This window comes from Phaseolus vulgaris, chromosome 1, assembly GCF_051622355.1.
Source record: "Phaseolus vulgaris cultivar YP4 chromosome 1, ASM5162235v1, whole genome shotgun sequence".
Taxonomy (NCBI): domain Eukaryota; kingdom Viridiplantae; phylum Streptophyta; class Magnoliopsida; order Fabales; family Fabaceae; genus Phaseolus; species Phaseolus vulgaris.
The window spans coordinates 37,342,676-37,414,764 of record NC_143498.1 but is presented as its reverse complement, the minus strand read 5'-3'; the positions used below and the strand labels follow the sequence as shown (position 1 = coordinate 37,414,764).

At 32.4% G+C, this 72,089-nt stretch overlaps 2 protein-coding genes across 2 annotated transcripts; both read right to left on the bottom strand.

Moving 5' to 3' along the window:
• Positions 1-27,965: 27,965 nt before the first annotated feature.
• On the bottom strand, positions 27,966-29,819 carry LOC137813955 (transcription factor bHLH106). The gene is made up of 2 exons (XM_068616450.2): positions 29,314-29,819; positions 27,966-28,802 (listed from the first exon to the last, which is right to left on the bottom strand). The coding sequence occupies exons 1-2, from the start codon at positions 29,626-29,628 to the stop codon at positions 28,374-28,376; spliced, it is 744 nt and encodes a 247-aa protein (XP_068472551.1). The 5' UTR covers positions 29,629-29,819; the 3' UTR covers positions 27,966-28,373.
• Positions 29,820-43,074: 13,255 nt separating this feature from the next.
• On the bottom strand, positions 43,075-46,861 carry LOC137813954 (putative auxin efflux carrier component 1b). Its single transcript, XM_068616449.1, has 6 exons — positions 45,098-46,861; positions 44,176-44,446; positions 43,999-44,084; positions 43,755-43,912; positions 43,570-43,646; positions 43,075-43,489 (listed from the first exon to the last, which is right to left on the bottom strand). Exons 1-6 carry the CDS (start codon positions 46,194-46,196, stop codon positions 43,423-43,425), a joined length of 1,758 nt encoding a protein of 585 aa, XP_068472550.1. The 5' UTR covers positions 46,197-46,861; the 3' UTR covers positions 43,075-43,422.
• Positions 46,862-72,089: the final 25,228 nt, after the last annotated feature.

The following is a 72,089-nucleotide window of genomic DNA, read 5'->3' as shown; positions in this document are numbered from 1 at the left end:
TGTAAAGTTCATTCTTAAACCAATGCACAGCTGAATCAATCTGTTTTGAAAAAGAAAAGTGTTTTTTTAAGCCAAGTGAAAAACAATCGGTTGATTTCTCGGTTTAGTCGGTTGTTTTACACCCAACTTGTTTGAGGGTTTTCAAAACTGTTTTTGACTTGGTTGACTAATTGTCAAAACCAATTCAATCGGTTAAAACGAAATTTCAATCGGTTGAGTTTTGAATTTTTAATAGCTTTTCAAAAACCTGTTAAATCTGTTTTCAGTTGATTTGAATCTGTTTTGACTCGTGTTTAACTGCCTAAAATGGCTAGATTGAAGAGTTATAAAACTGGTTACCCTCCATATTTGGAAACACACAGAAAGTGAGATTAAGAAACATTTTGAGGAAGATTCAATTCAAGCTTTGCTAGATTGCCTAAGGCTGAGCAATTGGTTCAAAAAGTGAATTAAGAGCTCTGTGATTTCCTGAATACCAGGTGTAGTCTGTTCCTTCTATACTTTTAATTATTTTTAATATTGTATTCTTGTGAAACTATAAATCTGTAAGGTCAGAGAGTGTTCTGATTTGTGTGAAAAGGCAAAGAAGGTGTGTGTTCTTGTGGGATCAAGATCACCTCTTTGTAGTGTTGTGTAATTGTAATCTGTTGTTGGTTTCTTAGTGAATACCCAATGGTTTTCTGGGGATTGGATGTAGCTCTGGTAAGGACTGAACCAATATAATTGATTGTGTGATCTTTGTAAAATTAGACATGATTATGAACGCATACATTCATGTTCACATATAGATCTTATCACATCATGATTCTCACACATATTCATACAATCAAGAAGGAATAGACACTTACCTTGATCCTTAGTGATCGTACTTTAGCAGTTACTTTATCTCCTTTGTCCCAATCTATCTCTTAGTAATTTCGTTCTTGTCACACACTTTCTTGATGGCTAACAGCGAGACAACTATAATTTGCAGAGACAGAACCCTATTGCTTTTAGTTCCCAATCTTCATGAGATGTAGGTTTTCATTAGCTATCATCATATATATATATTTCTCACATTAACCAATGGGCCTTTAATTCTATTATTATTATTATTAAATCATATTCGGGCCTAAAGCTCAAACTCTAAGTCATGTGAGTCACTTTATAGAAATTAATTTACTTAATTTCTTACATTCTTCCACTTGACTCATATGAGTTATAATACTTTCATGATTTAATAATGACATAAATGCGCATTTAAAAGGCCTTACGTAAATTGGTTCTATCATCCATCAAAATCAAGGATATAGAAATAATAAGAGTCATGGCAGTTACATGTCATTTCAATCAACACATTTCCTTCCATGTAATACTATATCATTATTTCTCCTTAATATGACTTTATAATGAGAAATCCATAATAGGTTCAAACATAATGTCATTTTTCATCAATAACAACATAATTTACATGTATATACATAACGTAGAAAACATAAATTTCAGAAACTTTATTTATCAATGAGCTCAGAGTGTCAAATAAGCATTAATAACAACATTCATCATTCACTAGTAGACATAATGCCCATATTTACAACATGACCATGTTTTAGGTGGTAACCCTTTTGTTAAAGGGTCAGCAATCATAAGATCAGTGCTAATATGTTTTATTGACACTCTGTTTCTGAACTTCTTCTTTAACGACAAAGTATTTCAATTCAATATGTTTAGCACATTTGGAATACTTGTCGTTTTTAGAAAAGAAGACAGTTGCGGAGTTATCATAATAAATTCTTAGTGGCTTGACAATATTGTCAACAATTCCAAATCCTGAAATAAAATTTTGCAACCAATTAGTCTAAACTATGGCCTCAAAGCATGCCACAAATTCAGCCTCCATGGTGGATGCAGCAATGACTGTCTGCTTCGCACTTTTCCATTCGCTCTTCCGGCTAAAAGATACACATAACCAAATGTAGACTTTCGTGTATCCACACAACCAGCAAAATATGAATCTGTATATCCAATCACCTCAAGATGATCAGATCTTTTATAAGTAAGCATGTGATCCTTCGTTCCTTGTAAGTATCTTAAAATTTTCTTTGCAGATTTCCAATGATCTAATTCTGGATTACTCTGGTATCTACCAAGCATACCAACTGCAAAACTAATATCTGGTCGTGTACAAGTTTGAGCATACATTAAACTCCCAACAATAGATGTGTAAGGTATATTCTCCATCTGTTTCTGTTCCCAATCATTCTTTGGACATTGCATGAGACTAAATTTGTCTCCTTTTTGTATTGGAACAAGAGATGTTGAACATTTATCCATTCTAAATCTCTCTAAAACTTTATTAATATATGCTTTCTGAGACAAACCTAACATTCCTTGTGATCTATCACGAAATATTTCAATTCCTATCACATAGTATGTCTCACCCATATAAAAAGTATCCATCAAGTCTAAATAAAATCCAGTGTCGAGGATTAAACGATAAGTCTCGACAACTTCCACTAGAACCTTCTCTCTATTCCCCATGAAGACAAACTTTTCATTTGGCTTTATGGTTCGGGTTGAAAGAAATCCCTGCATCGTATTAGAAACATGAGTTGTGCATCCATAATCAATTCACCAAGAACTATGTGGAACTTTAGTTAAGTTTGATTCAAAACATACATAATAAGCATTATGCTTACCCTTCTTTTCGAACCAAGTCTTACGTTTCAAACAATCCTTTTGGAAATGTACAGATTTCTTACAGAAATAGCATTTGTCATTCTTCTTAATTGTTCACATAATGTATGGAGTGGTTTCCATGATTCCTCAGTATAGTCTCTTCCTGAACTAACATGTTATGCAATTCATGCATATTCCACTTATCTTTCATAGTGTTATAGTTCATCTCGAAAGGACCATACTTAGACGGTAAAGAGTTCAAGATGAATTGTACAAGAAAATTCTCATCCATTGTCATTCCAAGAGACATAAGTCTTGCCGCAATATAAGTCATTTCAATGACATGTTTGTGCATAGTATGAGAACCATCAAATTTCATGGTGGTTAATGTACTCATTAATGTCCCAGCAAGAGACTTATCAGCTGTTTGAGAGCGCACTTCCACAAACTTCATGAATTCTTTTGCATTCTCGGTTTTAGGAAGAGCAGACTTGATATTGATTGCTATGCTCATTCGCATAAACATCAGGCTAAGTTGGTTTGACTTTTCTCAAGCCCTATAATGAGCTTTCTCCTCATGCTACTTTCATCAGTAATAGTAGTAGGTTTCTCGATTCGAATGGCCAAATCAAGATCCCATACACATAGGTGAAATTGGACTTGTTCACTCCAGTCAGAAAAATTTAGACCATTAAAGACTGGAACAGACGTAGCTTGCGAATGTAAGGCTACAGGAACATATACTGCAATCACACATGTTTAACATTAATACTTCGAGTCATAAACTAAACATATAATACAGATTCAGAAAACATTATATGTATATTAACGTTCTCCTTTGGGAGATTCATTAATACACAAAACTTAATGATGCTAATAGTATTAACTTTATTTGGCAAGATATATGCATTAACTGGAAACACTTGTTATCTTTGGATATACAAGCAAAACTAATAACACATACTCACTACCAACAATCATATCCATTAATTATAAGGACAACTAGTCAACCTTTGGGTTATCCAAAAATGTCTTATAATAATAATTTCCATTTACCCATATATAAATAATCTAGCATCCATTTTATAGGTAATTGAAATAAAATTTATCAGTAATCTGGAATTAAATAAAACTTAAATATTTGATCACTTTGGTGATTAACAAATCTATCATACAAATAATTCCAGAAATTATATCATTAATTGAAATAAATGTTGATACAAGAGTGATCAAAGGCTTTGAAGAATCCAATCCAAGTGTTTGATGCAAGGATGAAGTTGTTGTTGTGTTTAAGGCAGGATCTGGGTAGTTTAAATATGTAATCCACTCTTTGTTGAATCTAAAGCTAATGTGTTTTAAAACCTTTTTGAGTTTAAAGTGTTTTTCAAACTAAGTGAGAAACAACCTGTTGTTTTGTCGAAACAACCGATTGTTTTACTCTTAGGTGTTTTTGAAAAGGTTGAAAACTATTTTGGTTGGTTGATTTGCTGTCAAACCAAAACAATCGATTTTTTCGTGGTTTCAATCGATTGTTTCTTTGAAAATCCTAACATAATTATGTTTTGTTAGTTGAGTGTGCTTTAAATGATTTCCAACTGAATACACTCCTCTATTAAATGTTTTGACCAATCTTTGAAGGATATAAATAGTTTGTTTATGTTTTATAACAAACAAGAAAAACATATTTGAGTTTTTCAGTTGTGAAAGATTGCTTTCAAGTTTTGAACATTCAGATCAAGCTTTGGGTTTTCTCAAGAGAGAGTGGAATAGGATTACATCTGTATTGATTTCAGATTGTTCTGTAAACAAGTGTAATTCGTTCTGAATATTCTGTAAATTCTAATGTTGTTGCCAAGGAGTGTTGTGTGCTCTTGAGGTGGTCAAGATCAACATTCTTGGTGTGTGTTGTGCCAAAGTGAGTGTGTTTCTTGAAGGGTTCAAGGTCACTACTTTGGTGGTTTGTGTGTAATCTGTTTTGATTGCTTAGTGGATTGCCCAGTGGCTTCTGGGGACTGGATGTAGCTCTTGGTTTAAGAGTGAACTAGTATAAACTGTTTGTGCATCTCTTTCTTCTCTTAAACTCCTTTAAATTCAGTTGTTATTGCTTTACTGGTATAAACAACCGATTGTTTTATTTGTGCTTTGTTGTTTTGTGCTTAATTTCTTGGCTAACTAAATTTCTGATTTAGTTTCATACAAAGGATTTTGTTCTAGCTGAAAAAGTTTTCAAAAACCCCTCTTAAACAATTCACCCCCCCCCCCCCCCCTCTCGTTTAAGGCCATATATTCTAACAATAAAATCCATCCATAATTTGAAATTAAATAAAACATAAAGATTTGATCACTTTGGTGATTAACAAATCTATCATACAAATAATTCCAAAATTTCAATTTAAAATTTAATACATAAAGCGGAAAAATTAATTTTCCATTCCTCACTTTCAATCAATTAATTAATCTTTAATTTGATGTAAATTGAATTACATTATAATATAACGATATAACATAAGGTGCAGGAATTAATGTGTAAGGTGCAGGGAATTAATATAACAAAATTTGAATTAAAAACTTTAATAAAACCATTAATAAAATAAATTTAACATAATGAGCCGTCTTAAACGGGTCCACGATTTCAACCCTTTTCACATTTCTCATGAAACCTTAATCCAGGAAACTGGACCTCCACGCAATGAACCAGCGACGCCTTAAAGATCAGCGTGACTAGAGTTCTACCAGTGGTGGTGCACGACAGACTAGGATTGCGGCAGCTCTCCCTGTCATAACCATCGCAGCCACCAATGACATGCCTTAAGCCATAAACCACTGCGCGCTAGCTACGAATCACCGCGCGAACAAGGGGTGTTGTATCCCGTTCCGGGAGACGACCACCGGACCATCAAAGGTCACCGTGCGACGCCATTGCTCTCCCTCTCCAACCTCGACGCCACCACACCGCCAAAGGGTGTTGTAACCACAACTCCAACCACGAACCGCCGCGTCTGGGTTTCGATCTTGATCCTTAACGTCGAACCAGGTCGCAGCCAACAACATCATCGCTGCAGGCATTACCAGCGACGGAGATGGACGAGCAGCGGCGGATGGCTTGCGGTTCTGCTAATGGGTTCATAGGGTGTTAACGTCATTAATGGCGTTGGGTGCAGGAAGATTAGGGTTTTATTATTGAGTAATGAAAACTTTGATCCATAAACCCTAATTTTAAAATTAGGGTTCTTCAAGTGGTATTAATTAAATTGGGAAAAAAATTAGGGTTCTTAATATTATGGAAAAAAATTAATGGAGAATCACAAAATGAACAACAAGGCTTTGATACCACATGTAAAATTAGACATGATTATGAACGCATACATTCATGTTCACATATAGATCTTATCACATCATGATTCTCACACATATTCATACAATCAAGAAATAATAGGCACTTACCTTGATCCATGAGTGATCATACTTTAGCAGTTACTTTATCTCCTTTGTCTCAATCTATCTCTTAGCAATTTTGTTCTTGTCACACACTTTCTTGATGGCTAACAGTGAGACAACTATAATTTGCAGAGACAGAACCATATTGCTTTCAGTTCTCAATCTCCATCAGATGTAGGTTTTCATTAGGTATCATCAGATATGTATTTATCACGTTAACCAATGGGCCTTTAATTCTATTATTATTATTAAATCATATTCGGGCCCAAAGCCCAAATTCTAAGTCATGTGAGTCACTTTATAGAAATTAATTTACATAATTTCTTACAATCTTCTTTTTCCCTCACTTATTTAAAATCTTATTGAATTGTGATTTTAACACTACTGCCATAAACAATTGGTTAAAACTTAATTTCAACTGGTTGTTTTTCTGATAGTTGATTTAACAGTTTTGTTTTCTTGGTTGATTTGATTCGTTTATCTGTAAATCAATGTTAATCTTCATTCTTAACATATATTTGTGAAAAACGCCGCTTAAACAATCCCCCCCCCCCTCCTCCTCTTGTTAAGACCATTAATTCTTACAAATTATATATATTAGAAGGCACCTGTCCAATAAATCTCCAAGCAAAGCAAAGTTAAAACCTTGGTAGCTACTTAGATACCAATTTCAAAACTAATTTTTAAATTTTATTAATAATAGAAACCACTTTACATACCAATAATTTTTTTAGTCTCTAAAATAATATCTAAATTTAGTTTTCTCTTTAAGATTAGTTTCTATTTAATGATTTTCTTCTACTATAATGAAATAATATATTAAGTTATATTAGTCTAGAATTATTCTATTACATACATATTATGGTAAACGTTAATTAATGTTGTTAGGAGAATGATGAAAAAAATTTAAATAAAAATATTTTTATTGGGATGTTTAAAAAAAAATGTTTCTTATAATTTTTTAACACATTTTATATGATTTACTTTTTTAAAAAAAATTTAAAGCCTTAGACAATTATTTACAAAATTTTGTATATGAACATATATGAAACTGTTCAAAGAAAATAAATGATAATTAATCCATCTTGACATCTTAATTAACAATTTGCATTCACATATTGAAAATGTTTATATGACTTTGAAAATAGAAAATATAAATTGTTACAATAAATTCTAAGGATGTAGAGTGTGAATTAGGATGCTTACAGAAGACTCAAGGAAACTTTCCTTTTTTTATTAAGAATAGTTAATATACCTCATTTCTTTCATTAAAGATTAAAACCTTGGAAGATAATTCTTGAACAATGAAAGCATCATCATCTATCTTTGTTTTATCACCTGTACTTGTTTTCTTTTATCTCATTTTTATAGATTTTTTTTAGGTCAATGATAGAAAAATATATAAGAACCTGTATGATATATATAAGATTTTTTTTTTATAATATATAAGAATCCTATTCTTCAACTTTTTTTTCTTGAAGGCAAAACCCACTTAATATTGTAAATCAAGATATAAATGGCTAGCTGATGGTGACATGAATACATAGTATTATTCAATATCTAAATGGCTAGATGATGGTGACATGAATAAAAAGTATTTTCGTATGATGATTAAGAGAATGAATAATTTAATTAAAGGACTGAAAATCAATAATATTGCGTGATGTGAGGACCATGTAAGGTTAAAGAGGTAGTTAATGAGTAGTTTTGGCCGTTAAAGTCTTAGAATGTTTGGTTTTGGCCTTAGTCATAAAGGGTTTAGTTTGGATTTTGTATACGGGTTGAAATATCCTTGAAGTATTTCTTATATTTAATTTATTTATTATGATAAAAAAGAGGTAGTTAAGAAATTATAAAAAACAAATTGAGTGAGGTTCTGGGCCTTAAACTAATGTTAGATAATATAAATTTTCCTTCTATTTCTTAGGAAGATAACCAAATTTTAACAAGTAAGTTTTCTAAAGAAGAAATAAAAAGGGTTGTATGGGACTGTGAACAATAAAAGTTTGAGACCTGACGAGATAAATTATAGTCTTATTAAGTTCTCACGAGATATTATTAAATCAGAGATAATGAATGTTGTCAATAATTTTCATAGCACTGTGAAGTGGTCGAGAGTAAGAATGCATTATTTATATCCCTAGTGCCTAAGGTTAAGAATCCACCAGGACTAGTATAGACCTATATGCTAGTGTGTAGTAAATACGAAATTATTTTTAAAACTCTAGTAAATAGACTGAAAATAGTTTTAAGCAAAGACATTATTGATTATAAACAATCCACATTATTCATTGAATAAAGAGGTTTATTGGATTGTTAATGAAGTGTTGGATGAAATGAGGAAGAAAAAAAGTAGTGGAGTTATCTAAAAGTGAAGTTTGAGTAGTGGAGTTATCTAAAAGTGAAGTTTGAGAAAGTGTACGACTTTGTTAATTGAGACTTGTTTAACTGTTGAGTCGTGTTTAGTTTTTCAAATTAAAATATTAATATTTTTCTAATGTAATATAAAGTCAACTTACTATGTTAATTGAATCTATTGTTTAATATTCATTTTTTCATATATTAAAAGGGGGAAATTGGAACTGAAACAAGAAATGTAAAAATACAATGTATTGAAGTTTAGACAGAAAACTATAAACATGCAAAATGTAACTACAATAAAGCGTCTAATATGTGATCATGAATAAGACCGTCTAATGCAGTTTACGCAGAATGAATTATGCAGAAAAGTTATAAACAATCACGCTAGACTATCTAGTATGCAATCACGAACTAGACATGAATTATAGAAAAACTAAATGATAGGAAACATAAATTGCTTGAAAGGAAAATTGCTGGAAAGGTAAATTATAGAAAATTAAAGTGTTAGAAATGTAAATTGCTTGAAATGTAAAGTGAAAAATACATAAATTGAAGAAACATAAAATAGGGTATCACATAAAATGTAAATGACATTGAATTAAAATATAATCGAAACAAAAAAAAAAACTTGTAAACTAGAATTATAAAGTGTAGAAATGTAAGTTACCACAAATTAAAACAAATTGAAAACAAGAAAAGTGAAACTCATAATTGAAACAACAAGAAACAAAAACCATGGTTAGAATCTTCATCTTCAATATGGAATCCTTGTTATTGAAGAAAACAAACGAATCATTTTTCATGTTCTTAGAAAAACTACTTTCAATCGAAAATAGAGTTCTGGAAAAAGATTTTAAAGAAGGAAACACTAACATAGAGCATCAGCTGACATGCTTTAATTTCACTATTATCCATTTCCAAAACCAAATTCAACTTCTAACAACGATGAAAAAACCTAGAACATAAACAGTAGAAGAAACGATAAAGAAAAACGTAGAATAAAATAAAGAACTTTTATTAGAACTAGAAATGTCAACAACAAAAAACGAACAAAAAAAAACTAAACTAATATACTTCACTGTCTAACTCCCTATCTATCTAAAATATACTTTTCTCCCTATTTTTTATCCATGTAATCAATTTTATTTATAAAGTTCCTACATGGGAATGAATTTCAATTTTGGTAGTTAATGATCCCCAACCCACGGTTACATCCCAACTAACTTCTGCAAGTTTCTCTTTTCAAGCACGGTTGTTCTTCTAGAGGTAGTTACTGCTACTGTTGATTATCTATTGCTTGTTTCTAGCAAAATGTTGACTTTCTAGAGCCTATTTTTGCAGTTTCTCATTACTTTAGGTCCTAGTTTCCATGTTTCCCTTCTTCAATATCTTCTTCCACGATTCTTAGGCCAATTACAAGTCCAAATTAGCTCTTCAAAAGGTCAAAACATTACATTGGATAATTCAGGCAAAATAAAAGCTAAAAAAAGTCATTTTTAAGACATTTTTGTAAAAACTATATTTTTTTTGGAGAAAATACAAATCTAATAAAAAATAGAAAATAAGAACAAAAAAAACCTCAAGAAAAAGTAATTAGTCTAGAAAAATACTGAAAAAACTAAGATTTATCATATTTCCTCTATCTACTATAGGATGGATAAAGTAGGGTTCATCCCAAAATGGATTAAGTGGATAAAGGATTATTTGAAATCATCTAAAATTTTAGTATTATTTAATAGAACTCCAACACAAGAGTTCAACCCACGTAAAGGTTTGAGACAAGGGGATCCCTTAACCCCATTTTTATTTTTAACAATGGTAGAAGGGCTAGCAGGTCTAGTTGAGCAGACTGAAAAAAAAAAATTGGGAAGGGACCAAGGTAGGAAAAAGGAAGGTAGAAGTCAATATGCTACAGTGTGCAAATAATACAATTCCTTTTTGTGAGGTTCAAAATCAAAACATTTTGGTGTTAAAGAGCATCATTTGTTGCTTTAAGCTCGTGTTTGGTGTTAAGGTAAACTTCTAGAATCATTGAAACTTTTCGATGCTTCTTGTAGTATAATGACCATCCCTTTTTATATATTTAGGTTTACCAGTCCAAACAAGTCATAGGAGATGTGAGTTTTGGAAGACCATGATAGAAAAAATTAGTAAGAGGTTGACAAAATGGAAAGGAAAAAATATATCTTTTATAGGGAGAAATACTCTAATTAAATATGTCAAAGCCTTACCTCTTTTCTTTTTATCTCTTTTCAAAATGGCATCAAAAGTTATTAGGAATCAAATCAGGAAAATCCAAAGGGATTTTTACTAAGTTGGGGCCATGAAAATAGGACACTACAAGAAAATCATTAAATAGAAACTAATTTTAGAGACAAAAAAATAATTAGTTATTGTATTAACTAAATTAGATACTATTTTAGAGACTAAAAAAGTATTGGTATTTAAAGTAATTTCTAAATTGATATCTAAGTAATTTTTTTTAGTCTCTAAAATAGTATATAATTTAGTCAATATATTAACTAATTATTTTTTGTCTCTAAAATTAGTTTCTATTTAATGATTTTCTTGTAGTGGAAGATCCGCATGGGTCAAATGGGAAAATGTTTGTAAGCCTAACAAAGAGAGGGCCTTAGGTGTAATAGATCTAAAATTGTTCAATTTACTTTTAATAGGAAAATTATGGAAATTAGGAACAAAAAAACAAGGCTTATGGAAGGAAATTCTAGAGTCAAAATACAAGCTACAGAGAAACATAAATACCATAAAAAAATAGCATTCACGAGTCATGGTGGTGGAGGGATATTAAGAAAATACGCAAGCAATGAGAAAAAAGGAAACTAATTTGATAGTAGCATTTCTTGGAAAAACAAGTGTGTGCAATAAGATATTATTCTGGAAATATAGGTGGTTGTGTGGCTTTCCTCTTCTAGACATATTCCATAGGTTATTTGCTAATTGATTGGATGAAGAGGCTACTTTAAGGGGGATGGAATCTGAAAAGAAAATATTTAGGAATGGAATATGAAACGAAGATGATAACGATTTTGAATGAGAGAATTCTCAAGTGATTAAACTGATTCAATAGTTAAAATAATGTGTCCCAGATAGGGATAAGGAAGATGTTTGGGTTTGGAAGGAAGATAAAAGATGAAATCATGTTACAAGAAAAGTTTGCATGAAAATTAAATAAAAGAAAAGTAAACAATTGTTGATTCAATTGAGAAAATTGGGATTGGGGTTCATCCTTCTTACTCTTATATATTTTGAAAAACATAGTAATATTCTATCATTTGATTGATATTGATGCCCACACAAGAGTCGTTTATATCGATTTCTCGCATATAAAATTATTAAGAGAGTCTCTTAAATATCGATTTCTCACATATTTATAAAAATCCTTAGCATTACGATTAGACGTTGATAGCAATTAACATTTTAAATCTATTCCAAGCATTCAAATATGTTAAACATTATCATTTGGGTCCAACTTAGAAGTACTTTCTAATCAAATCTAAGGATCTTGATCGTGGTAAACCAGCATTACAAATAAAATGACAATAGCAATAATTAATCAATAACAAAGTATTACGGTTAAATATCACCTTGATACATAAGAGTTTAAACAAATTACTCTTAATCCCAAAGAATAGAATTAGTCACTCGTGTTGGTCATTACAAGCATGGAAAGTAAGAAAAGAAGATCTAGGATGTTTCTCCTTGACGATTGCCTCCTTTAGGATTTTCTATCTCCTCCTATTCTCCCAATGAATGAATAGGGTTATGACTCACACCTCATAGTTAACCTAGTTGGGCTTTGATTAAGTGACTTATTGCCTAGAAGTTATTGGGCTCTCCTGGGTGAGTTGGACAAAAACAGTTAACGTCACTGGAGTGATCTCGCTTGGACGAGATTGGGCTCGCTTGGACGAGAACTGCTGGGGGCTTTTGGCTTGGGCGAGTGCTGGAGCGGTCTAGCTTTCCCGTTTTAGCTTTGATTATTCTGCTTTTGCCCTTTCATCTCCATTCTTCCCTATATTCTTGAAATTAACACAAATTTGGGAATAAATCGTTCTTATTCAAATTATAATCACACAATATGTAAAAAAAAGTTTCAATTCATAAATTATGGGTTATATTATAGTTATTTTATCAACTAATATCCATAAGTGTCTATATTTTAATATGAAATATTACTCAAATATGACACTTATCAACTCCCCCTACTTAAAATCTTGCTTGACCTCAAGCAAAACAAATGAATATAATTGAATCATATCTGAATTTAAATATAAAAAAAGCTTAATTCACTAAACAACAGACTAAATGAGAAACTTATGTTGCTTCCAAATTCAAATATAGCAAAATATAGATACAAACAACTTCCAAGATCAAACTAAAACCATAAAATGACAATTCATCAAGGAACTTCTTCTCGTATGCTCATAGGTAAGTGTTTCTCTCTATTTTCACTAAATCGTAACAAATCACAGTTACTTTTCATTTCATCTTCATATCACAAACATATTAGAAACACAAATCTTGAGGTCTCTTATAGGGTTATAATGAGGTTGGGCTTCCAAAAAGTATTGATTTTTCACATAACAAAATGCATATTTTAAAGAAGAACATACCTACAATCTAATTATAGTACATATATGTTATCTAATCACCATTTCCTTTTGACTTCACACTTTTCCTCACTTTCTTTTTACTTATTCATGATTTTAACATGAATTTTTCTTTCTCTTTTTTTTTTCTTTCATCAATAGGAATATATTCTTCCTATTTCCAACTATTTGAGCTTTCAACACTTAGAACAAACCATTCCCTTTTCTATATATTTTACAACTATTTTCTCCTATCTTAAACATGCCAATGGGTAGGAAAATATATCCTTTGAAGGTTTAGGATGCAATAATAACAAAAAAATTTGGCTAAAAGGGGATTAAAAATTGAATTCTAATAAGATAAATGTTAGTTATTTGGCTCTGTGTTCCTAATTAACACAATTGCATCAATCATCTTCATGTTCTTTTATGATGTAACATAAAAATAAAAATTAAGCAACCACAACTGCCAATACATTAGTAAAACTCTCAAAATTGTTCAAGGTTCACACACTCACTTGGTTTAACTGGTCTCATTCTTTATTATTTTGTCATTCTCTGTTCTAATCAATCATCCGGTTAAATTTTCATGTATCAAAATTTCAACTACATTTGAATAGGAATTCAATCATGTTTTCTTTTCTAACATGTGTCTAATTCATTTCACTATTTAATACTTAAACACAAACTCCTTTTTTCCACAATTCAAATTTAATATTGCAGTTCTTATTTATTTAAGAAAAATAAAACTAGAAAACTACTCAACAATTAAATTAAAACTGAAATTGATTCAAGAAATATAATTTAAGACATAAAAATAACAAAATAAGCAAAGAAAATTATTCAAGAATACCAATACAAGCCATTTAAAACAAAATAAATAAATAAATAAATAAGCAAATAAACCAAAATAAATAAATAAATAAAAACTTAAAAAACTAAAAAGAAAAGAAAACTAGAAATATAAACCTATATTTTTGCTCAATCCTCTCTTCCTAAAAAGTCATCTAGCTCTGTGTGCTTTGTTTGCTAGATTTTCCCCTTTGAATAATAGAATTTGTCCTCAGGGCAAACTACATAAGATTCAAATTGATCTGGAAGCATGTAGGGATTGGATTGTCCTTGAGGGAAATTTTGATATATATCTTGTCGTAATTTCATTATCCCTCTATAAGTTGCACTCTCCTGCATTTGTATATGCTTTCATGTGCCTTTTTGCTCCAATTGCATCTGCTACGTTTTTTCCACTATCTTATCTTCCCTGGAGGATGATGATGAACCAAGGTGATGGATTGGTGAATGATGAATAGGAACATCACCAACTTGTGGTGTTTGTTCTTTTGTAGCAGTACAACTATTCACAATAAATTTTAGATCAATTAGAGGTATGTTTTTTTACTGATGGGTTTACTTCAGCCCCATGACTTGCACAGAAAGCAGTTATTAAAGTAGGAAATCCCAAAGAACCCTTTGCCTTCTGATTATTATGACTAACTTCTAATCTAACAAATTTATATATTCCATGATAGATAATCTTAGCAATATCAACAAAATAATTCTCTTTCAAGAGGAAATAAAGAAGATGACACCTGGGAATATTTAAGTCTGACACAAGACCAATGGGTACCATGTTGGCCAGCATGAATACCATCCAAACTTGAGATAGGGTCTTCATTTGTTTCCTTAAAATTCTCCATGGTGTCCCAGTTGGGCTTATTTGATAAGAGTGATTGACTAGACAGATATCCCTAGCCACTTCATCATCATTAAAACCATATGTTCTAGCTCTCAGATAGTGATAAGTACAACCATCATCACCTCTCAGTTGCAAAGGATCTCCCAAAAAGGCACTTATAGAATCTCTATCGAAGGGCACCCATCTTCCTCCTACTCTTGATCTCATCTCTTGAGTTCCTTCTCCTCCTATCCAGGTATTGACATAGAACTCATGAACTACTTCAAGATTAAACAAGTGTTATTCTAGGTGGTGGTTGTCCTTCCTCATCCATGTTACTTCTTCTTAAGTTATCTCAATTTGAGGGATAGACGTAGTTGAAGATTCTTTTCTAACTTTTATTCTTCCGAGTTGTCTTCTTCATTTTTAAATTTAATTGGAATTGATCTATAGAAACCCGTCTTCTTAACATCATAAGACAACTCAAGCAAGGATTAACACAAAAATCAAATAATTTTGTTTATTATATATATATATATATAAAAGAAAAACAAAAAATTTAAAATAAAAATATATATATTTTCATTATTTTTGTTTTTTTTTTCTATTGATTCTCATTCCTTTTACGATTAGATAGTAACAACGTGATGATTAATTTTTATCAATTATAGTTTTTATAGAGTAAGTTTATTTCTATTTTATAAATCTTCTCTTTATTCTTTTCTAACAATTTTGTGTGAATGTTGGGAAATTTCACTAGGTTTATGAGATAAAAGATGATATTTTAAGAAGATCAATCTTTAATTTTCATATTTTAGATTGAAAAGCAAGGATGAGGTATTCCACTTGATGGAAGAGGGCCAAGCACAACCTTCCATGAAAGGCAAGAGCCAAGTCAAGAGCGTCTAGACCCCAAGGCAAGAGCGTCTAGACCCAATCTAAGCATCCAAGACCAAGCTAGGAGCGTCTAAGATCAAGCTAGGAGCGTCTAAGATCAAGCTAGGAGCGTCTAAGCCCAAGCTACTAGCGTCTAAGACCAAGCTAGGAGCGTCTAGGACCAAGCTAGGAGCGTCTAGGACAAGAAGACTTGGATCAAGCTATGAATGGGAAAAGGCCTAATAGCACATATTCCGTGAAGGTCCATCAAGTGTAGTTTATCTTTAAATGGGGTGTAAATAGCATAACCATGTGGACAATTGTTTAATTTTCTGCACATTAGAATTAAGGAAGCATTAACCTTGATTAGCTAAAGGTTTCTAGAAACCTTTACTAATAAAGGACCATGTGCACCCATGTGCCATGTGCACCCATGTGCTTCACATTTACATTACATTTAGCTTGCATTTCATGTACACTTAGCTTAGGATTTACGGCCTCCTTAACCTATAAAAGGAGATTCCTAGTTATTGTATTTTGAAGATTAATGTGAGTAAAGTTATGCTGCCAACATTGTGTCATGCTTTGCTTCTACCTAGTTTCTAGGCTCTAATCTTCATCTTCCTCACCTACCATAGGGCTGGCCGAACCTCCCTACTTCCATACACATCATGCACCTTCAAGATCACCATGGCTCCTAGGAGGATCTTGCACATTTACATCCATGGCTTACGCACCATTTTACACATGATTCCGAGAAGAGCTCCATGAATTTGCCATCATTTGGTATCATGAGCATAGGTTCTTCAAAGATGAGTAGTTCTTGGTGTTTTCATTTTGAGTTCTTCTTTATTTCATGTTGTTCATCTTGTTTCCATAATTTTCTTGCTGTTTTTTAATTTTTACTTTGTTTTGGTGTGCTATTTGGAAGATCCAACCGATGCACTTTGTTCAATTGATCTTGAACAATCCTTGTGCAATTTGTGATAGGATTCCATACACCTTTGAGTTGTTGTTTTTCTTTTAGGTATTTGAGTCTTTATTGCACTTTTATTTGGTTCATTTTATGCTCTTTGAGTCTTTTAATTTTTGAATCCATATATGTTTTGTCAAGTCATGTTCATCCACAATTTCATCAACTCATAGTAGTCCTTTGTTTGGCTTGATTGTTTCTTGATTTTGGGTAATTTTGCTTGATTTGAAACTGCTGTGATATTGATCTTTTGGTGCCTTTTGTTTTTAGTTTGAGTTCATATTTGTGTTTAGATCTACACAAATTCCTTTACATTAATTCCATTGTGTTTATCTTTTGGTCTCTTGTTGTTTTTTCCAGTTTTTACAGAATCCCCTGTTTTACATTCTCTGTGCTGGCTGTTTTGTTTCAAAAAATTATTTTCCCTCATAAGAAATTTTTGATTCTCTGGATTATGCAAGATTGAGGTGTTACAGAAAAGACAAAAAAAGAATCAGCTCAAAAGAGTCAATAGAAAAAAAAATGATAAATATTTAAAAAACAGTGTGCAAATCTGGGCGCTACAGTTGGCCTAACTGAACACTGAATTTGAAAAATTTATTAAAAAAAAAATGGCTCATGCGTTTGGAGTGAAACCAACGCTAGATTTTATTTAAGATCTTGAATATTTTGCATATAAAATTTCAGAATCAAATCTTAAAGGGGCAGCTCAACATAAATTGGGGAAAATCACGTTCTCTGGCCCACAACAATTTTCCAATGGTGCTGTTTTTTTATTTTGAAATCTATTCTAGTGCTATTCTTAGGATTCATTTTGTGTGCCTACCTTTATTTGCTTGTCTAATATTTCTTGGAACTCTTTCTAGTTGTCACAATCTAACTCCATTTGTGTGGTACTATTTTTTTTTCAATTAAATTGTTTCTTGCTTTTATTCTTTGACCTCTAAATTTGGTGCTGGAATTTATTCTCATTTGGTGCTTATTTGAGTGGAAATTTGACTTGAGTAAGGTCTAGTCTTCTTGATAGGTGCTGGAATTGGAGAATTAAGTCCTTAATTCTAAGGGGAACAAAGGCAAAGGCAGAATCAAACACTTCTCAAAACACCACAAACACTTGGAGGGCCCAACAAGGAAAGACAACCAAGGAAGTGCCAATAGCAAAAACAAAAAAAAAGATCAACAAAGGGAGTTTTCTTAATTTTCTTTGCAACTTAACTTGTGTTAATTACTTCCTTAATTACGTGATTAGACGGTGAGTGTGTCTTCAAGGGCTCGAAGTGTCCAAGAAGCCTCACCTAGGGCCGACTAATATAGAATTTACTAATTAGCAAATTGTTAATTGTTTTTAACTACTTTTCTTTGCTTAATTAGCTACGCTTTTCATGTGTGTTACCTTGCTTAAGCTTTGTTAATTTGTCTTGCTTGGTTAATTAGTTAGCTTGCATTGTTTTCTTGCATTAAAATCTGATTTCTCAACTTAATTGTGTTCTAAGTGGTTTACTAAGAGAAAGCTTTGTGTGAAGACATTGAGGGATAGTTTTTGGCTAAGGCAAAGGCCTGGTATTTAAGTAGTCCTTTGTGACTCACCTCCCTTACCTGGAAAACTACCTTCTTTGACTTTCCTAAATTTTCTCAAGGTAAAATACTTCTACACACAAAGCTCTAGTCATGTCTTTTTCTTCTCATTCTGCAAAGTCTATTGGAAGTGAAGTAAAATCTTTAAAAACTCTTTTGAAAGAAGTTTCACAAGCTGTGCAATCAATTTCATATAGACAATTGGAGAGTGAGACTAAACTTAATGTATTGACTAAAGCAAAGGATGAGAAGTCTCACATTTAAAAAAAAATTACCTTCTCATGCATCTATCTCTAAAGATCATGATTCTTTTAGGGAGGGAAGCCTTAGAATAAATGATTATTATCAAGCACCCCCTAGAAGACATAGAAGAGATAGAAAAGAACAAGAAAACCCAAGAGAGGTTAGAATAGACCAACCCCATTTCCATGGAAAAGAAAATATAGAAGCTTGCCTAGATTGGGAAATGAGGGTAGAAAAATTGTTTGCTTCCCATAAAGAAAGAAAGGAAAGAAAAATACAAAATAAAAGAGAGGAAGTCGAAAGGGAAGCTAAAGAAAAAGAAAAAGAAAAGCATGAGAAGACCCTTGAGGACCAAAAGGCGTGGGAGAAGAGTGTACCTTCCCACAAAGTCATTCAACAAGACAAAAGATTTAAAAATACCTTTGAAAATATGTGTCTTGTTGAACAACCTCAAAGCCTTACCTTTTGTAAAAGAACACTTGCAAGCCTAAGCAAAAAGGAAGAGTCTTTAAAAGAAACTTGCATAGATAAAAATGAAATAGACTATTTTTCATATGTGCTAAGATATCACCAAGTGAATGTCAAGTTTTCTATAAGCATCTACAAAAACAATTTTTTATGTGAAGTAGTGCCTAAAGAAACTTGTCATGTCTTATTGAGACAACCATTGCAAAGTGTACAAATTCTTATAAACAATGGTTGTAACAACGAGACTATCTTTACACATAAGAGAAAAAGTCTTCATGAAGGAGAACTCATGGGCCAAATTAGAGTTGATAAAACTCTAGAGCTTTTAAAAGGAACACTTTTGTCCCCCATGAGAAAAGAGGTTCAAAGACATTACCTTAGGTACAATTCTTGTTTTCAAACTACACCCAAGGCAATGTCTCAAGAACTCTATACTCCTTCACCTTTTGCAAATGATCCTTGGGAAGATACAAATTTCATATTAAAACTCCCTAGGACAACAAAAGGTTTTGATTCAATCTTCATGGATATGGATAAACTCTTCTCTAGAGAAGTAATACATCCTCATGGTTTATCCTCAAGCATAGTGTTGAATAGAGCTCCAAATTTCGCAAACCATGATTTGAGGATTTCCTTTGGAAAACTTGCAACTAAGTTGCACACTTTAAATTCTTATCATCCTCAAACGCATGGTCAAAATACAATTGAAAATCTAGCTCTTTCTACTATGCCTAGAATAATCCTAAAGGACAAACACAACTCTAGAGATGAGCATACATACCATAAAGTAGTTCACAAAACTACTTATAATTCTACTTTTAAAGTTATGTGTGGGCTAAATCATCTTTCTCCTTTTAAGTTGTTACCATCTCCTATAGGATTTATGCCTAAAGAGAAAGTAACCACAAATGAACATTCTAAAATGCATAAGATGATTAGAGACCACACACAACCATTAAAAGAGAAACTTTGTCCAAAGTTGCCAAAACCAAAAGAAAAACAAAAATGGCAACCTAGTAAAATTGATTTGCAAACTAACACCTATGCCTTGTTTGATTATTTCTATAGGTGGACGTTTGATCCAGGAGGACAAGCTTTGGCAAAGCAAAAGGCTGCTATTCGAGATCAAATCTGTAGATCTGAGGATAGATCTTCTCAAGAAGGAGGAGATGATGGCCACCATCCAGCCACACTCATCCCCCTAATTGAAGAAAAAGCATTGGATTTGAGGACAAATCCTTTTCAAGAGGGACGGGATGATGGAAGAGGGCCAAGCACAACCTTCCATGAAAGGCAAGAGCCAAGTCAAGAGCGTCTAGACCCCAAGGCAAGAGGGTCTAGACCCAAGCCAAGCATCCAAGACCAAGCTAGGAGCGTCTAAGATCAAGTTAGGAGCATCTAAGCCCAAGCTAATAGCGTCTAAGACCAAGCTAGAAGCGTCTAGGACCAAGCTAGGAGCGTCTAGGACAAGAAGACTTGGATCAAGCTATGAATGGGAAAAGGCCTAATAGCACATATTCCGTGAAGGCCCATCAAGTGTAGTTTAGCTTTAAATGGGGTGTAAATAGCATAACCATGTGGACAATTGCTTAATTTTCGGCACATTAGAATTAAGGAAGCATTAACGTTGATTAGCTAAAGGTTTCTAGAAACCTTTACTAATAAAGGACCATGTGCACCCATGTGCCATGTGCACCCATGTGCTTCACATTTACATTACATTTAGCTTGCATTTCATGTACACTTAGCTTAGGATTTACGGCCTCCTTAGCCTATAAAAGAAGATTCCTAGCTATTGTATTTTGAAGATTAATGAGAGTAAAGTTATGCTGCCAACATTGTGTCATGCTTTGCTTCTACCTAGTTTCTAGGCTCTAATCTTCATCTTCCTCACCTACCATAGAGCTGGCCGAACCTCCCTACTTCCATACACATCATGCACCTTCAAGATCACCATGGCTCCTAGGAGGATCTTGCACATTTACATCCATGGCTTCCGCACCATCTTTCACATTATTCTAAGAAGAGCTTCATGAATTTGGCATCACCACTGCTTTAAAATATTTAAAGCATTTGTTGAAAGACAGAGTGGTAGACTAATTAAGATGGTGTGTAGTAATGAAGGGGGTGAGTACAAGTCTAATGAGTTCAAGAGGCACTGTGAAGAATTTGGGTTGCAACATAACATAACATATCCCTACACACCTCAACACAACGGAGTTGCCGAGAGAAAGAATAGAACAATCATAGACATGGCGAGGAGCATGCTTAAAGCGAAAGGTATGCCAAATTATTTTTGGGCTGAGACCGTAACATGTGTGGTATATTTGATAAACAGATCACCCACTCGAAGTATTCCTAACACAACTCCGATTGAGGCATGGAGTGGATTCAAACTCAATGTTCAACATTTGAAGGTATTTGGGTCAATTACTTATGCTCATGTCCCCAAGGCAGCAAGATCAAAGTTGGATGATAAGGAAGTGAAGACCATTTTCATTGGATATAAGCATGAGGGATACAAACTGTACAATCCAATAACAAAGAAGGTGATTGTCAGTCATGATGTTACATTTGCCGAAGATGATGAATGGCAATGGAATACATCAACTGAAATGGATTCGAAAAAAAAAAATATTTACGCTTTGAACGATGATGTGGAAGATGGAGTCCCTCTTAAAGCACTTGCAGTTCATTCTGAAGTTGTAATTCAACCTGAAGTTACAGCTCCAATTGCAACTATGACGGAGCGACCAAGAAGGCAGCAATGACAACCTGTACACCTTCAAGATTGCGAAGTAAATCTTAATGATGAAGTTGATGACAATAGAGATTTGGTTCACTTTTCTTTTCTTGTAGATTAAGAAACCGTGAGACTTGAAGATGCCAATCAACACCCCAAATGTCAAGAGGCTATGAATGAAGAATTGATGGCAATTGAGAAAAATAGTACATGGCAGCTCACTGATCTTCCAAAAGGACACAAAGCAATTGATTTGAAGTGGGTGTACAAGATTAAAGTGAAAGCAAATGGTGAGATTGATAGATACAAGGCAAGGTTGGTGGCAAAGGGATTCGAGCAAAGAGAAGGCTATGATTACGAAGAAATATTTTCTCCTGTAGCTCGAATGGAAATAGTGAGATTAATCATTGCTTTAGTTTCACAAAGGCAATGGAAAATTCACCAAATGGACATCAAGTATGCATTTCTAAATGACCCACTTAATGAAGAGGTTTATGTAAAGCAGTCGTCGGGTTTCATACAATGTGCAAAGAGGAGAAGGTGTACAAACTAACTAAGGCTTTATATGGTCTTAAACAGGCACCAAGAGTTTGAAACAAAAAGATTAATTCATTTCTTCATGCCACTGGATTCAAAAAATGTGCATCAGATCATGGCCCTTATGTAAAGACTAATGATTATGGAGATTTGCTAATTTTATGTCTTTATGTTGATGATGTGATTTTTACAAGAAGTAATCTCAAAATGATTGGTGACTTCAAGCATATCATGATGAAGGAATTTGAGATGACTGATCTCGGTCTTTTGTCCTACTTTTTGGGCATTGAAGTCATCCAAGGAGATGATGGAATCTTCATTCATCAGAGGAAATTTGCTACTGAGTTTTTAAAGAAGTTTAAGATAGAGGATTTAAACCCAGTTAATACTCCAATTGAAACTGGAATTAAGCTCACGAAGAAAGGTGATGGGCAAACTATAAATGCAACATACTTTAACCAGATTGTTAGGAGCCTTAGATATCTCACATGTACTAGACCCGACATATGTTATGTTGTGGGATTGGTCAGTCGATACATGGAGTCACCTCGACAAATTCATTTACAAGTTGTAAGGAGAATTATGCGTTACATTAAAGGTACTACAACTTTTGGTCTATTTTACTCTTCATCTAAGAAAATTGAGATTGTTGGATACTCAGACTGTGATTGGGGTGGAGATTCAGACGAGAGGAAGAGCACTAGTGGTAATTGTTTTATGATCAGAAAGACTGTTTGCTTGTGATTATCAAAGAAACAGTCAATTGTTGCATTATCTACTTGTGAAACTGAGTATGTAGCAGCAGCAACAAGTGCTTGTCAATCAGTTTGGCTCAACAATATCATGACTCAAATTGGTTTTAATATAGATGTTCCAATTAAGATTTATGTTGACAATATCTCTGCAATTAATCTTGCAAAGAATCCGTTTTTTCATCAAAGAAGTAAACACATTGATATTCGATATCACTTCCTGCGATACCAAGTTGGGATGAACATGATCAAATTGGAATACTGTAGATAAGAAGATCAGATTGCAGATATTCTCACTAAGCCATTAAAGATTGATATTTTCATCAAGTTAAGAGATCAGTTGGGAAGAACATGATCAAATTGGAATATTGTAGATAAGAAGATCAAATTGCAGATATTCCACTAAGCCATTAAAGATTGATATTTTCATCAAATTAAGAGATCTATTGAGCATGAAGGTTGTTCCAAATCAGAATTAATGGAGGATGTTGGTTATTAATTTAGATTTTATTAGCCTTAAATGTTGGTTATAATTTCATATTTTATTACCCTTCAATTATTTACCGTTATTATTGCATTAATGGTCAGTTTACATGGCTGTTAGTATTTCTATTTTATAACTTCCAATAATTGTAATTTTATTATATATATATTATTGAAGTAAATCAAAATGAATGAATCAGTTCAGCAGTTTTGCAATTACGTTCAATCAGTTTCTATAACATTTTGTCTTCTGTTATTTCCTTCAATTAGTTTCAACAAAAGGTACACCCATCTACACATCTCACAGCATGGATGGTTCTGGAAGATAAAAATAGCGTCTAAAGCAAATCTGGTAAGGAGAGGGATAGGTATGCTCACCAATATTTTGTTGTCTGCGCGGGGAGGAGCAGGAAACTACGTCTCATCTCTTTTGTACGTGTAGAGTTGTCTGACTTGTGTGGTCTAAGTGTTTTGAGTGGGTGGGGATGGCATCGACGGATCATAGGGAGCCAAAAATCACTTCTTAAGTTTTAGGATGAGCGGGATCAAGGAAAGTTAATCAAGTTTGGAGTGGTGTGTGGATAGCAGTTGTAGGAGAATTGTGGAAGCATAGGAATATGAGAATTTTTAGAAGTGGCAGGATTGATCCTATTGAAATCTTTGTTCTGTCACAGCTGAATGTTTGGTCATGGGTTATGTCCAAAGCGCGTGAAGTTTGTTTTTCATACTCAGATCGATGTCTTGAGTCAATGGTTTGTATGATGACTATTTTTTTTCTAGAAATTTTATCTCTTGAGTGTAGGTGTCAGTATTATAAGCGTAAGGTAAGTTTGTTGTATACGGGTTGATATATCCTTTAAATACCTCTTATTTATTCATTTATTTATTTTTGATGAAAAAAATATCTTCAAACTTACTATACATATGTATGTATAAACATATTCAACTACGAATTCATGAGGAGTAACCTATCTTAAAGGGGTAAGTGCAGGCCAATTTGGATAATAGCTAATTATGAGATTTAACAATTATTTGATTTTTCTTTTTATCTTGGATCCTTAATCAATGCAAAATTCCAATCACATATGATGCTGCTGTCCATCTTTAAAACTTTAAATAATTCCTGTGCTTAATTGTTAATTGTTTGTAGTTATAAGATAAAGGCATTAAGAAAGAAAGAATGCAATGATGAAGGTATGCAGATTTGTAAGTACATGCGGCGAAAATTGCACTGTTAGTCTCACTCACTACTTTTTCACCGCCACACCACACCACAGACAAACACATTGATTTCTTATTTTACTACACATTTTATGACCCTACAATAAAACATAGCAAGCAAGAGAATGTAAGTTTTCCAAAAGCCAATCAATGAATTAATCAATTTTTATACTTCTACAATTTTACTTGTTTTTAAAACATCATATGAAAAATTGCATTTTCTTTTGTCACTTAATCATGCATGCATAACACCATTTATTTTAGAAATGACCCAACACCATTTTATAATTAATAATTTATTTCTTCACATTGCATTTCACCTTTATCTTTTTCCTTTTCTTTTCTTTTTCTATTTATTATAAAATAAATCATCACAAATTTTTTTTGTATACATGTACTTTTACTTTTTGTTTTAAAAATATAAAAAAGTGAGATATGGAATTGTAAAATCTCTTAACTTCTAAAAATTTAAACTGTGACATTTTTAATTGTGTGTTATAATACCTTTTATCGGGTATTCTTTATTTTAACACAATCTCTTGTTGACTAAAATTTATTTAATACAACATTACAAAGAAGATATATTTATTTAAACTATAAGTTTATAAAGCAAGGTTGCCTAAAACTGCATTTTCAGCTGTTTAATTTAGTCAGGTTATCTACATCTAGGAATACAACTTGGGATTTATGTGAATTTTGATTGTGTGGAGAGATTTGGAGAAAAAAAATATAGTAGATCTTGATGAGATATTTTTTCTTGTTCAACTAAAAACATGGTCATGGATAAAATCAGTTAATTTTCCGTTATCTTGTTGGTGTATTGATTTCTTTAAATATCTGAAAAATATTAAAATTTAACAGGTTAATTAAGGAAGAAGGTTTTGTTTTCTTTTCGAATGCTCCAATTATACTCTGTTTACTGATTTGGAAAAGGGCCTTAATATTTTGATTTATTTGGTGCTAAGTTGAGGGGTACTTATTCTTAGGGAATTTTCTTGTTTTGACTGATATTGTATAAGTTTTTATATTTTTTTTATATCGTCTTTATAATGCTGGAAATAACACTACAAGAAAATTATGAAATAGAAACCAATTTTTAGATAAAAAAATAAATAGTTGTTATTGTGATTAAATTAGATATCATTTTAGATATTAAAGAAATTTTGGTTTCTAAATTAGTTTCTATTGTGAAATGGTTTTTTAAATTGGTATCTAATTAACAACCAATGTTTTTGCTACCAAATTTAAAATCTAAATAATTAGTAGCAAAAACTTTGGTTGTTATTATAGACCAATTTAAAAATTACTTAACAATAATAAAAACTAATTTAGAAATCAAAATTTGTTTAGTCTCTAAAGTGTCTATAGTTTAATCACTATAGCAACTAATTATTTTTTGTTTTAAAAAATTGATTTTTATTTTATGATTTTCTTTAGTGAAACTTAGCAAGGATTTGTTGAATATGCAGGCATCTCAGCTGTGAGCGCCATATCTACGAAAGTCATCTAAAACATTTTGTTATGGTGGATCACCTAGGAGAAGATTTAACCTGACAAGAAGAAGACGAACACAAGTTGGCAACCATATATAGCTTGAGAGAAGGGGAATTTAGTCTCTCTAAGTGACTGTCATTATCAGGAGAATTGAAAAAACTTAGCAGGATTACATAGAATAGATATAGTAAATCTGCAATACCAAAAAGTATGTACAGTGAATCTACAATCAAGTGCTTTATTTCTTTGGTTATTCTATCTTGAGTCTGCTGCAACAATGTAAAATGAGTGCTCTGAAGGTTGTGCTATGTTATGGAGAAGTATTAACAGTGTAGGTTCTGCTATCCCTATAGGAATGAATGCACTTTAATAGTGGCAGCAGATTTTTGTTTTCATCATATGCAAGTGTCACAATTTTTTGTTAATTGTTATTGGAAAAACATGTTAGTTGGAGCTAACTTTTGTTAATTGAGATTCTTTTTCTAGTTAAGACATCCTTTAACTGTTTCAATTATTTTATTCATTTTTTTTATAAAAAAATAAAAAAATATTTTATATATGGAATGATACTTGCAAAATATTTTATAGCATTTTATTAAATTTAAAACCATGATAAAAAAAATTATTAGAAAAAGATGTGATAACATGTACGTCTAAATACTACTTTAATTAACCCCATAAGTGGTCAAGTAAATTGTTTTTAAATAAGGTTTTTAGCCGAAAGAGCTTTGCCCTTTTTAAATGGACCCATCCAAATAGATTTAGATAAGTTTGAAATTTCAGATAGCGAGAATCTCGAATGGAAGAAAAAACTTTCACATTAAAAAAATGGATGAAATTTTCCAATCATGTGTAAGATCTTGGCAATGGATTAAAGTGTGTGTGTGTATATTATATATATATATATATATATATGGTTTAACCTCAGGCAATATAGTAGATTAGTATAGTACTCACAACTCAAACCTTTTTGTTTTTTTTAGATTCTCAACTACTCAAATCTTGAACCAAACTAAACCATCTAGATGCATCAGATAGTTCAGTTAAAAACTAGTTGTAAGCCCTCAACATATATATTAATCACTTGTATTATGTTAGTACGCAAATTGACAACAAAGTTAAAATGCTAATCAGATGTTTATCTGCACATATATAGAGACATTTGTATATGTTAATAAACAAATAGACAAGAAAAACACAGTACATTCTCTGCAGTGACAGCTGAAGCCCCAGGCAAGACTACAATTCCTGACCAGTTTTTATGTTTCTTTTAGTTCACATAAATATATTCCATCAATTATACTCGGATTAACTAAAAAGCCTTTTAACATCATATGCAGAAGCAGAACTACCTCTGATTCTTGCAATGAGCTTGCTCTCTTTCTCCGACCACTCACAACACCTTTTCTCCTTTTTCTCCCCCAAAAGCAAGATTTGGAAACACAACACATTCTTCCACTTCCATGGACCAAAACCCCTGTCCATTGGCAGCCCCTTGTCATTTCACTGTCTCACACGCAAAAACACTGCTGTAATAATACTCACAGATAACTTTATTCTTCACGTATTTCATCACAAGTTCTAAAAATTTAGCTTCTAAAGAAACCCTTAAATAGATTTTAACAAATTAGTCTTTAATTATTGACACAGTTAATCAGAAAAACTAATATTGTGATTAAAACCTCAGCATCCATTACAGCAACAAACCTGAGCTAGAATCCAACCCAAAACCCAGTTCCCAACACACAAGCATTCCATGTTTCCCCACCCAGTTGCTTCTTTAGAATCAGTGTAAGCTGAGCAAAAGGAAAAACAACGACATACAGTGACAAAGCAGATAGATATGTGAGAAAGAAAGTGCATGAAAGAGAAACGAATATGCCATTTTCTACAGCTTGGAAACTCACAGAAGCATTGCTTTTACAGAACAGACAGGCTCCTTTCCCTCGCTGTCACAAGCCACAACTTGCACAGCACGTAATTAAACAATACTCCATTTCTTTCTCCTCTCAGATTCTCACCATCTGTTTCTCCTACTTACATGCAACACTAAGTTCACATGCAAGGATTCCAAACAAACATCACACAAACCCTAGCTACCTACCTAACTACCGTAATAACAACCTAAACAATTATAATAATATCATATAATGTAATCCATCTTAGTTCAACTTCCTTTACATAACCAAACACATTTAGAGCGATGCTTGCAAGCATGCATTTGCACGTGTAGTTAAGGAAATAGAAGATTTGTGTGTGTATACGCTTAAGACATTAGCCTTCGGTCTAGGCCACGGCGTCGTTTTGATCTGTCGCTGGAATTGGACCTGTCTAGCAAGGACTTGAGCGAGTTCTGAAGGAAATTGATGGATTCGATGCTGTGTTCTTTGTCTGCAGCCACCACGAGAACGTTGCGCGTTCTTCCTCCGAGCGTGGCCATTTCTGCTTTGAGGGTTTTCAGGTGAAGCGAATTCAGGATTTCTATGAGGTCTGGGATGAGGTCGGAGCGGTCCTCGCAGCACAGCGAGGCCTTGAATACCAGTCTCCCATCGCCGCCGTAGTCCCCGCCGGTGGAGAGCACCGTGATCTCGTCAGTTTCCGACGGAACCGTCTCCAGCTCCGTTATCTCCGACGTCTGCTGCTTCAACTCCTTCACTCGCTGCACAACCTTCGCCAGAAGCGAAGCCTTGTCTGTCTGAAGAACCAAAAATTATAAATAACCATTATATTGCATGTTGGTACAAGCAAACTCACTTTCCCAAACTCAATGGGGTTTCTTTGAAACATGACATGAATAATAAGAATCCAATGTAGGTAACACTTTGGATTTTATGAGTTTCTTTCCAATAACTTAATCTCCTTCTGCTCTATGTATATGTGAAGTACATATCCATAGATACATATTTCATGGCAATTAAAGTGTAGTCAAGTAAAACACGCACATTTAGCTTTGTTGGTCAAAAAGTATGCAACCTTTGAGAATAAAACAAGGTGTGTAGTCAATGCGAAAAGGTTGCAAATTGCTCAAAAATAAGCACAGTATCAATTTAATAATGGGATAAATGTTGAACAAATACATATGTTTAAGTGTGTAACTATATAAGGTACATATGGGTGTTCTTAGGAATTGAAGTTTGAAAGTGTTATAATTAGGTTTAAGGGAGAAAATTATGTATAAGGAGTGTGTGAGTGTGCGTTCTGTATACCTTGGAATTGCAAGGAAGAAGAGTGCGAAGCTCATCGAGGTGGGAGTTGATTCGTTCCCTCCTCCTCTTCTCAGCTTCCTTGTGGTTTTTCATGGCAGCAAGGGCTCTATCTTGGTGGGAGGGTGTTGGGGTAATTTGGGAGACATGAAAGGGGTAGAAGTTATTGGAGGAGGAGTTATTAGAGAGGGTGTGGTGTTGGTGCATGATGTTGGTGGTGTGTGGTGCAGTGTGGAAGAAGGGGTTGGTGGTGTTGGTGGCCGTGGTGTTGGGAAGGAATTGAAGAAGGTGAGAGTTGTCCATGGCAAAGTGGTGCATGAAGATAGGGTAGGTGTGAGAGGGAAGGGGGAATGGAATAAGAAGGGAAGAAAAGAGTTTTGAGTTTTTGTGGTGGTGAAGGTGAAGGTGAAGGTGAAGGTGAAGGTGAATGTGAAGATGAAGTGATGCTTATGATTGCACTTTTTGACTGACCCAAAACCATTCTAATGTGTCCCTCACTCACCAAATTCAAACAATCAAATACCCTTCGCCTTCCCATTTGCCTTTCGGTGCCCATTTTTTCTTTCTTTCTAACCAAACTATACTTTCCAAATTTATAATATCTCTTTTTTAATATTATTTCTTTTCTACCTCAAATCTCTTTTTCACTTTATCAACACAAATCATCCATGTTTTTCCTTCCTACACAAGAGAATAAACATTCAAAAATGCTATTAATCATTTTCTTACATTTTTATTTAGATAGTGCAGTTTGCTTGTAACATTATTTGGGGTTTTATTTATTAACATTATATTCATATTATTATTAACATTATTATTAATATTAATATTATTAATATTATTATTATTAGTATTAATATTCATATTATTATTAATATTTATTATTATTAGTATTAATATTCATATTATTATTAATATTTATTAATATTATTATTAATATTATTATTATTAGTATTAATATTCATATTATTAATATTATATTCATATTATCAATATTATATTCATATTATTAATATTAATTTTGATATAAATGTACATTTAGATATTTATTGTGTGTGTATAGTAGTTTTATTTGACTTGAGTAATATTACTTTTATCCGGATATAGATAGATAGAGAGAAAAAGGAAGAAATTATATAATATTAATATAACTTTAATACTATAAATACATATATATATTGATTAATATATTTCTTTATTTAATCATTAATTTTTTAAAACTCATGGTTAAATTTAAATTTACTTTCATATTATATATATATATATATTAATATAAAATTATTTGATATCTTATTTTCAAATATAGGTTATTATAGGTAGTTGTGAAGTTTTTGTTAGATGGCTATATAGGTGCTTGTATCTTACACTTCTTTTTCTTATTTGAGATTCTTGTATAAGGATTGAAATATCCTTAAAATGTTTTGTTTAATTTTTTTTATTCTTTGTCGATAAAAAAAATCTTATTTTCAAATATTTACTTACATAGATTAAAATTGATATAATGTATAATTTTTAAAATATTTTAAATTATAAATTATTTAATCACTTTGTCATTATGATTTATATATTAGTAGAAAGGGTTATTTAGTAACAACTTTTTACATAGATTTATGGAATAATTAATATAGTTTAAACTATAATGATATGCTAACTAGTAATCTGTATTAGAGATTTAATTAATAGTTAATGTAAAAGTCATCATTTTATGTTAAAAGATAATATTGTTTGTTGACAATATTCTTTACTATATATAACACACAAGTAAAACCAACTACCTATAATGAACTTAATTAAGTCAATATGATCGTAAAATAATAATTAATATGATAGTTGATTTTAATGTAATAGGTAATATGATGACTATGAGTATGACATATATTAAATTTGATTCATACTAATAGATAATATAATAAATTATGTTTAGATTCAAGTAGATTATAGATAAATTAAATGTCATTCATATGTTAATATTGTTAGTATCATTAATATTGTTAATATTATTATTATTATTAGTATTATTAATATTTTTAGTATTATTAATATTGTTAGTATTATTAATATTGTTAGTATTGTTAGTATTATTAATATTGTTAGTATTATTAATATTATTAATATTGTTAGTATTATTAATATTATTAGTATTGTTAGTATTATTAATATTATTAGTATTGTTAGTATTATTAGTATTATTAATATTGTTAGTATTATTAGTATTATTAATATTGTTAGTATTATTAATATTATTAATATTGTTAGTATTATTAATATTGTTAATATTGTTAGTATTATTAATATTGTTAGTATTATTAGTATTATTAGTATTGTTAGTATTGTTAGTATTGTTAGTATTGTTAGTATTGTTAGTATTGTTAGTATTGTTAGTATTATTAGTATTATTAGTATTATTAGTATTATTAGTATTATTAGTATTATTAGTATTATTAGTATTATTAGTATTATTAGTATTATTAGTATTATTAGTATTATTAGTATTATTAGTATTATTAGTATTATTAATATTATTAATATTATTAATATTATTAATATTGTTAGTATTATTAATAATAATAAGTATAATAAAAATCATAATAAAATTAGATAATTTGCTTAGTGTAGTGGTTAAATTTTACTTGGTTGCTGAAAGATTGCTGAAGGAACCTGGCTTCGAATCCCATTCACTGCTAATTTTATTTTATGGTGTTAATATTTACATACGGAAAAAATCCGTATATAAACAGTTTACATACGGATTTTGATTTTCACTCCATAACGCCAAAAATTACATACGGATGTAATCCTATGGCAGTTGCCTAAGTGACCCTTAATTTATAATATAATTTAAAGAATGAAAACTCTATAATTATAGTTACCCCACACTGTCAAAGATTTCTCAATATCATGAAATATGACACATATTCACTTCTTTCCAACTTTCCATTACCATTGCATGCCGCAAAATAACTTAACCTTGGTGTTCCTTAAAACAAACAAACAAATTATGGAGGCTTTGAATACAGACTAGTTTAAAATCAGTTTGGTTAAAAACTAATTTTAAAACTGGTTTCAATTATTTAAAATTGATTGTTAACAACTTCAGAATTGATCTTAAAATTGAACTTTCTTAAATTTTTCAAACTATCAAACATGTGAATAGAATGATTATTTCAGTGTAATATATGTGGTAAGTTTGAATAGTGAATATAAAATTATGTTAATTGTATGAAAAACAAAATCATGTTAGCAATAGTTTGGAATTGATTTCGTGCATTAAAATCAAATTACTATAGAAAAAATAAAGTGGTTATATTTGAAAATTAATTTTAAAATAGATTTCATTTGCTATTTCATCCACTTTATTTAAAGTGGTTTTATTAAAATCATGCTTACAGTGGCCGAAATCAGAAGTTTGTTTTCAAGGACCATTCTTCTTCATTGACTATTATATTTAAATATTATTATGCATCATGCCATCGCATGAAACAAACAAATGGATGTATATCAGAGTGAGATGATAATAGCAATATCGTTTTTCACTCTGTCAAAGTCTGGGTTCTGATTTTTCAAAACAATATTACATTCAAAAGGGCTATTTCCTCTTTCATTATGTAAAACATGGTTAATTTATATTAAGAGGTATGATTTGAAGTAAATAAAAAGTAATTTTTTTGAAAGGTCTATTATAGCTAATTTATTCTTCATTTCAATTTAAAATTATCTCTATAGAAATATAATTTTTTAAATTATTTCTAAGATTCTAAACTAACAAGTTATTTGATTTGCAAACAAATATATAAAAGTGGATAAATCAAGATAATATACTGAAAGTCATGTTTTGAGTAAGTGGTATTTTTCCTACAATAAATCCTTTTTTTTTCTTATGGTTTGATTATTTACCCTAGTAGTCTTAATCTACTAGAAGGGAAGAGTACAATGTATTATTGATTTATAACAATGATATGATGAAGAGGAAATGCTAATAAATTATCTATTTATTTATGTATTGAATTAGATGTGTTTGAATGTATTTATGATTTGTTTGGATGTTGAACATGTGAGGAAGGTTATAATTGGTTAGAGTGATCAGGGAATTTGTCATACAATATTATTATTTTTTATTTTCTTCAACATTAAGTTATCACTCTCAGCGATGAAAAGTGATGATGTGACAGAGTTTTGGTTAGTTTTCTAGAATTTTATAGAATGTGCACCAAATCAATCGATATGAAGTCACGCTTGAGTGAGAAATAGTCATTATTGATTTTTCCTCTTCTAAAATTGTTCAATTAGGCAACAAAGGATACTTAAACGAGAAAGATGTTGAATAAACATTGTCTTCTTTGGAGTTAATATCACTCAAGTAGGAACTTTTATCTATTTAGAGAAAGACAAGTCAAACAACATACATATATGATATAGAATGATATGTTGGTGATGTATTTATATATATAATGAGATGTTATATGATAAATGCATATACATGTTGTGTATGTTTTGTTTGAATATATGAAAAGATATCACTACAAGAAAATCATGAAATAGAAACTAATTTTAGAGACAAAAAATAATTAGTTGTTATAGTAACTAAATTAAAAACCATTTTAGAGACTAAAAGAAATTTGGTTTTTAAATTAGTTTCTATTATTGTTAAATGGTTTCTAAATTGGTATTTTTTTTTTATCAGCAATTTTAAATTGGTATCTAATTAACATAGATTTAGATATCAAGTGATGCGAAGTTAAAGAATATTCATGTACCAGATTTTCTAAAGTAGGTAAATGTGAACCACCTTAAAAGAATTAAGATAGATCTCAAAATTGTTTATAATGTAAAAGTAGGTGAATGTGAACCACCTTAAAGGAATTAAGATAGATATCATGTTTATAGTGTGTTAGGTGAGATATACTTAATATGAATCTTATGGAAAGTTACTTCAATTAAACACTTATTATTATTTTTTTTTATGTATAATACAATGAGAATATAATTATTTTCTTATAGAAAATATGTGATGATATAATATGTATGCGATTACATACATAGAGCTATGATGCTTTGAAAAATTAATTTATTTTTGTATTATATATGTTAATATTATAATTTATTTAATATAAAAATAAATTATGTTAGAAGTACTAAAAGAAATCATAAACAAGGCTAAGAGATTATAATAATTTTTAGTTTATTTTACTCTTATATATATTCAAAATAATATACAAAATATATATTTATATTACTAGTATAGATATTTTCGAGCATTATACAGTACATCTGGTTCAAAGTGTCATTTGGTTAGTTGGTCGGTTACGTAACTTCTGTACCATCCTATCTTTAAATGAATACGTTTCCAACAAAACTAATTTCAATTCATATCAAACTTATTTTATTTTGTTTTTTCTCTCTCTTACAAGTGCTTACATTTAAGCTTGTTTTAAAAAAACTAATCTTCAAGGTACATATGTTCATTTAACTAATTATCTCTCTAAACAGATTTTTTTTATGCATAAATATCTGAGTTAAATTAAAACTCTTAAGTATATTTAAAGAGTAAAATCGTACATGTTCGTTATTTTTAGGATTATCTAATATCTTTATTTTCTTGTCTCTTTAACTTCTTGTTTCTAAATGTTGGCACACCTTTTGCTATATTTTTATATTAATTATTAATATATTGATTTGGTTTAAGAAAAATAGTACGATTCATTCATATTTTGTAAACTACGGTGGTATTCAATTTTAAAATTCTGTGTTGAATGGGATATTTTATGTAGAGTTAATATTTAGTAATGATTTAACTTAGGAATTACATATTTGGGAATTTGTTTGAATTATGAAAATTATGACATGGCATTTGGTTCCTTTTTCTTATCCAAAATTAAAGAAACCTTATATATTTTACCATAGATTAAACCTTTTTAAAATAAATAAAAAATAACTATATCTTGGTTTGAGAGATCTGGGAAATTGATTCATATTATATAGGTATGTATAAGGGTTGAAGCACAGTTCCTGTTATTCAATCCTTATTGCTGATAAAAAAAATTATATCTAATTAAATCATTTTTTTTAAAAGCTCAATCACTTAAAATTAACAGCAAGTAGACATTTTTTAATTATTTTTTTACTACATAGAAATTAAATATTTCTACCCAAAATGAACTTTTTACATTGAATTAAAAATGCTACATCTTCTCATCATTATAGGTTATTTTGAGAGCCTATGATTTTGTTTTCTCAAGCTAATCGTTATCAATTAGCTTGAATCCACTCATGAGCCATGATATGTCACTATATCGACTATGTTGAGGAGAGAAAGGCAGAAAAGGTACAATACCTTAAAAAACATAAAATTCAAACCAAATAATAGTGGTTTCATGATTGATCTGTTTGAATTAGTTTATGTATATAAGGAAGTATATTAGATGTTGAAAGAAGGGGAAAAAAAACCCTAAAAAGATGTATTTTTTGTGATAATTAGGGCTAGCTTTTGTTGTGTGTGTTTTGAATTGCATGTAGAAAGTATTAAAAGCAAAAATGGTAGTATAAATGAAGATAATTTTGGAGAGTCCATCCAGCTTTTATATTTTTGGTAGAAAGAGAGGCTCCACTGAGAATGGATGATTGTAATGGCGTTTGAGGGTTTTATTAGGTCCATCTTCCCACTTGGCTAGTGGGCTTCTAATCCATTCAAGACTCTGTCCTAGTGCCTCGTATTTGGGAAACACCTATATGCCAAACACCTTCTCTAATACACTACATTCTCACTCTACCTCACAGGACAACTACATAGTTAAAGTCACCAATTTATTTAGAGGTATTAGGGCAGAGTTATAAACATAAAATATCACCATATTTAAAGTGAATTTTGTCTAATTTAACATCATAAACTTTAATTTAGTACTATCAACTTATAAAACTTATTTTTAATATATTATTTTACAATGGATTAAAATTTTTCAGCTCTCACCTTTTTGTTACTGTATGATAAAAAAATTCTTATGTCACTTTCATTGTTTCTTTTAAAGAGATTCTTTTACTGTTCAGGAATTAGTTAAGTGGATGAAATTAAGTCAAATGGTTTACCTTTCAAACTCGTTCCATATATCTTCCTATTATATTATTTTATTTCCATACCAAAAGTAAGTACAATTTGAACCTATAATTCGATTTGCTGGGTCATATTTCTTTAACTATTGAGTAATAGTTATATTAATCCAAAAAATCACATCATTTTCGTAACTTGGATTATGAGAGGTGGGAAGGAGCTGAGGAGTGGTTTAAGATTTTTAATTTGGATAATCTATATACCATATTACAAAATTAAAATGAAACACTTATGTCCCACTAAGTAAAGTGCAACTTTTTTTACTAAAATTTGTTTAACCATAAGTGGAACAAAGTTAAACAATGAGTTAACAAAAATAGATTTTGAAACTCTTGTTTCAAAGAAAGATGAACTTTGAACATTATTTTTGGTAGGCAAAGAAGAGACTAACAAACAAAGAGCAATTGTTCAAATTTGCCATCCCAAAATTTCCATAGCCCTGCACAAAAGTTGGAAAAGAAAAAGAGGCCTTAAAACGTCAAAAGCTTTGTGTTCACATGTGATAGGGGATCCAACAAACTAAAAAAACATTTTTATAAAATTGAATAAATAGCATATTTACATTAAACTAGTCATAATACAATGACACAATAGAATTTGAAATAAAGTTATATTAATACAAGTGCAATAATTCAAATGAATTTTTTTACAATATAATTGTTAATTTAAAAAGATTAGATTGTTATTTTGGTGGAAGTTGAGTTAATTCAAAATGTGGCATGGTGGTGCAGGTCTAATGAATTTGGTGCCACATAGAATCTTGTGGTGATAGACTTAGGTACATTGGTCGGTCAAATCCACAAGATTCGACGGTGCCTCTGTGTTTCTTTAGCTTTTTCCACTTGTTGCAGACAAATAATTTGACACAAAAACCAAATTTTCTTCCTTTATAAACTCTTGGTATCATCTAATTAAAGTTACAAGAACCTAAAATTTTTCCGTTCTGACCAATCAATATCAATGCATTTCATTATTATTGTTCACAAATCGTAACCCATCTCTCTTTTGTGAATATCTACTCCACTTAAGCTCTAAGCCAATTATTTACACTTTGATGACAACATTTACATTAGTGCTTGCCTCATTATCGTTTACTTTCATTCTTGATTATTTTAATGCCCAAGCATGCACCTTCTTTCCACTGGTATGTATGCATGTAATGTAATGTAATGATGTATAGTTTGTTATTTTGTAGAAAAGTTATATTATCTTTGATAGTCTAAAACAACATTTTAAAACATTAATGAATGATGCTAATGAGAAGAGAAGGGGATATATGAAGTAAGTTGATTGATTGATGGAAAAAATTGCTTCTATGATTCATAAAATTTGTTTGGCACCCTTTTTCTTATCTGTTTCTTCATGGTCTACACAATATACAATGGTTTCCCCTTTGACTTTACAGCTCCATCTAAGCATTTTCTAGTGAGTAGAAGGGCATTCATTGGGTGGTTGTGCTTCATCCAGCTTGCCAATCAATAAGTTCCACCTATTATTCAACAAAGTAACTTCATTACAAACAAAACATGATGAACAGGAGAGAAAAAAAAAAGGGAAAGTAGCAGTGCATAGGCCTGAGTAAGTACTGATTTAAGTGGCACACGCATGTGCTGCACATTCTTTGAAACATGACTAAAATATGAGGGGAATGAAACTGGTTTCATCATTATATTCACAAGCTTACAATAGTTTATTGAGCTTTTCTGACTTGAGCAAATCAAAAGAGAGGGCAAAAAAGTTTGTGGCCCTTTTATATACCTGCACGACAGACAATACCTGCTATGATTGAGATTGGTGTCATACACACATAAAAGCACTTTTTAGTTCATCACTTTCAGCTATCATTGACTAAATTTGCGGGCGTGGAGAGGAATCACACTATTCAATACTGCTCTTCTCATTCACATTTGTGTGTTATGATCCTTCTTCTGTCATGAACTATCAGCTTTGCTTTAACAGAAAATGCGGCCTTTCAGAGTGGCTGAAATCATTCAACATCATGAAAGTGGCTTTAGTGAGATGTAGGTATTATTATTACTCAAGAACAAAGGTGAGGCAGTAGCAGAAAACCATAAACAAAGTTAGGAGGTAGGTTCATGAAATTAATATTAAACAGCACTTGTATTGTACAGAAAAAGTTTATCACAAATTCAAAGACTTTTTAGCACCTTTTTCAAAAACAAAATGGGGTTTCAAACGGATAAGATGTTGAATGCTAACATATTCAAACCATGGTTCAATTATGTGCTGCTGTTAAAATGTAAAATATAAACGATTCACAGTTCAATTTTTGTTCATTTTGGGTGTTTTAGGTGATCATGTTCTACGTTAAATGTTTTCCTTTCTATTTGTTATGTCTTCTGGCAGAAACAACTGGTTATCAGGAAATTTTTAGAGTTTGTGTGTGTATCAATTGTATTGAACAATTTGTGATCAAGCTAAACATTTGAGTTATTACTGAATTTTTGTTTATAAGAACAATCACAATTCACTTTACAGTTCAATTTTAACTAGTTAGCTTAACTCGGGTGACACTAAACTGAACATAAGAAAACTATACGGTTCTTAACAACTGAAGTTTGAATGGGATGAGTCAAACCAAAACTTTATGTCTCTTAAATAATTCAATATAACTCAGGTTTGAACATCATGCATGACTATTTATTTTTGTTTCTTTTAATCTTACTTTTTCTAACACTATTGTAAGCATCAATGATGGCTTTAAATTGTGATTGCAATTTTATTGTAATCTTTTCACATTATGGGAAACTGCGAACCATTTTCTAAAACCATGGTATTAATTAATATTGTGCCTCATCACTTTCATGAGGTTTGTTTAATGAATGAATATAGAAAGCAACATTATAGAATAATAAATATATGCAAGCCATATTGATCTTAAAAGAGTGGTTGTGTGGATATAATAGAGAGAAAGTGAAATAAGAATTTGAAACCCAAGTCCAATCTTCATCAAAACATAAAAGTAAACAAACTTTTCCGTAAATTTTTTTAAAATAAAACAAAATGAGTTTTTCATTAATCTAAAGTTAATTTATCTACAAGTTATAAAAAAAAATTAGAAATTTTTTTTACAAAGACTTTGTAGTTTTCTTCCCATATTTATAGTATGTGAATTCTACATATGAAAATTAAGCTTAACTTTATTTGAGATAGAAATGTGTATAATATAGTAAGTGGTCCATGATGGACCACCAACGGCCCATTAACCAATCCCTTAAATGTCACTAACTTCCAAAAGTAATGTTAACATCAAAATAAAGAAAAAGTGTTAAGAGCATCAATCTTTAACTCAACAAAAACACACAAAAGTCATTAGAAAACATGGTCTAACTTCTTAAGTGTCCCTCCTTCCCATCCTATGTTAATTCCACCATGAAATTATGTTGTGGTATTTCTTGTTATAAGTCATAGAGGAATCCAAAGTGATATAATTTCTATTCATATTATCATTAGACTTTTGTAATAATCTAAAAGACTAATAAACTTTCGTTAAAATAAATTTTAAATAACTTTAACATTATATTATGATATAAACTTTAAATTTAATCAAACTTTAATACTATTAAATATTTTTATTTTTAATTAATATAAGATCTCTAACTACTTATCTTTGACGATAAATAAAAATTATTAACTTCAAATAAGTAATATCAATAATCATAGATGAGGATTTTTTTTAAGTAACACTTGAATTATTCCATCATCCTTACCTAAATCTTTATTGACTTAAGCAATAAAGTTTATTATGTAAGTGACACTCCCACTATTAACAACACTAACAACTCTTCGTTCATATGCCCATAGCCTCTATACTTTTTAATATGGCATAACATGGATTTGATTAGATAATAAATTAGGACTTTTAAACAGAATGAAAAAACTATAGAAGTTAATATCTGAATCAAGTCATATTATATTTATGGTTAAGAGATAGATCAAGTTTTAAAAATAATTTCAAGATGAGATTGACTAAGATTAAATTAATATTCAAACTTAATTTATTCAAAAAAAAATGTTCAATTTGATACAGTGTATTGCGATTCAGTTAGTATTGTGATGGCTTAGGACATTTATCTTTTTATTAAAAAAGTGTCTGAGATTTAAAATTAGAATGTTAAATTACGCTAAAATTAGGGAATTATATTAAATGTTCAAGAAAAGTCATGTAATTTTACCAAAAAAAAGACATTAACCATTAAAAATACTTTATGATAACTCAGATTAATAATATATACATTACAAGAAAATCATGAAATAGAAAATAATTTTTAGAGACCAAAATAATTAGTTACAATAGAAACTAAAATAGAGATCATTTTAGAAACTAAAAAATAATTGGTTTCTAAATTAGTTTCTATTATTTTTTATTATTGTTAAATAGTTTCTAAATTGGTATCTAAGGTTTTAACTACAAATTATTTTAAAAACAATTTTTTTTTAGTTTTTAAAATAGTCTCTAATCTAGTTACTATTGCAACTAATTATTTTGATTTCTACCAATGATTTCTATTTCATGATTTTCTTGTAATGATAATAATTAATATATCTATAAAAAATTGTAGAAATTTGTTGCCTATCAAGTAGTTTAAGTTTCGCACACTACAAATATCACTAAATAAAAATCAATTTTAAAACCAAATTTAGTTATTTATTATATTAATTAAATTATATATTATTTTATAAATTAAAAAAAAAATTAATATATATAATATTTTCTATTATTAATAAAATTTATAAATTTTTTAATTTAAAATAATTATAAAATAGACAGCTAAAATTTAGTTAATTAAATATTAATTTAAAAATATTTATAAATAATAAAAATTATTTTAAAAATAATATTTTTTAATTTCTAAAATAATATTTAGTTTAATTAATATAGTAATTAATTATTTGTAGTCTCATAATTAGTTTTTATTTTTATTTAATGGTTTTTTTAATGACAATTTAGTTAGAAGCATAACTTAAGTCGCAACCAAATGTCCACTTATGATAATTTAATCGAGAATGTTTGTTTATTATATTAAGAAATACTTTTTTAGAAAATATATTTTGTTGATAATTATAATATATATAGGAAATGTGATAAAAATATACTTGTGAAAAAAAACTATAGTATTTTGAATTAGAATTGTAATTCCCGCCGCCAGACTGTAATGGAAGGTCATCCAAATTTTAAAAATTGTAATTACCTCCCTGAACCTTGAATTATTTTTAATTGAATCCTCTTGAAAAAAAATTATATCACTTTAAACTATCGGGACACCTTTTCATTAATTTGATTAAAACTTTCACACAGTTTAGAATTTGGTGGCTAGTTTAGTTATTCAGTAAACTTTTATATCATTTTGAGTTTTTATTTAGGTGTTTAGTTTTTTTTCAGATTATAAAATTTATTTTTTGAAAATAATGATGGGGAAAGAAGACGAAACAGTTAAATTACATATAATAAATTAAAAAACCATTTTTTCAAACAAATTATTTATTATTTTGTTACGAGCACAAGTTGTTGTATTTCACAGAAGTTATGAAGAAAATTGATCATCCAAAATAAAATAATTTAGAAATGAAGGGACTTTAGTTAATAAGCTTTAAATCTAGCGTAGCAAATAGTGTGTAATTCAGTGTAGCATAATAAATAATCATATATTGGTTTATCCTTATGTAATAAGGAAATTTAAAAAAGGCACCTAAAATGGTAAAATCTGTAACAAGTGGAAGTGGCTATATCACATTAATCATTGGACACAGCCCTGGACCCTTTTGGAAATAATTTCACACCCTCTCAAAAAGGTAAAATCAACCATGCTTTCTAAAATCTTATGATCCTCAACTGAAGTGCTTTTGCAAGATTTTACAAATATTGACCACTTTTCACATATTCCCTTGAATCATATATATATATATATATATATATATATATAAAATAGATTTTAAAATTGAAATATTGAATTCCAATGAACTAATGTAAATGAGAGTCTAAATTGAAAAGATTGTTTGAGTTGAAAAATGGATTGAGAGAATATGTGAAGTTAGTTAATTTGATGAGTAGAGTGTGGGAAGAGATAAATTTGAAATGTATTTGTGAAGGATGAGTGAACCCCAGTGCAATAAGTGCTCCACCCCAAAAAACTGAATGGAAAGAGAAGTTGATGAAGGCATGGATTTTTCCAAGTAAAGAAGAGCCAATGAAAGGGTGCAGCAGCATGTGACATGCTATGCAAACCAATCTTTATAGCAATCTGTGATTAGCGGCTAGGCTATGTTGTAGTAGTAGTAGTAGTTGCCAAGAGCAGGGACAATAATAGCAACCTTAGCCATAGCCCTGCACTAGCTTCAATTTCCAACAATACACAATTAAATTAAATTCAAGTGTGTGGATGACAACTTGTGCTGTGCCATTCAAAAAGGATGTAAATGCTAAAAAAACAGCACAAAAGAGACAAGCCAGCAAAAGTTCCTGTTTGGTTTGCCACTTTTTTTGCCCTAGAAAAACCACTTGTGTTGCTTCATATCTTATATTCTTAAGTTATATACTTGCAAGCATAGGATAGAGATTGAGATTCCCGATCGGACTCATGCTCCTTTTGGCCTAGAAAAGTAGAAGTACTTGTGAAAAGAAAGAGAAAGGTGTCCACAACTACCAACAAGTTTCACTTTCTCTTTTTCATTAAACCAAGCAAAATATAAGAGAGTGGGGTTCACAGTAAAAAGGCTTAAACCGCCAAAACAAAAGTTCCTACTGGCTACCTACCTCTATCTATAGCCCTAAAATATAATATCACCTTCTCTTCCAACTCTCATCACACCACCACCACCACCATTCTTACATCCTCACTCACCCCCTCTCCTCTCCTCTCACTAACTTCCCAAATTCTACATTGTTAGAGGATGCCAAAAAAATTAACCTATAAATATAACAACAAAAGCCTAGTACTGTAATCCACTGCAATTAGTCTTTCCCTCCTTTTCCACCTCCTCAACATGCTTCAAAGCCCAAGCAAAATGTAGTAAACTAGCGTGATAGGAAGAGCAATTAACATCCCAAATATAACCCTGCAAAATATTAAACAATAACGTTAGTGGGAACATGTTATAAAATAGGAAAATCAAATCAACAGTTGAGGAATACGAACCCTGTGCTAAGGATGTCTGGATGAACGTTGTATTCCTTGGCAAACACAAAAGGGACAATCCCTTGGGGCAGAGCAGCCTAAAAATACATGCAATACAATAATAAATAAATAAATACATTGAACAAACCACAAAATAAAGACCAGAAATTACCCTAAAGAAAATAATGTTGAAGACAGCCTTTTACCTGTACAATAGCAATGTGCAACAGAACTCCCCTGAGCCCTACAACTATTGAAGCGACAGCCATGACAGCGGGTCCAGTGAGGAAACGAACTGCCATAGCAAAGGAAGCAACCGAGTTTCCACATGCAATAATCTTTGGTTGCAAAGCCATGAATAACCCTACAAAACCCACCAAGGAATTCAAATCTCAAGTCCATAACCAAACTCGAATACAATGCCAGATTAATATTTCTTAGAATACATACCTAGGCTAAACATTGCCATCCCAAGGCCAGCATCAGATAAAATTGATATCGATCGAGCAACAATAGCAGGCATAACAACATTCCACCTGCCACACAACACAACATTAGCACCTTGTATACCTAAAATCACTGGAACTATATTATATATAAACACGGAAATATTGTAGATAGCATTACTTGAATGAGATCAAAGACCAAGTGAGACCAAAGAGGCTGGAATATGTGTTGGGGTTCCTAATCAGCTTTCTCCAAACCATAATCAGAATGAGTCTTGTCATAACACTTGTGGGTGGCATGGACGTGGCTTTGGATTCAACTTGTGCTTTTGGGTGAAGCTCAGCCGTCGAACTTGAGCCAAGCTTCGAAAGTACTGGCCCTTCCTTCTCCACTCCATTAGGGACGGTTCCGTTCCCGAAGCTAAACTCGTCGTGACCAAAATCATCATAGTCTGACCACCAACGTGGAAAAGAAAACACACCCAATCAAAACATGGGAAAATGACAAGCCCCAAACAAAATATTATTGGATCCAGAAAAGACCAAATAGCAGATACACACAAGGATTAACAGACCAAAACCAAAAGACAACACAAGAAAAGTCCAAGTCAGTCCAACAAACCCACTCTAACTTTAACACCAAACCAAAAGAGACAAAAAAACAGATGCACACTTGCAACAAAACTATGAAAGTCACATTTGAACAAGATTACAGGCCTGTTTGCTACGGTCAAAAGAAAACAAATTGCTCGTTTGATTCCACGTGCCTTTTCCGTTTACAAAGGCTAATTTTTAAAAGACAGAAGCTTTCATATTTCAAGCCAGATTTCCTTATTTTTTCCATAAATTTCCAAAGTTTTGGAAAAAATAAAGGAAGTTATATAGTCTTTTTAATTGAAGAAATTAATTTTTCTTACTTTTCCTTTTCTTCCCATTTTCCGTCCTTTCAACCAAATACATCACATAATGGTCCTACCAACTCGAGCAAGATACATAACTGACAAACGACATTAAACAAGTCCACACAATTTGAACAAGCACTAAGCATAGAAACAAAACAAGTTTTGAAAACAAAAGTCAAAAGGGGATAGAAAAAAGCAAACCTTTCGGGTGAGCCACCCCACCAACAGGAAGTTGGTCATTTCCATAATCCCCACCTCTGAACACATGAATCCCGCCTTCCGACACCGGAGAAGCACTAGAACTCCAGACAAACATGTGAAGATCCTTCCCTCCCCCTTCACCACCACCACCACCTTTCTTCTTCCCCACCGGAGAAAAAATCCCCGCATTGTGAGGTGCAGGGTACCCTCCTGCACCCCCATTAACCCTCACACCACTCTCCTCATCAAATGCCACGCCCCCAAAACTACTCTGCCTCGGACTCACGTTCCTCCCATTATTCACCATCGAGTAGAAGTCCGTATGGTTGAAACTGGACCCTCTCGGCGTTGGATTCCTGGAAGACTGCAGCGAGTAAATCTCTGCATTGGTTAAATTGGAAGGCCTCGGAGTCAACGAAACCGAGTTGGGACCATGCGAGCGCCGCGAGAAGATCTCAGAGCGCGAACTGGTGGACTTTCTGACAGTAACATGAAGCTTGCCATCGTCACCAACCTCAGCTTCAGTCTGAAGCGGTTCCTTCCCATCCAAAGATAAGATATCAGAGTCAACCTTGAACGAGATAATGGACCCTGCAGTGTCGGGAAACTGCTCCACGATGAGAAGCTTGGCACCCCTATACTCAAACAAAAACAGCATCAGAGTGTACCAGATGATGCACTGAAGCACCACTATCTGCACCATGAGGGTCCCCGATGCGTCCCCGTACATGCCCTTAAGTAATGGGATCCCCATGACGAGCGTGTTGGGGAGCGTGGAGAGGGAGAAGAGCGTGATGGACCATTCCAGAGAGCCCCGTGAGCTGGTTCTGGACCAGACGAAGAGCACGGCAAGGACTATGGTTTTCTGAAGCGAATCCGCAGCTATGAACTTGTAGTTCATGGCGTAGGGATTGTTGGTGGAGATGAAGTGGAAGGAGAGTAGGGGCACCGCAAAGAGCGCGACGAAGCGGTTGATGCCGGAGCATTGGTCCGGGGTGAAGATCTTCCACCACTTGACGGAACCGTAGGCGAGGATCATGGCGACGTAGAGCGGCACCACCGCGGTGAGAACATGGTACAGGTCCAGCAAGGTTATCATTGTGGTGTTTGTTTGGAAATAATAAGGTTTGAGTGAGTGGTTTTGAGAAGGTTGGAGATGTTAGGAGTTAGAATTTAGAAGTGAGAAGAGAGAGAGAGAGAGAGAGAGAGTGGGTTTAGTTTATGGCATTATGATGGGAGACAAAGGAGTAAAAGCTGGGGGCTTTTGTGAAGCTTTTATAAGTCTTTTCAGCTGCTGCAAAGACACAAAAAACCTCCTCCTGCTTTTACTACTACTTACTGCTGCAACTTTCTATTTTTATTTGCTCCCTTAGATTTTAGTTAATTATGAGTGCAGGTTGTTAATAAACTCAAAAAATCTCTCAAAATGACCTTTATTATATTAATGAGGAAAGTAAAAAAATGGAGTGTGTGTTTGAATTTGGGGGTTTGGAGAAGTTGGGGGATGAAAAAGGGTTTGAATGAGAGGGAAAGGAGGAAGAGGGCATCGCAGAAAAAGGAGGAAAAAGGGAAGAGGCAGAGAGAGTGACTTGTAAAGATTCTCTTAGCTTTTTGCAGTTTATATGCTGTCTTCTTATGGCACATGAGATGCAAATTTGCAAAACCAACCAGCCAGGGCTAGAAAAAAAGAAAATTCTTCTGTCCTTTCATCGATTCATTTCCCTTTTTTCTGTCGGGAACCCCAAACTTAAAAGCTTCGCTGCCATTCCACTTTCCACCCTTTTCACCTTAAATATTTTTTATTTTCTTTTTTTTATTTTAAATACTTCACATTCCATCTCTTACTTTTATCATCTTAGGCCCAACCTCAAACTTTCATCTACAAATTATCTCTCTATCGTTTCAAAAAATAAAAAATACTAATCAACAATCTAATCGCATATCGTTATTCTAATTAAATATACATAATTTTTTACTTTTCTAAACATCATTTATCAATAATAACTTTTCTTAATTTTAAACTTAAATCCACTCACCCATTAATGAAGGGTTAAAATTTATTTGTCTTCATTTTAGAGGACCATTGACTTTAATTAAATTTATCTTTTGCATTCATAACAAGCCCTTTTGATTTCCACCTATAATTTTTAAGAGGGAAATTCGCATTTATCACTTTTTGCATGGTAGTCAAAATTAGGTGGTGCTTTTAGACTTAAACTCGTGTGCACCAACCAATCAAAGCAAAAAAATAAAAGGCATAACTTTAACATGCTACAGCACAACGATTTTACATTTCTAATAGGATCAAACAAATACTTTCTTTTCTCAGAATAATTAGTGTCCGAAAAAACCTCTAAATAAATATTATTTCAGTTTTTTTAATAAAATTAATTGTTTTTTATATATCATAATAACAGTAATGATACACAGCGCAAACTAAAACTAAATAATTTAACGATAATAAAATTAGTTTTTTATTCAGTTATTATTAGTTGTTCTATCTGTATAAAAAATCATGAGTCAGAAATTATTATAGAATAGAAGAACATTAAGTAAAAATGAAAGCAACGGTGAAAAAAGAAAGATAGATGAAATTAAGTGAAAAATGTATTCAGGTAAAACGCATACTTTTATTTGAAGAGAAGATAATATGAAAATGAAGAAAAGTTGTTGTTTTAAAAAATAATATATAAATCAATCAAAAGTAAGTAATTAGTTTGAAGTATAATTTTGAATAATGTAAAACAATTCAGTAGATTGTATGTTAGAATAGAATGGATCATTACTTTTAAAGTCGGACTTTTAAGCTCTCGTATAGATGAACATGAGTTTTTTATTGTTTATCTTTATTACATATTATCTATCATTGTTTAACAAATAGCTTTTATAAATATGGCTTATCTTTATCATATATTATCTATCTAATTGTTTAACAAATAACTTTGATTTATTAAAGTTACTGCAAACTTTTATTTAAAACACATAAATCTCTTTAATCTATTTATTAATATTTATTCTTGTATTAAATGTTTTCATAAAATCAAAGGATTGTTAACAAGTACTTTACATGAATTAATTGAAATATTTAAAGGATGTTCCAACTCATTTATAAAAAAACTCAAAGATGAATTACAAGTCATCTAGCACATAGATTGTGGTGTTCTACACCAAAAGACTTGTAACAAATCAGGACTCCTACATAAAAAAAAAAAGCTTATATGTGTGTGCACCAATCTTATCAAAGACTAATCATATTAAAAAAAAAGTGGCATTAAATTAGATGATCGTGTAAATAGCAAATGTTGTCATGTATGTACCTAACTGCAAATCTATCAGAAAAAAGAAAAGACTAGGTGAAAACCTTTTAATGTTTATCATCAATCATAAATAAATTATTTAAGTTTATCAAGTTTTCCAACATTCAACTCAAGGAAGCAAGCTAAAAGAAGAATGACGAGGAGGGGAATGAGAACAACCATAACTGTTTTTCAAAAATTAAAGTTTATGAGACAATTACTATTTTTTTTTAATATCATTGTGTATAAAAGAGAATAAAGAAATAAGTTAGAATTGTTCTCTTAACAAGACAATCTTAAACTTACTTTTTTTTATTAAAAAAAACTCATATTTTTTAATTTTTTATGAATAACTTTCCATTAATTTGTATTTTTTTGCAATCATTTAGTCTTAGTGAGAGAAAATCTCTATATTTTGGAGACATTAAATTTTAGCATAAATATTTGAAATAACTTTTGTACTTTTAAACATCTTTGATACATATGTAATGTCAATAGTAACTTTGTGTCAAAGAATACAAGCTTAGAAAAACTATTAAAAAGAATTCTCATATTATAAAGTTTAGAAAAACTTGTGAAAGAGTGCTCATGTTTTAAAACTTAAAGAAGATGGTAAAAGAATACTTATATGAATAACTTGGAAAATCTAGTAAAAAGAATGCTGATGTTATAATGTTAGGAGAAGTTTATAAAAGTAGAAACGTGATAGAAAGGTGAGAAAGGGGAAATGAAAAGTAGAAGAAGACACGCATGTGAGAAGGTATCTGAAGCAAGAGAAAATGTGGGGGTATGAAGTGATAGAAAAGCAGCAGTCTCTGGGTGAGGAAGTAAAATCCCTTTAGTAAGATCCAATGTTTAGATTATTATTAGAAAAAAAAGAAGGTGAAGTTGTGGATTATATGAATGTTTTTGTTGCGTCATGCATCCATAATGATGCAGTGTAGAAAGTATAGAGATTATGGGAAGATTGAGGTTGGTAACATATGGAGACAATTGCATGAAAATAATAAAGCAATATTAAAATGTGTTATGGGAAGATGAGTAGAGGGTTATAGAAAGAAACAAAGAAGAAGAATATTAGTAGCATAAGACAATGGAAAGTGAGTGGGAAGAATCCAATTATAAAGACAATTCTATGTGTATCTGTGCTACCTAGATAGGTTCACAGTAAGAGGAGGGAAGGACCATTGAAAACCACAAATCACCTTCCAAACAAAATAACATAATGCCATGTAACAACAATACCAACAGTTTCTCATAAATCATTAGACATAATAATCTTTTTTCCTCCAAATATATCTCATATTCAAACTCAAAATCACTAATTAAGTTTAAATAATGCATTTATGGCAGGTAGCACGAAGCCCTCAAATTGAGGAATGAATTATGAAATGCATGCTGCATCCCAAAAATCTCAGTCACTCCTTCTCTTCTCGTTTGTCATTTGTCATCAATATCTAAGTTGAATGGATATGATAAGAGTGTATGCATCGGCATTGGTACATATATGGGGGCATGTGCAAGCCAACTTTTCTAAAATATGAATGATAATTTTATGGAGAACTTTAATGATTTGGTGTAATTTTATTTTTTAATCATTAAAATGAGTAAATTTTTAAAAAATATAAAAATGGACAAGTAGTTTAAATTTGATATGATTTTAGTTAAAATTTAATAATATTGAAGTTGTCTAATTTCAATCCAATATATTAAATTCGTGTTATTTTGGTATGAATTATTCACAATAAAACTGTATTATTTTGACACGATTTATCAATTTCGATAATTTTAAAAAAAATTATCTATTTTGATAATTAAGAGGTAAAATTTCACTAAATTAATAAAAAAAATTTGATTTTATACTTGGTCATTATTCACGTTTTAAATGTAAAAAAAAAATACTTTATTGTGAATTTGGATCTAGTACATTTAACGTAATGTAATACCAAATAGGTATGTAGGATGGGTATAGTTAAGACTATAAATTTTGTGATAAAATTGTTAGAAATAATAGAAAATTAAGAGGAATTGTCAACCAATAAAATAGAAATCTTGGAGGATGAACATAGTTTTCAAAGTAGGAATAATGTTGTTGTTCGAGATCAAGCTTTTAGATCTAAGAAAAGATCCTCTCAAGAGGGATGTTGGGAGTAGTCCAACCACACAACCACATAATAAGGATGATGAAGACCTATATTTTGTTTTATGGACTTACTTCCAAATATGGGTCTAATTGGGTATTTGTTTATCTTTGTAAACCCAATCAAGAGGACAATTTTAGGATGAAAGAATGTATAAAACATATCCAAGAAGACCAATGAACACATGGACATCCACATGGTAGCCTAGGAGTGTAGAAGATTTCGCATGAAAGGTGTAAGCTACACATGGAAAACATGAATTCACATGACACCTTCTCATTGGAGAGTTTTATTTTGAATTTTAAAATTTTGACTCCAAAATGTTCAGCCCATTCTACTATAAATAAGTGGGCAGATTACATGTAAATGAAGATCAATAATATTAGAGTTATGCTGCCCACATTAGTAGTAAAAGCTCTCTCTGTCTTGCCTCTCTTTAGGTTAGACACCTTTGTCGATCTCCTCTCCCTGTACGTGTGATTAAGCCTCACCTATCACTCTACAAAATACCTCATGACACTCAAGGCTCCATGAGAATTCTGAGTTTTTCCTTGACTTCAATTCTTCATTGTTTTCGCCTCCATCTACACTTCATTGATGCTAGTTTTCGGTTCATGAAGAAGGAACTCCATCATTAAGTTTTTTTTAAGCGAACAAAATCACATTGATACATTATAATTCATAAGTATAATTATAATTAATTGTCAATAAGACCTACAATGAATAATAAACAAATTAGTCACAATTACCATAATTTAAAGAAATGCAAGTTAGAAAATTAAGCCATCAATTTATGGAGTCAAATAAATATGTCTTTCTGAATTACTCATCTATATTAAATTTATCATGTATGTAACACAATGAATTATAAAGTACATATAATTATTATAATATAAAAAACATACACAACATAATATAATTAATTTTATTACATTGTTCCCAAGAATCATATAAAAATTGTTTTAAACCGTTTGAATGATGTTCCATTAGTAAACTTGATTTTATCCTTGGAAGAGAGCATGTTTTATGGCTGTAGTAATTGTCTCCATTAAAGATGGAAACAACTCCTGATTTTTTACCAAATTAAAAACAAGGAGGACTATTTGACTTCTCATGTGAACTGATGACATGAAAAAATTATTGGTGTGTGAGGTTATGGAATCTTCAGTAATGGATGAAAGCAAGAAGCAGAAAAAAATAAGACAAGGTTTACACTGATACTATATCGACATCAAAAGATTAAAATGTTGTATATTATTCTCTTAAAATTGTTTAAGGATGATACAAGTGTTTATATACAGTAAAACAAAGATAACCTTATCTATATAACATAATAATTAATTTTATTTATTTTGCTAATACCACGTGATTTTGGTTACAGGGTATGACAACATGTACTGAATGAATTAGTTTTTATTTATTGTCCCATAATTTTGAGAGCCACCGACGACTATTTTTTCCCCAACCAGCACATATTTTTTTTTTGCAAAACACATTTTTTTATATTATAAGAATAACATATATCACTATGCAAAAGCTAAAAATCGGTTTTTTAGGAAATAAATTCTGACCTCTCTTAATCAGTAAGAATAAAATGTTTTTTAATAGAAAAAAGTGTCGAATTCTAACCTTTATCCATCAAATCATGCTATTATGTAAATAAAGATAATTCACGTTATAAACACAACTTATTACTAATAATTTGTTGGATTTGCAATGATAAATTTTCTTGACATGTCAATGGATGAGTTTAGCACTGAAAGAATAATGATCGATTAAATTTTAATCATAATCAATCGATTAGGTTTTGTTGCAATAGATCATAAACTATCTATTTTTTGCACGTTACAACAAAAGCATAATCGATTTGAATCATTATCGATCTAATCACATGAAGCCATCCTTGCATACAGAACAGAGCATATCCTTTTAATGCAAATTAATGAAATTAGGTTTTCTGTCATGCCCATTATATATAAATGCACCACTTCATTCATTTAAGGAATGTTGGACCACTCCCACACTGCACTCACAGCATAGAGAGTTTCGAAAAAAAAAAACAAATTGATTTATTCAATAATTAAGAATGATTGAAACACGTTATTGTATTTATTCCTATGATTTATTATTCACTACCTTTTAATTGGCAAATTCAAACGGTTGAATTTTTCCATCGAAGTTGGGACTATTATATTAAAAAAAATTATGTAATTAAAGTTTTTCTTAATAGCTTATAAGAAAATAAAGATATCTCGGATAATGGTGAAAATATATTAGGAGAAGAAAAAAAAGATATTAAGATAATAGAAAGAAAGTATAATGATTAACGACAGGCGGCGCCATTTGTCGTGTGTGCATTACTCTGCATGTTTTTGGAGGGTCCAAAACGACTGCGTTGGTGTCTCGTTTTGGTTTCAGCGCACACGCAAAACACACTTAACTCGCAGCCATGTCCTTTTCATTGTCTCCCATGCCCCAGACATGCTACACTCTTTTGCCTTTTCTTTTTTAAACAACAACAACCAAAAATATAAATTCCACTGCCAAATATTTCAAAGAGCATCCTCCAAAACTTTTAAATCACTGTGGATTCAAACATTCACCACCCAAATCCAATTTTTTTATCACCACCTTCTCATAATAATATATTCAACAAAAAGTATATCAAAATCATTGGTTGCTCTAAAATGAAATCGAATAAATGTGAATTTCACAAGATATTTCTACCTTTTCTTTTAATTGTCTTTTGTTTCAAAATTATCATTAGTTAATAACATTTTTTAATTAAATATTGCTTTATTAAATATTTAAAGTAATTTATATTTCTGTTTTCATTTTTGTTGTCAATGAAATCATATAGTTATTAATTTCGTTTTTTTTTGAAAAAATCTAATTAATTGTTTTTAGTGGATAGTATTATTCCAATAACGTTTTTTGATTGATAAAGAGTTTGTTGAAGGAGAAAAAGTGAAAATAATAATTATTAATGGATGCATGAGTATGACGTATTAGGGTTATGGGTAGAAGCAATGAAGCATTGATTGATAGCAGTAAAGTAATAGATAATGGAATAGATTTGTATATTTTCGATTAAAGCCGAAATTTAAGGCATTCTGAGATTTTGTCTGAAACGTTGGTACATTGCGGAATGTGAAAGCAATGTGCGTATGAACGAACGAAGCCACAGGGTGTTGCTTTTTGGTGTTGTTGGGTCTTTCTCCACCCCACTTTTTAACATGTCATAACTATTTTCACTAAGATGCTATAACTCTACTTATCACAACAAATGTTTTTCTTAGATGTAGATTATATATTTATATTTTACACAATTTAAAATAAAAACACAAGCATTTAATAAAGCCATTTCTAATGCGGAGTTAATAATGTAATGTTCTAAATTTTCTATATAAATTATTTATTTAGGTTATAATTAATAGATCAGTATATGGTTTATTAATTAACGTCTACTATATCTTCGTATCTTTATTTCAATCAAATTTAGAAAAAAAAAATTATAACACTCTTTGTATTTCTTTAACTTTGATAAGTGCTAAAGTTATTATTTAGATTTTTATTCATATATATATATATACTCAATTGTTGGTTATTAATTTTGATTTTATTATTTTTAAACTATTTTATCATTATTATTGCATTAATGGTCAGTTTACAGGGTTGTTAGTATTTCTATTTTATAACTTCCAATAATTGTAATTTTATTATATATATTATTGAGTAAATCAAAATGAATGAATCAGTTCAACAGTTTTGCAAGTACAATTACGTTCAATCAGTTTCTACAACCTTTTATCTTTCCTTATTTCCTTCAATTAGTTCCTACAACTGGTATCAGAGCCATTTAAAGTATATCCTAGCGAGTGTTTGTTGGGCATATCGTGCCACCCGCTATCGGACCTCCCATAATATGATGTCCCACGCACGAGCTGTGACTCTTGGCGTGAGGGGTGTGTGTTGGAGATCCCACATCGACTAGAGATTAAGATATTTCATTATATATAAGTGGGTGCAAACCTCACCTCATGAGCTGGTTTTATGGGGTTGAGTTAGGCTTAAAGTCCACTTCGTTCCGGTAACTGGAAAAGGGCGAATTCTTATCACATTAAAGAATGGTGATCACAAGTACATTTATGATGTTTTCTATGTACCTGATATGAAAAGTAATCTGTTGAATATGTTACACTTGGCCGAAAAGGGTTATGTGATGCACATAGTTGAAAATAAATTCTCAATTTTTGATAAAAAGGTAATTTGATTCTTAAAACATTTTTATCAAAAAATCGCATGTTTCCAGTAGATATTCATATGATTGATTTCAAGTGTTTGAATGCATAGTGAATAAGGAATCGTGGTTATGACATTTACGCTTTGTGCACTTAAATTTTCAGAGTTTGGAAAATCTCTCCAAACGAAATTTAGTGAATGACCCTAATCAATTGTGTGAAGCTTGCATTTTTGGAAAGAATCACGAGATACCATTTGTTAAGGATCCTTGGCGTGCAAAATTTCCTTTGGAGCTTGTTCATATAGATGTTTGTGGTCCGATGAATATATCATCAGTTGGATGTAATAAGTATTTTTTAACCTTTATTGACGATTTTTCAAGGAAAACCTGGATTTATCTATTGAAAAGCAAGGATGAGGTATTCCACTCCTTTAAAATATTTAAAGCATTTGTTGAAAGAGAGAGTGACAAACTAATTAAGATGGTGCGTAGTGATGGAGGGGGTGAGTACAAGTCTAATAAGTTCAAGAGGCACTATGAAGAACTTGGGTTGCAGCATAAGATAACCTGTCCCTACACACCTCAACGCAATGGAGTTGCCGAGAGAAAGAATAGAACAATCATGGACATGGCGAGGAGCATGCTTAAAGTGAAAGGTCTGCCAAATTTTTTTGGGCTGGGGCCGTAACATGTGCGGTATATTGATAAACAGATCACCCACTCAGAGTGTTCCTAACACAACTCTGATTGAGGCATGAAGCGGATTCAAACCCAATGTGCAGCACTTGAAAGTATTTGGTGTTAGAATATATGGCTTTAAACTAGAGGGCGAGTGAATGGTTTAAAGAGGGATTTCGAAAACTTTTAAGCCTTGAATGAAATTACTTCGAGAATATCTTGATTAAGAAATCAGTTTTTCAAAACACAAAGCTAAAAGCACAACACCAGCAAAACAATCGGTTGTTTCGCAGAAACAATCAGTTGTTTATACCAGTTTACAAATATCAAAACTGAATTTAAAGAGTTAAGGGATAGAGAAAATGCACACATAGATTTATACTGGTTCACTCTAAACCCAGAGCTACATCCAGTCTTCTCAGAAACCACTGAGGAACACCACTAAGCAATCAAACCTAGATCACTTACAACACAACCAAGAAAGTGACCTTGATCCCCTCAAGACACACACTTACCTTGACCAATACACCAACACTAAGAATGCTGATCTTGATCCCTTCAAGAACACACAACACTTCTCAGTAAACACACAAAGATTCTTGTTCAACAGATACAAGGATTACACTTGTTACAGAAGCAAATCTGAAATCAGTACAAACAGAAATCCTATCTCACACACTTTGATCAATCTCAATCTCTAAGCAATCTCAATTCTTTGAAAAACTCTAAAACTTGTGTTAATTGTTGTTACTCAAATCTGTTTTTCTGAAGATATTGAAAGATGATGTTTGTTTTCCAAATCTTAACAAACTATTCATTGCATTTAAAGATTGGTCAAAGCATTAAAGGCTGGAGCGTAATCAGTTAAAATCATTTAAAGCTCAGTCAAAACAAAAACAATTTTTCTGTTATGGTACCAAAACAAACAATCGGTTGTTTCCACGAATCAATCGGTTGTTTTGGTTTTAACAGCTCAACCATTTGAAAAACAGTTTTCAACATTTTCTAAAAACACCTAAGTATAAAACAATCGGTTGTTTAGACAAAACAATCGGTTGTTTTTCACTTAGTTTGAAAAACACTTTTCTTTTAAAAAGATTGAGAATGCCTATGATTTGGATTCAATCAAGGGTGAATTACAAAACTCAATCTACCGCAGATCCTATCTAAGACAACTCAACAACAACAAGCATAGCCTAGCCTTCAACATCCTTCAAAGGGTTTTGGATTGTTCAAAGCTTGAACACCACTTGGTTCAACAATCTCCCCCTATTTGATGAAGACAAATCCCTGGTGCTTGTGTTTGACTTGATTGAATCTGAAGCAGTACCTACAAAAATATCATATCTACCATCCAATGCTTCTTACAACAACAAGTTAGTTTTTCACACATTTAAAACATAAAACCTGATAAACAATCGGTTGTTTACTCGAAACAATCGGTTGTTTTTATCAGCAGCAGCAGAAAACAGTTTTATATCAGAGATTTTAACAGAATTAAACAGTTTCAGATAAGGATACAAAAGACCAATTAATTCTCCCCCTATTTGTCTTCACAAATAGACTTTAACAGTAACAACACAGATTTAGGAGAGATTATTAAGATCAAGGATACCTAATTCATTTCTTAGGAAGAAAAACCTCTCTTTTGGTAGTGGTTTCATGAAGATGTCAGCTAGTTGCAGTTTGGTCTCCACAAACTTCACTTCACAGTTCCCATTGTTTACATGATCCCTGATGACATGATGTCTTATCTCAATATGTTTGGTCCTTGAGTGCTGAATCTGATTTTTGGTAAGATTGATGGCACTTGTGTTATCACACATCAAAGGGACTTTGCTGATCTTTAATCCAAAGTCTGCAAGTTGTTGTTTGAGCCATAGAATCTGTGCACAACAGCTACCAGCAGCTATATACTCAGCCTCAGCAGTAGAGAGAGCAACACATGCTTGCTTTTTGCTATGCCATGAGTTTAGGCTTGAGCCAAGAAGGTGGCAAGTGCCACTTGTGCTCTTCCTATCTAGCTTGCAACTTGCAAAGTCAGAATCTGAATAACCAATTAAGTGAATTGGAGAGTGAGAAGGATACCATAACCCAACAGTTGATGTTCCTTTTAGATATTTTAGAATTCCTTTTGCAGCTTTGAAGTGTGACTCTTTAAGATTTGCTTGATATCTAGCACAAAGGCACATGACAAACATGATGTCCGGCTTACTAGCTGTTAGATATAGCAAAGAGCCAATCAATCCTCTGTATTTGGTTTGATCTACACTCTTTCCAGCAGAATCAACATCCATATAGCAGCTTGATGGCATTGGAGTGCTTGCTTCTTTGCAACTCTCCATTTCAAATTTCTTGAGAATCTCCTTGCAATACTTTGATTGACATAGAAAGATCCCATCCTTTGTTTGCTTAACTTGCAATCCAAGAAAGAAAGACAATTCTCCCATCATAGACATTTCAAACTCACCTTTCATTGCAGCCACAAATTCTTCACACAACCTATCTTGTGTAGCACCGAAGATGATGTCATCAACATAGATTTGTACGAGAATTATTTCTGAATTTGAGTTTTTGATGAAGAGAGTCTTGTCTACCATTCCCCTTTCATAACCATGTGATAGCAGAAAGTTGCTAGGCCTCTCATACCACTGCCTTGGAGCTTGCTTCAGTCCATACAAAGCTTTCTCCAACTTGAAGACATGGTTGGGATGCTTATGATCTTCAAAACCCGACGGTTGATCCACATACACTTCCTCATTGATGTAGCCATTCAAGAAGGCACTCTTGACATCCATTTGGAAGAGTTTGAAACCACTCATACAAGCAAAGGCCAGCAACAGCCTCACAGCCTCCAACCTTGCAACAGGGGCAAAGGTTTCACCATAATCTATGCCCTCTTCTTGATTGTAGCCTTTGGCAACTAGCCTTGCTTTGTTTCTTGTGATCACACCATCTTCATCCAACTTGTTTCTGAATACCCACTTCGAACCTATAATGTTCATCTCATCTGTTCTAGGGACAAGAAACCATACCTCATTCCTTGCAAACTGATTCAATTCTTCATGCATAACTTCAACCCACTTCTCATCCTTGAGAGCTTCATCAATTGACTTTGGTTCAACTTGTGAGACGAAAGCTGTGTGCCTGCAGAAGTTTGAGATGGAGCTACATGTGGAGACACCTTCCTTTATCTGCCCTATGATGTTTTCCACTGACAGATCTCTAGGAATCCTCCACTCTTTGGGCAACTCACTCTGTTGCAGAATTTCAATTGGTTGTTTCTGCGAATCAACCGTTTGTTTTTCTGCACAGATTTCCAGCTTCTCCAAACTGATGCTTTGTTCATCCTCTTTAGCTCTGGTCTTCGGGATTTGGATGTTTCTGTGATCTACCTCATCAAAGACAACGTGAACTGATTATTCTACAGTCATCAACCTCTTATTGTAGATTCTATATGCATGACTTGTGAGAGAATACCCTATGAAGATGCCAAGATCCGCTTTCTCATCAAACTTCCCCAAGTTTTCCTTTCCATTGTTGAGAACGAAACAACTGTAGCCAAAAACTCTAAGATGATTGATGTTAGGCTTCCTCCCATTGAATAGTTCATATGGAGTCTTCTTGAAAATGGGCCTAATAAGCACTCTATTCATCACATAACAAGACGTGCTCACTGCATCTGCCCAAAAGTACTTAGGAAGAGATGATTCACTAAGCATTGTCCTTGCTAGCTCTTCAAGAGACCTGTTCTTCCTTTCTACCACACCATTTTTCTGTGAAGTTCTTGGAGCAGAGAAGTTGTGCAGAATCCCCATCTTCTCACAGAACTTGCTGAACTTATGATTTTGGAATTCTCCTCCATGATCACTTCTAATAGAGCCTATGTTGCAGTTCTTTGTATTTTGTAACCTTCTTGCTAGCTTCTTGAATGCAGAAAAGGCATCACTCTTTGTTTCCAAGAAAAAAGTCCAAGTGAACCTAGAAAAGTCATCAACAATAACAAGAGGATAATAATTTCCACCAAGACTCATACTTCTTGAGGGTCTAAAGAGATCCATGTGAAGAAGTTTAAGGGGTTTTAAAGAAGAAATAACATTTTTGATTTTAAAAGAACTTTTCACTTGTTTCCCTTTTTGGCACGCTTCACAAATGTGATCCCTCTCAAACTTGAGCTTTGGTAGCCCAATCACAAGATCCCTTGAAATTAGCTTGTTTAAGTGATTCATGTGAATATGAGCAATTCTTCTATGCCAAAGCCAAGATTCATCTTGCTTGGATAGAAGACATCCAATTGAACATGGTGAAGAGATATCTAGAAGATACACATTATTTACTCTCTTACCTACCAACATTACCTCTTTTGTGTTGGGTAGACAAATTTCATATGTGTTTGACTTGAACATCACTTGATATCCCTTGTCACATAGTTGGCTAATGCTCAGCAGATTGTGCTTTAGACCTTCTACATAGAGCACATCATGGATGACCAAGATGTCTTTGTCTCCTATGGATCCTCTCCGAAGAATCCTTCCTTTATTGTTGTCCCCATAGGTGACATGCCCTTCTTGCTTAAAGGAGATGCTCAAGAACTTTGATTTGTCCCCAGTCATGTGCTTGGAGCATCCACTGTCCAAGTACCATTGTTGCTTGCTTTCCTCCAAGATTTCCTACAAAAAAGTTTTTCAAGTACAAAGATTTGGTCCCCTTATGAATGTGGGTCCATTTTGTTTATATTCATCAATTGAATCTTTATTGCACTTAGGAATCCACTTCATAAAGCCTCTAGGAACAACAGATTTTCTGATTTTACAGAACCTCACAGCTTGAAGTAATTGACTATAATTTTCAGAGTTTGGGGAGTTAGATGAACTTACACTACTTGAATCATCCTTCTTTCTGGCCATGAAGCAGAGGTTGAGGCTTTTCTTGTTTTTCCTTCTTTTCCTTCTTGCTTGACTCTTTGACCTTCCCTCCTTTGGTTCATTGTTTCCATGAGCAGCCTTGAGTGTGTCCCACATCTCTTTAGCAGTTTTGCATTTTGATATCCTGGAAAACTCATTAATATCTAGTGCATAAGCTATTATGTTTTGAGCAGTACAATCAAGCTTGGCCATTTTACATTCATCATTGGTCCATTGAGACAAAGGTTTTGCAATAAAAGAACCATTCTTTTTAAACTTTGGAATGTAAGGACCATTCTCAATTGAATCCCAAATTCCTTGATCAATAGATTCCACAAAGATTTTCATTCTGGCTTCCCAATACTTGTAATTCAATCCACAGAATAAAGGTGGTTTGTAGATTGAAGCACCTTCCTTAAAAGATTGTTTTCCAGCCATAGATTTTATTTTTTTTTTGGATCAACTTGAATAACTTTCAAGAACCAAGCTCTTGATGCCAATTGTTAGAATATATGTCTTTAAACTAGAGGGGGGGGGGGGGGGGGGGGGGTGGGGTGGGGGGGGTGAATGGTTTAAAGAGGGATTTCGAAAAATTTTAAGCCTTGAATGAAATTACTTTGAGAATATCTTGATTAAGAAATCAGTTTTGCTAAAAGCACAACACCAACAAAACAATCGGTTGTTTCACAGACACAATCGGTTATTTATACTGGTTTACAAATATAAAAAATGAATTTAAAGAGTTAAGGGATAGAGAAAATGCACACAGAGATTTATACTGGTTCACTCTAAACCCAGAGCTACATCCAGTCTTCTCAGAAACCACCGAGGAACACCACTAAGCAATCAAACCTAGATCACTTACAACACAACCAAGAAAGTGACCTTGGTCCCCTCAAGACACACACTTCTCTTGGCCAATACACCAACACTAAGAATGCTGATCTTGATCCCCTCAAGAACACACAACACTTCTCAGTAAACACACAAAGATTCTTGTTCAACAGATACAAGGATTACACTTGTTACAGAAGCAAATATGAAATCAGTACAAACAGAAATCCTATCTCACACACTTTGATCAATCTCAATCTCTAAGCAATCTCAATTCTTTGAAAAACTCTAAAACTTGTGTTAATTGTTGTTACTCAAATATGTTTTTCTGAAGATATTGAAAGATGATGTTTGTTTTCCAAATCTTAACAAACTATTCATTGCATTTAAAGATTGGTCAAAGCATTAAAGACTAGAGCGTAATGAGTTAAAATCATTTAAAGCTCAGTCAAAACAAAAATAGTTTTTCTGTTATGGTACCAAAACAAACAATGGGTTGTTTCCACAAATCAATCGATTGTTTTGGTTTTAACAACTCAACCATTTGAAAAACAGTTTTCAACATTTTCTAAAAACACCTAAGTATAAAACAATCGGTTGTTTCGACAAAACAATCGGTTGTTTTTCACTTAGTTTGAAAAACACTTTTCTTTTGAAAAGATTGAGAATGCCTATGCTTTGGATTCAATCAAGGGTGAATTACAAAACTCAATCTACCGCAAATCCTATCTAAGACAGCTTAACAACAACAAGCACAACATAGCCTTCAACATCTTTCAAAGGGTTTTGGATTCTTCAAAACTTGAACACCACTTGGTTTAACATTTAGGTCAATTACTTATGCTCATGTCCCAAAGGCAGCAAGATCGAAGTTAGATGATAAGGCAGTAAATACCATTTTCATTGGATATAAGCATGGAGGATACAAATTGTACAATCCAATGACAAAGAAGGTGATTATTAGTCGTGATGTTACATTTGCCAAAGATGAGGAATGGCAATGAAATGACAATGGAATGCAACAACTGAAATGGATTCGAAAAAATGATATATTTACGTTTTGAACGATGATATGGAAGATGGAGTCACTCTTGAAACACCTGAAGTTCAACCTGAAGTTTTAATTCAACATGAACGAACGACCAAGAAGGCAGAAACGACAACCTGTACACCTTCAAGATTGCGAAGTAAATCTTGATGATGAAGTTGATGACAATGGAGATTTGGTTCACTTTGGTTTTCTTGCAGATTCAGAATCCGTGAGACTTGCAGATTCCATTCAACACCCCAAATGACAAGAGGCTATGAAAGAAGAACTGATGGCGATTGAGAATAACAATACATGACAGCTCATTGATCTTCCAAAAGGACACAAAGCAATTGATGTGAAATAGGTGTACAAGATTAAAGTGAAAGAAAATGGTGGGATCGATAGATACAAGGCAAGGTTGGTGGCAAAGGGATTCGAGCAAAGAGAAGGCTATGATTATGATGAAATATTTTCTCCTGTAGCTTGAATGGAAACAATGAGATTAATCATTGCTTTAGCTGCACAAAGGCAATGGAAAATTCACCAAATGGACGTCAAGTTTGCGTTTCTAAATGACCCACCTGATGAAGAAGTTTATGTAAAGCAGCCGCTGGATTTCATACAATCTGGCAAAGAGGAAGAGGTGTACAGACTTACTAAGGCTTTATATGGTCTCAAACAGGAACCAAGAGCTTGGAACAAAAGGATTGATTCATTTTTTCATGCCACTGAATTCAGAAAATGTGCATTAGATCATGGTCTTCATGTAAAGACTAATGATTATGGAGATTTGCTAATTTTATGTCTTTATGTTGATGATGTGATTTTTACAGGAAGTAATATGAAAATGATTGGTGACTTCAAGCATATCATGATGAAGGAATTTGAGATGACTGATCTCGGTCTTATGTCCTACTTTTTGGGCATTGAACTCATCCAATGAGAAGATGGAATCTTCATTCATCAGAGGAAATTTGATATTGAGTTTTTAAAGAAGTTTAAGATGGAGGATTCAAACCCAATTAAGACTCCAATTGAAACTAGAATTAAGCTGACGAAGGAAGGTGATGGGCGAACTGTAGATGCAACATACTTTAAGCAGATTGTTGGTAGCCTTAGATATCTCACGTGTACTAGATCCGACATATGTTATGCTATGGGTTTGGTCAGTCGATACTTGGAGTCACCTCGACAAGTTCATTTACAAGCTATAAAGAGAATTATGCGCTACATCAAAGGTACTACAACTTTTGGTCTATTTTACTCTTCATCTAAGAAGATTGAGATCGTCAGATACTTAGATAGTGATTGGGGTGGAGATTCAGACGAGAGGAAGAGCACTAGTGGTAATTGTTTTATGATTGGAAAGACTGTTTTCTTATGGTCATAAAAGAAACAGTCAATTGTTGCATTATCTACTTGTGAAGCTGAATATGTAATAACAACAACAAATGCTTGCCAATCAGTTTGGCTCAGCAATATCATGACTCAAATTGGTTTTAATCTAGATGTTCCAATCAAGATTTATGTTGACAATGTCTCTGCAATTAATCTTGCAAAGAATCTGTTTTTTCATCAAAGAAGTAAACACATTGATATTCGATATCACTTCTTGTGAGACCAAGTTGGGAAGAACATGATCAAATTGGAATACTGTAGATCAGAAGATCAAATTGCAGATATTTTCACTAAGCCATTGAAGATCGATGCTTTCATCAAGTTAAGAGATCTGTTGGGCATGAAGGTTATTCCAAATCAAAATTAAGGGAGGATGTTGGTTATTAATACTGATTTTATTACCCTTAAACTATTTTACCGTTATTATTGCATTAATGGTCAGTTTACAGGGCTGTTAGTATTCCTATTTTGTAGCTTCCAGTAATTATAATTTTATTATATATATTATTGAGTAAATAAAAAATGAATGAATCAGTTCAACAGTTTTGCAATCTCGTGCAATTACGTTCAATCAGTTTCTACAACCTTTTGTCTTCCGTTATTTCCTTCCATTAGTTCCTACATCCATTTACCTTATCATATTTTTATCATCATGTTTTAATATATAAATAAAGTTTTCATAAGTAAATTATTATATCATAAAATCATATTTCTTTATATAAGATTTTCTAAATATTTACATCATCACACAAAATATAAAAAAATTTAAAAGGAAATCCATCAAAGATAACATTTCATTCCAACTATCCATATTGTTCAATACACAAATTCTCAACAAATCTTTTACACCGTGTTTGGATTTGGAGGTGACACTCTAGTTGAAGGTGGATGAGAGGGTGTCATCCCGTTTGGTTCAAGGCAGGGTTGAGGGTGAGGGAGCCGGGAGAGAGAAAGTTGAGTGGCTCCTTGGTCCTTTGAAACTTGAAGAGAAAAGAGATTTATGAGGAGAAAGTCAGGTCACAAAGGAATAAATATCATGCTGCCCTTGCTTTTGTTCACTTTTTTGAAAGTGAATTTATGTTACACTACACCAATTCCATCCACTGCCATGCACGACAACACATTATTCCATTTCAGAGATTCTTGACTTTGGCACATGAATCTCTTTGTCCACCATGAACGTGATGAATGCAATGAATGTAGTGCCTGAGAGTAGATAGGTCATAAATAATGTTGTTCATACACGAGCTATATAAAAGCATGGTTCTGGGAAACACACATTGCATTGAAACAAACTCTTCATTCAAACAGACTTCTGCATTGCTTGAGTAGGCTTGGAGAACTTCGTGAGTTACTAGAGTGCTACGAGAGTGAGTTTGTTATTGCATCTTTGATCTCAGGTTAGCCATTGTGTGATTTTTGTAGCATGCCTAATTGATTACTACTGAAAAAGAACACATCACTTAATCAATTATGTTATTGAAAATAGTTGATAATCAATTATGTTGAATATATAATCGATTATGTGTTTTTTTTAGCATAATCGATTATCTGATGTCTGTAAATATGAGTATAATTGACTATGTTATAGCATGATCAATTATGTTTGTTTTGTAACTGAAGACATAATCGATTATGCTTCTGAAGCCTTTGGATAATCGATTAAGTTGTGTTTTTAAGGCATAAGGTAATCAATTATGTTCATACTCTTTTCCAGATTTTTTCAATTTGTGTTTTGCGTGATTTTTGTTTTTTTTTAATAAAATATGTATTGTTTTCAGGCACAACTTCTTCCTCATCCCAGTTGTGTTCTTGTTTTGCTCTTGTTCAGGTATGTAGTTTCTTTTTAATGTATATTTTATTTTTGTTTTAAATTTGTTGTTTAAATTATATTTTGTTTGGATGTTTTTATTATAAATTTAATTTGTTTAATTTATTTTACAGAAGTTATTTATTTGATTAAGTTTGCAATTGACTTGAATATATTTGTAGCTCAAGTTAAATGTGTTTTTAATTGACATGTTTAAGAAATTATTAATTCACATGTATTTCAATTTTAGATGTGAATATTTTCTTTTAAATTCAATAATTATATTAGTAAATTAATTATTCCATGTTCTATTAAGTTTTTTATTTAATTTATTATGGTATTTATGAAGAAAAAAAATGATCAAATATAAGTTTTTATTTTCTTTAACATTAATTTAAATTACAGATCAGAATATGTATTTTTAAAATATTATTATTAATATAAATTAATTTTTTCTTATTTATCAAAATTAATTTAACACATTATTTAAAATTAAAAATATTAATATAGTAATAAAATTTATGTTATATTATTGATAATTGAATTCATAAATTCAATATATTTATTATTGAGAATCTGCTTGAATAAATTTTGAAAGTGTTAATTAAAATCCATTTTAAATATACAATAAAATTAATGTAATTATTGTTTTTTATTGATTAGTGTATTGACCAGTGCCTAGTTCTCAGTAGTATTTTCGTATGCTTGGTTCTTTTACACCACAAGAGGCGTGCTTGGTTCCTTTGCGCCGCAAGGGACCTGCTCGGTGCTTGAGCCTAAGCAAACCTGGGCCAACGACCTTGGTCAGATTGGGCCTAGATCGCATGATGAGTACACAAAATAATTTCATTGATGCACCCCTTAAAAGATATATTTGGGTGGTAGATATAATTTTGTTATTATTGTTAATGTGTGGCAATATTTTCTCTGTTACATATTTGTTGCATGTTTCTGTTGCATATTTGTTACACGTGGCTAGTTGCTATTAACCCTAGTAATATAGGGAGACGCTTGTGTAACAAAAAGTGGGCCTGCGGATAGCACCTGAAGATCATTGGTGCTCGTCGCAGGTGGTTTTCTGTTACCAATAAAAGTTTAATGTAATTATTTTTAGTTAAGATTCGCTGAGCTCCAGGGAGAGTGGTTGCATGATTGCATGAGCAGTGATTAAAGATAGAGTAGGTCTCCAGGAAAAGGTACGCTATTTTTCGCACATCTTACTAAACTATTACTTTTCGGTGAACTCTAACTGACTTGATCGTCGAAGTGTCATCAACAGGTAGAGCGCCCCCTCTATCTCAACGGAGCCATACTAGAAGCAACTAAGAGAGACGTTGAAAAAGGTGTGTTCATCCTAAGTCAACTGGCAGTGCAGTCAACCGACAAGAACAATTAGTAAAAATTTATTTTAATATTAGTAATAACACATTGAATTTTATTTTCTGTTTAACTTTTGTTTTTAGATTATTCTTTTATTTTTTAGAATATTTTGTTTACATAAGTAATTTTTATTACATTTAATTGTTTATAAAAAAATATTTATTTTATTTAAAATTAATATTTTGTATAGAATGGAAATATAAACTGTAAGGATCTAGAAAATTACTTTAGAGTAGAAGTGGTATATTTTAAATAACTCCTGAATAGTTTATTATTAAAATGAAAAGGACATATAAATAGAAAATTCAGTTATTCAGGTTTCATTTCAAAAGAACTACCATCTCTCTAGAAGTTTCCTTTTTCTTTCCTCTCCCTTCTCTCTAAGATTCTAACCTCCTCACTGATCAGTTTGACAATCAGAGTCTACCATTAGACTTCTGACAGCGAGGACTACAAGATTGCTCGATCAGAATCTATGTTAGAGTAAGTTCAATTTTTACTCTTCTCTTTGAGTTAAATTTTGAACTTGTAGATTTGTATCGATCTAAGTTTACACATGTGACCCTTTTTGCTTTAGGATTAATCTTTGTTAGCTCAGAGTGCTAGCAATATAGTTAGATTTTAATCAGGACTCTGTGGTGTAGGTTAAGCTACTTTTGAAGCTTTTGGTAGGCTTGGGGTTCTTAGTGAGCATCTGCTCAAGTAAAGGTAAGGGAAGTTAATTTAATTTTTCAATAGAACCCTAGGCTATAAGATCTGTATGTGGGGTGACGTGGTCACCAATTCCAAATTTTTGGTTTGCAGGATTTCTTGTTTTGAATCGATTGGAAATTGAGTGAAATTGAAGTGTGAAATGGTAGATATAGTAGATGTTGTAGAATGTATATGAGTTAATGAAATGTTTGATGAGAATTGGTTGTTTGATTGTAAGTGATTTTGATTTAGAAATCATATATATATATATATATGTGTGTGTGTGTGTGTGTGTAGATTGATATACTAGTTCAATGACTTAATGAGAGTGCTTGTATAATTCTGAGCAGGAACTGTTAATGTAAATTGTGGATTTATAAATTTATCAATTGAATGGAATGTTGATTTAGAATTTAATATGCATAACAGGTTTATGCAGAATTTTTCTGCAGATCTCGCTCAAGCGAGATCTGGGATGAAAATCTAGGTGCTCTCGGCTTGATTCTCGCTCAAGCGAGACCTGAGATGAAAATTTGGGTGCTTTCGGCTTGATTTTCGCTCAAGCGAGAGAATTTTTGCTTGAGCGAGACCCATTATCGCTCAAGCGAGAAATTCTCGCTCAACCTAGAATCTAAATAATAATAATAATAATAATAATTTTTTTTTCTCTTTCTTTTAAAAGGTTGGTTTATTAAATTATGTATAGCTTTACTTAGAAATTATGTAAACTTTTATTTCGTGTATATTTAATTGAAAATTTCTTTAATTAGAAATTTATATGATTAGTAAATGAATTGTTGTGTGTTTTGAAAATTCTAAAATTTGATATGATTTATTTGTTTGATGTTGATATTTTGAGGTTCAGAATATGATTTTTTGTTAAGACATAGTATTTTCAAGAAAGAAAATACCGTGTTAAGATTTTTTAGAATGTGCATTGATTAGGGATTTTTCTAGAAGGAGATATCCTGACTCTCCTAAGATAACAGAGTCATATAGATGGAGTTATTCAGGTGGTTAGAGTAGAAGGAGGTTCATATGAATAGGTAAGTTGTTTGAAAGATAACTAACTTGACCTGTTATATGAATTAACTTTGTCATACTAGGAGAGATGATATTGAGATTATTTTATGCGCATAGCTGTGTGGATTTCACAGTGATACGGTATGACTGGTGCAAATCTCGGAGTCTAAGTCAAGGCATGAGTCTTCCGAAAGTTGAGTCAAGTGTGTATGTGTTGTGAGTCAGTATAAGTCTAACATGTGAAAGGTGAATTATGAATTTTTTTAATAGACACTTGATGGTTTGAGAACTTTTATGAGACTTGATGAATGATGTTGATTATTTTGAAATTGAAATTATATAGAATTTTTTTTATAGCTAGCTTACCCTGTTATTTGTTTGTGTTTGTTTCTTTATCTGTGATGATCGTGTTTTACACGGGAGCATATGAGATTGCAGGTAATAGAGCTCCTTAGTGAGCAACTGGAGGATTGGATAGATTTAATTTGAATGTTTTGTTTTTGTTTGTTAAAACTTTGGATGTATATATTAAATTCCTATGAAGAGAGATATCTTTTTGAGATACAAATATGAGAAATAGTATATGTTTATATGTTAATTCGATATTGCATGCATAATATATTAGCAAATATGGGTAAAAATAGGATGATACATAAACTGTTTTTTGTTTTTGTTTTTTTAAAGATGAATTAATATTTTTTTTCTCAAATAGCACTGTTTCCATTTTTATTTCCCCATCTAGTACTCTTTTGTTTTTATTTCCCTATCTAACACCCTTTTGTTTTTATTTCCTCAGATAACACTATTTTCACTTTTAAATATTTATAAAATTGTAGTGAATTTAAATATTTATAAAATTGAAATAGAAGAAAATTTGAAAATTAAAAATATAAAAATTTATGAAGAAATATCAATATAAAGAGAATGAAATAAAATATTTTATAGGTGTTTTGATGTAAGTAAATATTATGAATAAAATGAATGTAAACACTAAACCATAAAGCATAACTGTACCAGTCCTCGGACATTGTTGACTGCTTGTAATGGTCAGATGTCGATCACCAGGATGTACTGACGTGTCCTCGGCAATAGAGTAAGGCCGTTGTGACATCGGACATCGGTGATTCAAACAGCTGAATTGGACCACGAAAGGTGGGTCCCAGAAAACACACTAGTTATTAGTAAAACGCCCAGAGGTAGGGGGAAGCCTAAGTCACAGGGTGCCCATGCGTGTGGTGTGGATAACGCAACTGGGCGCGACACGAGTAAAAGAGTCTGGGAAGCCACGAATGCCTGTTAGGGTTAGGGTTTCCAAGGGAAACTGCATGCATGGCACGTGATAGTTAGGGCACCCCCAGAACGGATGACCCCAAAGATTTGGTGCACAAGTTGGTACCCAGGTGGCCATTCTGTGGGAGGTTGCACTCCAACAAGGGGAGCCTTACGCGCTAGATTACACTAAGATTGGGTAATAGCGGCGCAAGGGCATTCCTCTAGAAACCCTAAATGCTAGTAATTGAAACAGAAGAAACCCTAGGCTATATAAAGGGTAGTAAAAAAAACCCACAAGGTACACAATTTTTGAGATTAGAACTATTACACACACACACATATTGTTTCTTAGCCTGAGTATTGACTTAAGCGTCGGAGTGCAAACGACCTCGAGCCAAGGATCCGTCGCACCAAACGGAGGGGAAAACATCACCATTCATCAGATCATGGAGACGATGCGCGCCCTTCAAGAGACGGTGGCGGCGTCTAGAATGGATCAGAAACGCATCCAAGTTGATATGGCTGCGTCGCAATCAAGGAACGAAGAGCTGCGCAGGACCAACAAGGAACTGCGCAGGAATTTGCAGCAGGCAGGGGAACGTGTGGCGGACGAGCGAGCCCCGCCTACGCCACCCAGGGCTTTTTCTCAATGCCATTCTCGCAGGCGATCATGGACGTCGTGAAACCAGCCACTTTTGTAGGTCCTAAAGCCACCTTTACGGGTGTAGAGGACTCGAAGGCTCATCTCACGACCTTCCCCACTTAGATGATGTTGTCTGGGGGCTCTGATGCAGTGCATTGCAAGCTGTTCATGAGCACGGTGACAGACACAACGCTATACTGGTTTGTCAGCCTCCCCGATGGACATGTAACGTTATTTGGGTAGTTTTCCACGCTGTTCGGGGAGCAATACATCGTCAATCAGGCTCCCCCGCCAGTCTCTTACGATCTTTTTGACGTAAAACAATACTAGAGAGAATCCTTGAGGACTTCCTCTACCGATTTGGGGCACAAGTGGTGAGGCTACACACCAAGGATGAGCATATGATGGTGCATGCTTTCAGGAAAGGAATCGTGCCGGGACCCTTCAGTGAGTCACTCATCAGGAGTCGCCCCAAAACCTTTTGCGAGATCAGGCGTCGAGCGGTAGCCTATATCGTCGCGGAAGGGGAAGTCACCGAGAAGCACAGAAGCGTTGCCACCATTCGCCCGCGAGGGCCAAGTCGACCTCAGCCCATGAGAGTACATGAGGCAACGATAGAGAAGAAGGCTCCTGGGAAGCAACAACGCTACGAGCCCAGGAAGCTCTAAACTAGGGCGTGTGCGAGGTAGGATGCCCCCCCCCGGCACAGCTTCCTGGTAGAATTGGAGGAGCTGATCGCTATTCCCAACATAGCGGAGAGGCTGAAGATCCCCCCGAAAATAGACAAAAGATTGGGGCCTAACAAGAACGCTTTGTGGAGTTCCACCAAGCATATAGTCACCCCATACGTAACTGCTTATAACTCGGACACAAGTTGGACGAACTGGTGAAGAATGGTTTCTTGAAGGATTACTTGCAGGAGTCGCAAGGGGTTCAGACGTTGGCAGTGCCAGGGGGTGATCAAGGGCACGAGATGCCCGTTCATGGTGAAATTCACACCATTTTAGGAGGCTTCTCGGGAGGATGATGCACCGCCTCTCAGCGATAGAAATACGCACGAGCGGTGATGACAATATAGGTGCAAGAGGCATTCCAGGCTCTTGACATCGACCTCGTCTTCACCAAGGTCAACCTCCGAGATGTAGTCCCCCACGACAATGACCCAGTGGTAATCTCGGTAGTAACAACAGAAAGGAAGGTGCACCGTATCCTGGTGGACTAGGGAAGTTCGACAAATGTGATGTTCTGGTCGACCTTCAACAAAATGCAGTTGTCTCCCGACCAGTTGATGCCTTACACAGGTTGCTTGTATGGATTTGTTGGAGACCAAGTAGAAGTGCGGGGACACATAGAGCTGAGGACCACCTTCACAAATGGTATAGCTTCCCGCACAGAGAACATCAGGTACATTGTTGTAAACGCTCCCTCGGCTTACAACATACTGTTGGGCAGACCTGCCATGAACGAACTGAGAGTTGTAGCGTCAACAAGGCATATGAAGTTGAAACTACCTTCCTTGGGAGGAACAATGATCAACATCAGATCAGACCAGAAGGAGGCTAAGAGGTGCTATGAGAATATCCTCAAAACAAAGAGAGGAGTGTATACTGTCACCACCCGACCCCCAAGTGAAAAAGGGGTCGCCCG

Excerpts from the sequence above, each read along its gene's own strand:
- LOC137813955 (XM_068616450.2), bottom strand. The coding sequence starts at position 29,628 with ATGCACCACTTTGCCATGGACAACTCTCACCTTCTTCAATTCCTTCCC. Across the intron at positions 28,803-29,313 it reads TTCTTCCTTGCAATTCCAAG|ACAGACAAGGCTTCGCTTCT; the intron begins GTATACAGAACG and ends TTGGTTCTTCAG.
- LOC137813954 (XM_068616449.1), bottom strand. The coding sequence starts at position 46,196 with ATGATAACCTTGCTGGACCTGTACCATGTTCTCACCGCGGTGGTGCCG. Across the intron at positions 44,085-44,175 it reads TGGTCTTTGATCTCATTCAA|GTGGAATGTTGTTATGCCTG; the intron begins GTAATGCTATCT and ends GTTGTGTGGCAG. Across the intron at positions 43,490-43,569 it reads CCAGACATCCTTAGCACAGG|GGTTATATTTGGGATGTTAA; the intron begins GTTCGTATTCCT and ends AATATTTTGCAG.